Here is a 60,000-nt window from a genome sequence, read left to right on the forward strand (position 1 = left end):
GGCTGGTGTGGATTTATATTAAGGCCAGACAGATATTTTTGGATGGAAGCTGTCGATGGCTGATATTTTGTCCCAATATTCAATATTTTTCAATTTGACCATTCATGTCCAAAAATATTAATGTATTTTAATATTAATAAGTCATATTTTATGTTAATTAAAATAAAAAGTGTTTAGCGATTCCCCCGGAGGTTTCTTCTTGTCAGGGTGGAAAAGCCTCTGATTTCAAAATACTTCTGTTGGTTTATAAAGCACTGAATGGTTTAGGGCCAAAATACATTTCTGCTACATTATAAACCGTCCAGACCTCTCAGGTGGTCTGGGACCTCTCAGGTGGTCTGGGACCTCTCAGGTGGTCTGGGACAGGTCTGCTTTCTGTCCCCAGAGTCAAAACTAAACCTGGAGAAGCAGCGTTCAGTTTTTACGCTCCACATGTCTGGAACAAACTCCCAGAAAACTGCAGGTCTGCTGCAACTCTCAGTTCTTTTAAATCAAGGCTGAAGACTTTTCAGTTTGCCGCTGCCTTTTATTAAATCAAATAACTATTCATCTCTGCACTGTAACCTTTATTCTTTTAGTTTACACCTGTCTTATTCTATTTTAGTCTATTTTTTTGTTTTTATTCTCTTAGCTCTTTAATGAACTTCATTTTTCTTGGTCTTTTATATGAATTCTATCCTTTTCATTTTGTCTCGATGCTTTTAATGTTTTATGTAAAGCACTTTGAATTGCCTTGTTGCTGGAATGTGCGATATAAATAAACTTGCCTTGTCTAGCGTCACTAAAACTCTCCACTGAATCCCAGACTAATAAAACTGGTTCAAGTGAGTCAGCAGCTCTTCAAGGCAGGTGAGGCAGGTTTTACAGACTGAAGCTGTTGGAGAAAATCAGATCTTCACCTCCATCATATGGGCGGTGGACAATAATGAACCGATACCTGATTTTTACTAAAAGGCCAATATCACTACATCAGTATATCGGTCGAACCCTGCTTCTGAATTGGATTAGATGAAACTTTAATTATCCACACTGGGGAAACTGGGTCACTGCAGCAGCAGAGAGGAGAATGTAAATTAGAGCAGATCAAATAGAGTCACTGCAAACGAAGAACTGTTTGTTGTACAATTTTTCATGTGTGTGTGTGTGTGTGTGTGTGTGTGTGTGTGTGTTATCCCAGGCTATGGAGGGCTCCATGCTAACTCTGAGCCTGGCAAACTGGATGGAGCTTCCTGGACTCAAACTGAAGGACTGGATGAGAGAAAAACGCAGGTCAGTCCACAAAAAAAACAAAAAAAAAAAACATTTTCAGTTGGTCGCAGTAAGTTTGACCCACATGCCCACCCTTAGATTCATGCAAAACAGGGTTAATACAATATACAGCTGGACATCACGTCCCTGAACATTTCATTTCCCTCTGTCCTTTTTCTCATTCTGTCCGTTTACAGTTTCAGAACTTTCTAGCTGTGTTCAGTCAGAAAAAGAGGTCGGGGGTCGAGGCTTTGCAGTTGCATCACAAATCTCCTCCCTTATCTGTGTTTCCATCCAAATAAGCCAAGAGAGAGCGAGAGAGAGAGAGAGAGAGAGAGAGAGAGAGAGAGAGAGAGAGGGAGAGAGAGAGAGAGAGAGAGAGAGAGAGAGAGAGAGAGAGAGAGAGGCTCCGACTGTCAGACAGAGGGAGTTCAGTCCCATCAAAAGATACAAAAAGGTGCGTTAAAAAAATTATAAATAAATTAAAAAAACGTTACCTTGGTGACAGCGAGAAAAGCACGCAGCTGTCCGTCTGCACATACAGCACAGCAGTGAAATACTTGGAAAAAAAGAGAATATTGGTGGATCTTTGTGAGACATAATAACGTTTTCTTTTACAAAACAATCAACACTTATTAGAATTACAGTAGATCAGGACCACTGTTTTCAGTTTGCTTTCAAATCTGTCTCAGATCCCACCACCCGGAAGCTCTCTTATCGTCTGTTTTTGCTTTTTGTTTCTTTGTTTTGGTTGTTAAATTGCTCTTAAGCCTGAAAAAGTAAATTTCAATTTGGCTTCCTGAGACCTGCAGACGCCCTGACACTGTCCTGGGTGATGTCACTGTCACTTCAGAGCTGCAGAAAACATCAGGACTGGAAAACACTTCATCATCAAACACAGTGCAGATTCTGTCCAGTCACATAGAGCTGTAGATGATCAGATGATCAGATGTAGTAGAGAAGTGCTAGGTGATGAAACAAGAGCCAGATAATAATAATAATAATAGTAATAATAATAGACTTTATTTATATAGCACCTTTCAAAACAGAGTTACAAAGTGCTTCACAAATAATACAAAATAATCCCTCCCCCCTCCCCCATAACAGAGGAAACACAGACAACAAAAAAGATAAAAACAGTCAAATAACAAAAAAAAGTTAATGCAAAAAAGCAAACTTATTAAAATTAGTTTTTAATAGCAATTTAAAAGAAATCAGCGAGGTTGCAAGACGAATTTCAACAGGAAGACTGATCCAGAGTGCTGGGGCCCTGACAGCTAAAACACAGTCTCCTTTAGGTTTAAGTCTGAGAGAGAAAAGGTAGAAAAGGTGTGTGTGTGTGTGTGTGTGTGTGTGTGTGTGTGTGTGTGTGTGTGTGTGTGTGTGTGTGTGTGTTCCTCCCTCCTCAGTGTGTGGTTTTTAAACAACACCATGTAAGATGAGCTCAGTTCATTTGAGTAAAATGGAAATTTGTCACCAACCAATGGGACGGACTTATTTCCTTCCAGGATCCAGTGCTTCATGTTTCCTGGTTCCTCTCCATCTCTCTTTCACTCATCGTCTTATTGACAAGAATTCCACAAAAACCTTCTAATGAATCTTTTGAAAATTGCTGTATTACCACAAACCAACAGACAAATAACAGCCAACATCCTATTCTAAACATCTTGCTAAAATAGTGGATGTAGTTGGTGGAAATATAAAAAAAACATTATATATTGTCCTGCTTTGTATTTAAACATATCCCTGTATATCATTTATATTATGTTATTTATATTGTTATTATTCTGTTAATTTCTTCCAGAAACGTGCGTAACGACCGTGCCACGCCGGCGGAGATAGCCTCCTACTACCAGCACTACGTTTCCCAGATGTCCCTGGGGCAGAGCTTCGCATGCGGAACCACCGTCACCGCGGTAACCAGGCAGCCCGGCAACCAGGAGGGGTCGCCGCCCTGCTGGAGAGTGACGGGACTGCAGCGCAGAGAGGGGGAGGAGCTGGGAGGTACGGACGCAAAAACAGAGGAAACTGTGGAGACAAAGAACTCCTTAGTCCTCCGCTCCTTCTCTCCTTTCTTCTCTTCTCCTCCTCTCCTCCTCTCCTCATATCTCTCCTTTCTTTCCCACTTGTCTCCTCTTCACTCCTCTGCCTTCAAATCCTATCGTCTCCTTTCCCCTCCTTTCCTCTCTCCTCCACTCCTCTGTGCTCTCTCATTTTCTCTCCTTTCTTCTTTTCCCCTCTCCTCTTTTCTCTCCTCCTTTCATCTCCTGTTTTATTCCCTCTCCTCATCTTTTTTCCTCTCCTTTCCTCCTCTTTCCTCTCCTCTGCTTTCAACTCCTATCGTCTCCTTTGCTCTTTACTTTACTCTTTACTTTACTCTTCTTTTTCCCATTTTTTTCTTTCCTCTGTCTCTTTCCTCTCTTTCTCTCTCCTTCTGGTTTCCTCTCCTGCTTTTCCTATCACTCCTCTCCTCCTCTCCTCTTTTTTCTTGCCTTTCCTCTTCTTTCCTTTCTTCTCCTCTTTTCATCTCCTTTCCTTTTTCTTTTCCTTCTGTCCATAGCTTTCCTATTTCTTTTCTACTCCTGCTCTTTTTTCTCTTCTCTCCTTTTTGCTTTTCCTCTCCTCTCTTTTATTTTCCTCTCCTCTCTTTTCCTCTCCTCTCCTCCTCTCCTCTCCTCTCCTCTCCTCTCTTTTCCTCTCCTCTCCTCTCCTATCTTTTCCTCTCCTCTCCTCTCCTCTCCTCTCTTCTCTTTTCCTCTCCTCTCCTCCTCTCATCTCCTCTCCTCTTTTCTTTTCCTCTCCTCTCTTTTCCTCTCCTCTCCTCCTCTCCTCTCCTCTCCTCTCCTCTCTTTTCCTCTCCTCTCCTCTCCTATCTTTTCCTCTCCTCTCCTCTCCTCTCTTCTCTTTTCCTCTCCTCTCCTCCTCTCATCTCCTCTCCTCTCTTTTCCTCTCTTCTCCTCTCTTCTCCTTTCCTCCTCTCCTATCCTCTCCTCTCCTCTCTTTTCCTCTCTTCTCCTCTCCTCTCTTTTCCTTTCCCCTCCTCTCTTTTCCTCTCTTCTCCTCTCCTCTCCTCTCTTCTCCTCTCCTCTCCTCTCCTCTCCTCTCCTCTCTTTTCCTCTCTTTTCCTCTCTTCTCCTCTCCTCTCCTCTCCTCTCTTCTCCTCTCCTCTCTTTTCCTCTCCTCTCCTCTCCTCTCCTTTCATGCCATCAAAGTTAGTTTTGAAGCAGCTTATTGAAAATTGAACAAACTATCACCACATAATCACCCACTCCTTTCTTCTTCTCCTCCTCCCTCTCCCTCTCCCTCTCCCTCTCCCTCTCCCTCTCTCTCCTCCTCCTCCTCCTCCTCCTCCTCCTCCTCCTCCAGACGGCTCCTGTGTTTCGGAGGAGGTGCCTTTCTCCCTGCTGGCCCGCAGCGTCGTGCTGGCGACCGGGACGCACGACATCCCGGCCCGGCTGGGCGTGGAGGGCGAGTCGCTCCCCTTCGTCTGCCACTCCTTCTGGGAGCTGGAGGCCGCCATCTCCCGCGGCGAGCTCGACCAATCCTCGGACCCCGTGCTGGTGGTGGGGGCGGGGCTTACGGCGGCCGACGCGGTGCTGGCCGCCCACCACCTGAACACGCCCGTCTACCACGCCTTCCGACGCTCCGTCACCGACCCCGGCCTCATCTTCAACCAGCTGCCCAAACTGCTCTACCCAGAATACCACAAGGTGAGGAGCGGGCGCTCTGAAAGCTGCTCTGATGTTTGCCGAGTTCAGTATCTTTAACTCAAGTATTAATTAATATTAAGTATTTACTAAGTATTAAGTGTTTCCACCAAAATTTTACTGTTTAAAAAAAGCCTCTGAAACAGCAGTTAGACAGCATGGGACACTAAAACTCTCCACTGGTACTCATGGATTGCCCTCATCTGTAAGGAAGCACCTCTTCTCTAAGTTGTTTGAGCTCAAACTTTTTCTATGAAAATGAACTTAAAAACTTAAAAACAACATTTCTGCATTCATACTGTATGTTTTTACTTAAAATGTTGTGTTGTAGTTGTTGTTTTTATGTTAGATACACTGCATATGCTCTATCCCTATTCATATCCTATTGTTTCTAATAATAATAATAATAATAATGATACATTTGATACACCATTCATATATGCAACTTAAAGTGCAATAAATAAATACATGTTTCACATAAAACCATAAATAAAACAATAAATGGATTAAAAACAGTAAATTAATTAAAACCATTACATGACATTAAAATTTCAAAATCAAAAATAGTCCATCATAGGAACGACCCTCTATGCCGATGACAACAGCAATTTTAAAATGATCAGCTCTTAAAATCACAAGCAAACAATAAAACAGAAGAATAAAAAACACTGTGAAGGGTAAAAGGCAATGCTAATTAAAAGCTATGTTGAAAGTTATTACTATTTGCTGCATCAATCAATTTCTCCATGGCGACTGTTAAAGGGGCGTTAAGTAATCTATGAGCTCAATCGACTCTATCGGTGCCATCGTTGGTATTGATCAACAATCCTATCAACCCTGCAGATATATTATGGTCTGTTTGTCATCTTCCTTATTGCCCCGTTTCAGCTAATCTGAATAATCTCTCTGCCTGCAGGTCCACCAGATGATGACCCAGCAGCAGCACCGGCCGGCCCCTCCGGCCCAGAGCCAGGCCCAGAACCACCAGCACAACTCCCCCCTCTCCTCCCCCGCCTCCTCTCCTTCCCCTCCCTCCCCATCCTCCACCTCCTCCTCCTCCTCCTCCTACCCGGGTTACCTCAGCTTCCCTCGCCACCGGGTCGCGGCGTTCCGACCCGACCGGAAGTGCGTGCTGGAGTCGGACTCGGGCCAGCGGACGGTGGTCCAGGTCTCCATGGCGCTGGTTCTGATCGGCGCCCACCCCAACCTCTCCTTCCTGCCTGACAACGGCCGGCCGCTGGGCGCCAACCCCGACGAGCCGATCACGTGCCGCAGGAACCCGATGGAGGTGGACCCGTTCACGAACGAGGTGGTGTCGGCGGACGGGCCGGGCCTGTACGCCATGGGGCCGCTGGTCGGCGAGAACTTCGTCAGGTTCCTGAAGGGAGGAGCGCTGGCCATCGCGAGCGACCTGGCCAAGAGACAGAGGGAGGAGAGCGAGGGAGGAGGAAGAGGAGGAAGAGGAGGAGGGGATTTGACCACAGACAGGTTGACCACAGACAGATGGGTGGACAGACGGGCTACCAGACTGACAGAAACAGAAATCTGTGTTCTGGACTAGTCGCGGGTTTTCCTGGGACAGACAGGCGGAAAGGGTTAATGGACTCCTGCTGAGCTGAACCGAACCGATCCGCTCTGATCTGATCCAGGCTAAACGGATCGAGACCAAACAGGATCTGGGCTCGACCGAAACTGAACTGGTGGAAACTCCACCGTACCTGAAACAAGCGTGCGGTATGGTGACGCTTTTCCAGAAATCAAGCCAAGTCAGACAGGCCACCGAAGTGAATTCACGGCACAAAACAGGCAACAGCTGGTCTCTGCAACTGGACTGGTTTGGACTGGTTTGGGCTGGTATCTACTGGGCTGATCTGGTCCGGCGAAAAGCTTTGGTGCGATCTCAGTGTCTCCAGACCTGAAGGGTTATGGAGTATCAAAAAGCGGTCAGAGAAACAGCAACAGGCATGCTGGGAAGATCACACAGATAATAGAGGTCCTTCGAAGTGTCAGAGAGATGGAGAGAGACAGAGAAAGAGATGGAGAGAGAGACAGAGAAAGAGATGGACAGACAGAAAGAGATAGAGAGAGACAGATGGAAAGACGGACTTGAGGAGGGAGGGAGAGATGGAGATAGACTGAGAACGAGAGAGGAAACAACAGAAAGAAAGCAAGAACGGAGAAATATGGAGATGAGAGAGAGAGAGACAGAGACAGAGAGACAGAGAGAGACAGAGAGAGAGAGAGAGAGAGAGAGAGATCGGGGTTCAGCTGATGGCCTCATGCTTACAGCAGCAGGTCAGCTGCTCACACAGAAAGCCTTGACATGCATCAGTAGTTGCCTGGTTAAAGTTTAACATGTTAACAACACGCATGACGCCAGCCTTGCTTTTTTTAAACCAGGATTTAACACGGATTAACATGTTTCCGTAGTTAAAATTCCATTCAAATGTGAGCAGTCTTTTTTATTTTATTTTGCAACACTACCACTGTCACAAACGGTTGATTTTTCCAGCAACAAAGAATAGTGTGGAGTTTTTTCCTATCTTTCTTTTTTTTATATTATTTTCTAAGTGTAATGTCTTGTGTATATTTTGGGTTTGCTCTTGGTGAATTCCTGGTGCTGTACTCTGTATGTTGGTGTGATTTTTTATTTTTTTTTTCACATGGTGGGAAACTTGTACCTGCCTGAGATCTTTGTTAATCTCCGATCTTGTTTAAAAGATGTCCTGCTTAGAAAAAAAATTACATGAATGACTCGATTTCCGCGGTTGTTGGAACTTCAGCATTCGGCTGCACTGTGAAGAACGATGATATATTTCATGAGAGATGACATCATGTATATGATAATAACGCAAAAAGAAACTACATCAGCATTGTTTTAAAGCCCTATTCACATTGGACCAATATTACCTGTGGATGTCCAGTGATTTATAATAATTGCGGAGATTGCGATTTTAGCGAATCTGCTATATCTGTAATCTGTAAAGTAAAACTTCTAGCGCAAATTACCTTCCATACTTTGGTGAAGGTCTCTGTAATTTCATTTATTTTTGGCACGCAAAAAAAATTCTTCTAGTTGTGCAATTTCTCTCCTCCTGTCATGAAAAATGGAGGCAGGAGTGGAATCTGCAGAATTTTTTTTCTTATTTTCAGCACAAACTCGCTTCACTTAATCAGAAAGTGACAACTTGTAAAATCTTGAATTTACACCCTGGACACTGGGGATTTCAGCAAATTTCACATTATCCCATGTGAACAAGTTTCAGGAAACACAGAGGTCGGGGGGTAACTCATTAATCACTGAGCTCCCCACATAATACTGGTCCCATGCAAATAGGGCTTCAGGCTTTTTTGCTCTATTAGATCATATACATATGTATATTTGAACCTGTGTAATAGATGGTGTACAGTCTATGAATATTCAGTTTAATATCCTAAATTACACCAGAGTATATTAGAGGGCGTTGACATGAGGAAGGTTGTGAGTCGGACTCAAACCCACAACGTTGTGACTACATGGTACGGGCCTTAACCCTCTGAGCCAACAACACACTTATGTGTAGCAATACTAACCTCAACCTTTTTTTTTTTTTTTTTTTTTTTTTTAAATATTATGCATTTAAAAATATCTATTTTTTTAACACATTCTCAGTGCAGCTGTTCACCATGTCCAGGGGTAGAGGTTCAACTCCCACAGCGGCCTCATGAAAGTAACTGCTAACAATGTGGCTTTGGGTGAAAGCGTCTACCTAATGGCATGTGTCCTTTGCGGGCCGGGGAGAACAGTGACTGAAGAGGCCGTCCTGTAGGTGAAAGGTCAAAGGTTTGATCGCCGCAACAGCTGTGTGACTTGCTGAAGTGTCCCGGAGCAAAACACTGAACCTGCTCGCTCGTTGTAAGACTGTGTTCACGCCTCCAGCTGGTTTCCTTTGCTCCGAACCACAGTGGAGAAGTTGGCTTTGTCGCATTTTGGTATTTGCTTTGTTTAGGGTCAAACTGACCAATTACATGCCAACCAGGGCTTGTTAACAAAAGTCACCTGGACTCAGAAATAGAAATAGAAATAGAAAGGTTTTGGTCACCTGTCGTCCCATAGCAAACAAATAAAAATTCACCTCTACTGTGTCTTTAATTTCCTGTCAACATTTCGGTACAAAACCTTTATTAAGATGTTTCTCGTGGCATTTTCATGACACTGGTTCTCTGCAGCAGTAATGTCTTGATAAAGGGCTTTTGCCGAAATGTCGTTAAGGAAATAAAAGACACAGCAGAAGGTGAATGTTGTGTGTGGGAATCTCCAGTCTTGATTTGATCTGGATCGTTCCCAGCCCCACTGAAGGAAGTGCCTACAGTGTGCACGTTATAACATTTGTACTGGAATTCCCAACCAACCAGGTTAGACATTTTGGCGTCCTGGGGAGTGGTTGGTCAGATGTTTCAGGTATCTCGTCGTTATTTGTTGCCAACTAGAGCAGGGAAATGCAGCAGAGTTCAGATAAACCGATCAGAACATGCTGGGTGTTCAGGTTCAGGTTCCTTTAGGTTTAGGTTACTTTATTTGGCTTGCAGTAGAGAGTCATCCATCTTGACACACATTTTAGAAACAACACAGACAGTAGACAAACATGATAAAAGTACTCAAAGTTCCAATCATCACTAAACCACTGAAACTAAAAGATAAAATAAATAAATAAACATAGACAAACATAATAAAAGTACTCAAAGTTCCAATCATCACTAAACCACTGAAACTAAAAGATAAAATAAATAAATAAACGTTGCTTCTATATCATCTGTGCAATGTTGCTACGCCTTGTTCATCTGAGTGACGGCTGCTGGAACAAAGCTGTTTTTACACCGGTTTGTTCTGCACTTTGGGACTAAAAACCTTCATCCAGAAGGAAGAAGCTGAAATTCACTGTGCAAAGGGTGGCAGTCATTTAAAATGGAGCCAGTTATCCTCTGTAACTGTCTGGTGTGCTGCTGCTGGGTTAGGCTGTGACTCAGCCATCAGCCTACTAGACCATTTAACAATCTGATTCAGAGAGTTTCTATTCTTTAAAGATAGGTTTCCCAAACCATGACACCAAAGAAAAAGATAAAATCGATTCAATAAAAGCACGGTAGAATAAGGTCATCATGGTTTTATCGATGTGGAAATAGAACAGTTTCCTCAAACAAAACAAACGCTGGTGCCCCTTTTTGCACACGGCTTCACAATTTGCTTCAACTAAATGAAATAATGGTATCATCATACTGCAGTACTCCCTCTAGACAATTTATTTTATCACACACAGAGAGGTCAGAGGTCAGGGTCTGGAGCTGGTAGGGATTCTGGGTCTTGCTCATGGACACTTCAGCAGGTTGTCGGGTTTGAACTCCGGTCCGGTGGTTTACAGACGGTCTACCTGCTCACTGCTCCACCCTGCTGGCCAAATAAAATAAAACATTTTCACCAGTTGAATGTTGTTTTTGTTGCTGCCAGTGTGTCTGGCTGAAACCTTGTATGCCCAAAGAAATCAACTTTACAGAAACTGAAAGAAATTGGCTGATTTGTCTATTGGTTCTCATGTATTTTTGACTCTTTAAACTGCAGTTACGATAGTTTGGCTTTCGCCCAGGGACAGGAAACATTGGAAGAGGTTTTTGATTTCTTTTGTTTTTTCAAACCGAGACACAATTTAAATAAGTGACACCTACTCCGACAAAATGATTGCTGATATAAAGTCTAAAAAAAAAAAAAAATCAGCTCTTTGAACACATTTGCTTACAGCATACTAACATTTTTGAGAATCATATATTGTGTTTAACTGCTTAATAACTGAATTTTAAGTATGTTTTGTTTCTTACACTGGATATAAAGCATGTTGAATGGGCCCCTTGCTTTCCCCACTGGGGAGAAGATGTCAACTGTTGATTACAGTTTAAAAATTGCAAATAATTGGAGGGATAAGATAGCATCATATTTACAATATGCAGGGTGATTACAGGCAGGGGAGAGGTGATGTTGATCAGATTAAGAGTTCAGTTCCAAAATTAAATCTCCACTGTTTGAAAAAAGTGACACCTCCTCTTACAAAATGATTGATCACACAACACTAAACCAAATGATGGTGCTTCTTAAAGGACAGTAGGGAATTGAAGTCCTTGGTTGACTAAATTAGACACTTTTACTGATTGGATCCCCTAGATTTTAAAATTTTGTTATTTATTTAGTTATGTTTTTCCAAATTGGATATATAACATTTTGGATCAGAACTCTACAGTTGTACAATACTCAATACCAGTTAATGCCCAAAAATAACATCCTACACACTGTCTAGTCCATATGTGTTGATATTTACAGATTAATTTATTATTATTGTCCCATTTAAGGGTAAATACAAGGCCTCTGCTGGACGCCAATGTTATTTCTGTAACTTTTTCTTTACGTGTGAACAGATGGTGCCTTGTGGCCGATAGTGAACTCTGATGTGTGTTTCTGCTCCTGTAGGGATGGTATGGAGCCAGCAGTGCCTTAAGACACATTATTCACCGCAGTACATTATGTTTCGTGGCACTGAGGCGTAACCTATATTCTGCCCTACGAGGCCAAACAGTCATATAATTTAAAGTCACAATGAACTGAAAGATGAACCTTTTCACCTTGTTAGCTAATTCCCTATATCATAATATATGCATATTTAAGAGTAAATGCCACAAAAACATCCAAAACTTCTATTTTCTCATATTTTTTATATCAAAATCCCATTAATTTTGCTTCCTGAAAACAATTCCAACCAATAAAACTGTCACAGATTTTTGCGTCCTGGTGGTTAAATTTATTAATTTGGAAGAGGCCATAATTTGTGAAGCTCACTTTTGAACAGTCCCTCCTTGTTCTGTCAAAAAGCATTCATGGGTATAATTTTGTGCTGATATGAAATACAAACCCCAGGCATGACCTTTGACTTTTAAAATACACAAAAAGTAGTCACTGCTATTTATAGTTTGTAGGGCAGAATAATCACACGGCATCAACTGGAAACGTATTTCCACACATTCAGTTTACAGTCAATGCAGGGTCTGGAAAGTGTGGAAACGATTTTAGCAATTCTCAGAAATTAAAAGGTATAGAAAACCTTAAAAAAAATCAGATTCAAACTGGACATTGACCATACACTCGTTAGCCACTGGGGGCGCTGTCCTGCCTCAAGTGTAGCTGTCTTTCGTGGAGCAAAATGTCTAAAATAAACTGAATTATTATCACCAGAGGGTGTTACATGAAGTATGATTACTCCTTACTCTGATAAATTATTGTGAAATGACTTCAGTCAGTAAAAAAAAATATCATAATGAAGATTAAATCATTTATTGCAAAAATTGGTTTGATAGTTAATTTTGGCATTAAAGTCTAGTCTTCCTGGCCTTACAAAAATATCCTGTGTTTTTTCCATGTGAACTATGGTAAACTATGGTTTAACTGTGGTGATCTATGGTATCCTATGTAGTAATTAATACTAAATCCTGAATTATGGTTATTCATATGAACGTGTATGAATATGTCTATCTGAAAATCTGTTTCCTTATGAAGTAAAATCCAGACCAGTCTTTTCTATAGTTTGTTTCTATGGAAGATGCTGTGTTTTCACTTTGTGTTTGTATAAATGGGTTGATTTATATACAATTAGGTTTCCATCTGAATATGTATTTACAGTCAAATCTCTGTTCTCCATGTAAAAATCCATGCATTGGTATGTGGTTTGTTTCTATTAAAAAATAATTTTTTTCAGCAAATGTGTGGTTTTTAATGTTGTTATTTTCATTTGTTTATTTAAAGCCCAATGTCTGGATGGTCTTGTAGTGTGGGGGGATCACAGATTCAATCCAAGAGGCAGATAATGTTTTTCTGTTTGTATCCACTAGAGGGCGACACTAGAGGTGCATAAGCAGATTTTACATGAATTCTATTTGGTCCTAAACAGAGACTAGATGGTAGCAGAATACAGCTCCTTTCACACATGCAAGATAACCAATCAGAAACTACCACACGCCATCATATAGCCAGTACTTACCAGCTGAGAGCAAGGAGGTTTATAGTGCTGAGACCATGGCTGAGAGACTTGGGCTGTATTCGGATCCACGTTATGTTGTCCTCCCCTCAGTTTGCCCCCTAGGGACAAAATGTCTGACACATAACAAGTAAACCCTTCTGGTTCTCAGCAAAGGAAGGTGAGTCAGAACTGAACTCACTACTTTATACAGGAAGGAAGTGCAATACATTTTTACTCTCAGAAACAGAATAAAAAAGATTTCCCAGCCAGAAGTTTTACTCTCATGTTTTAAACCAAATAAAACTGCAGCTAAAATTATTTTGTCTCTGTGCATCAAATAAATAATTTCTGAGGATATTGGGTTTCCAAATCAGCTTACATTTATAGGATATGCACAATTTCCATCATCCATCGTTCTGTTACATTCAGCGTGGACTCAGCAACTGGAGCAGAGTGGTGCATTGTGGGATACACTTCATGCCGGAAGCATGCATTGTCAGCCATTTTTCAACCTGGCATTTTGGAGATTCCCCCTCAAACATCCAGAAGAAATCGTTTTACGTGGAACCGGACTAGCTCGTGCCTGTAGATCCCGATGCCTTTGAAGCTCCTTTTTGCTTGATATCTTCTCCTGGCCGTGGTCAAGTTTTTTTAGAGGACTACTCTGCATTACTAGTAGCTGTAACCATAACTCCCATTGTCTTAGCACACTTTCAAACAAAGAAGAAAACCTTTAACAAAACTTCTTCTACAGTCAGTGGCACCTTTAACAGCTGATCAGTGTAAACAAACGCTTGTACGTGTTTTGCGTTGATTAACAACAAAAGCAGTAGAGATTGTATAAATGCTGGCTCCACCGCAGACACCTGCGTCGTAGCTATGGCGACACTTCAACACCGAACTATAAATCAACCTTCAGTCAGCAGAACCTAGACATAAGACAACGCTACTGAAATGACAGTCAGTAGGTCTAAATCTCAACAAATTTCCCTCTTAACTTCATTCTTTATTGGTTTTAGAGGCAAAAGTATTTGAAAATAATCACAGTATAGGTTACAGATTACAATGCTAACATACATAATCATAAATTTACATTTTACATTTTAGGCATTTAGCTGATTTTCTTAAGCAGAGTAAAAATACAATGAGTGCAACTATAGAGAAAGCTTCAGTTCCTAAATCACCAACATTACACAAAGTCTGAATCCAAAATGAGATCTCCACCTTTTAAATAAAGTGACACCCACTCTGACAAAATGATTGATAGTGCAGATTTAAAATGATGTTCTCTTACATATGAAGAAAACATTTGATACGGTCTACCATAATGTCCTACTGTCTAAGTTATCAGCACATAACTTGGCAGAAAACAACATGGAATGGATGCCATCATATCTTCACAACTGAAAACACTGCACCAGGATAAATGGACGTCTTTCTGTATTTTCAGAGTCTTCCTTTGGGGTCCCGCAAGGCTCTATCTTAGGACCACTCTTATTTAGTATTTACATTAATGATCTTCCACTAGTTTGCCCAGAGATTAATATACAGAATATGTCATACTGTATTTATGTCATATATGTAAATGCAAAGTCAAAAGTATAAGTTGCAGATGAACATACAGCTGCAATGGATAGAATATCAGACTGGCTGACTCATTCTTGTTTGACACTGAATATATCCAAAACTGTGTGTATGTTCTTCTCAATTAGACAGAATGATTCTCCCTTAAGGGACAAAGGATTGAGATCATCATATATTTCAAATACCTAGGCATTAACATTGACGGTAACCTAAATCTTGAAAAAGCAAGTCAAAAAGTTATGTAGAAAAATAAAGCATAACCTGGTTCAATTTAGATTTATATTACATTAGATGAGCACAGATGCTGCAAAGATGGATATGCATGCAATGATATTTTCCCATGTTTCATATCTCAACTTGGTCTCAAGCAAATGACACTACATTAAAACAACTCAATCACAAGTTTTACAAACAAACACTTAAAGTATTTGATTAAAAAAACAAACCCTAACCCGTCATTGCAATATTATTAAAAAAGTATAATCTTCTGACCCAAGATACAGTAACTTCATCGTCATGATAAATGTTTATCTACTGTATAAGCTCAAGATTAAGATTGCACTTTATTGATCACCAAAGGGGAATTCAGGAAGATTACATTGTTGATGATTTAGCTCCACCACCTCTCAATTCATCAGGGTAAAAATACTATCAGATCCTCCACTAGAGGGAGCCATTTATAACAACAGAGTCTCCACTAGACAAAGCTATTGTGCAAAAATTTGGTCTACATAATTTGGCCAGTCAGCTTTTTGGGTCAGAACAGTAGGAACTACATTACCATCTTCCATAAGACTGTGTAGCACCTATAGATCCTTTAAAACCGGTTTAAAACACTGGCTGAAGGGAAACCAATCTAAAGGTGATGAAGCAACATGATGGTGTGACTTACAATTCTGATGTAATGATGGGAAATTTCAGAATGTGTGTAGTACTGAATGTTTGTATGCCAAGGTAGCTTTTATAAGATTATTATATGATATATTCTTCTTCTCGACACAGCACTTAAGGAATGTATACATGATCTAATATGAATCTGTAATTCTTTTTTTTGTATGTTATTATACTCAAACATCACTCAGTCACCACCATCATCATCTTCTTCTTCATCTCTAATTGTGTTTCACTGTTACAGAGACCTTCACTGGTAAAATCTTCAGTTTATTCGAAGTGTTAACGTATGGAAACAGCCTGTCAGTGAAAGTGTGTGTGAAGGTGTGTATGTGTGTGTTAGTATCAGGATCAGAGAATGACAGCTTTCCTCTGTTCCAGTCCAGATGCACTCTGATCCTCTGGAGCTTCTTCTTCACTGGGAGATCAATGTCTGGATTTGGTGAGGAGCGTACTGTGTATTTACGGTTACAGAACCCTATTCTCCATAATCCAGACCGTGTGTGTCCCTTCCTCTGGTCAGACTCTGCTAACACGCCCAGTCGATACACTGTACTGTCTCCAACCTCAACATCCCAGCTGTGACTTCCTGAGTTAAAGCCCTCAGAGCCCAGGACAGAGCGGTAGTAGTCAAACCTCTCTGGATTGTCAGGAAGCTGCTGTCTCTCTACACAACTCACACTGGTCAGATTTTCAGACAGGATGAGTTCTGGACTGGCAGTGTTGGGGTCCAGAATCACAGGAGTGTAGGAGACCATCTCCTTCATCTTGTCCCAGACTGTGAAGCTCAGGTTGCCCAGGTGTTTGGCCTCGTCTATCAGAGCTCCTGAGACCAGCTGTGGATCCTCCAGCAGGGGGCGCTGGACTCTTTCCACTGTAGCCTTGTAGTTCTGCAGGAACGAGGCGTCTTCAGCTCTCAGCTCCTTCTCTATGGCTCTGACTGTATCTGAAAGAGCTGCTATCTCTCTGCTCAGACCCTCAATCTTCTTCTTCATCATCTGACTCTTCTGCTGCTCTTCCTCCCTCAGTGCAGCGATCCTGGCCTCCTCTTCCTCTTGTAGAAACTGGTGAAGCTTCTTAAACTCCTCCTTAATCTGCCTCTCTGTGTGTCGGGCCTGGACCTTAATGTGTTCTGCTGTTTGATCACAGTTTCCTTTAACTTCATTAAAGATCTTCAGTTTCTCCTGTAAGGGCTTCAGTGATTTCTGGAGTTCCTCCTTGTGATGCCGTGTAGTTTCATCGATGGGTCTGAATCTGTGGTCGGTGTGTTTTTCTGAATCTCGACAGACAAGACACACTGGCTGCTGATGGTCCAGACAGAAGAGCTTGAGTTTCTCAGAGTGCAGACTGCAGAGAAGCTCAGACTCTACTGAAGCTCTCTGATCTCTCTCCAGTAAGAAAGCCTCACACAGGTTCTTTAAGGACAAGTTACAAGGTGGATCATTCTTTGAAGATCTTCTCTTACAAACTGGACACGCAAGTATTTGTTTCTTTGTCCACCAGCTCTGCAGACAGGCTTTACAGAAGCTGTGGCTGCATGACAGGATGACAGGATCTTTAAAAATGTCATGGCAGACAGGACAGGAGAGATCCTCCTCTGATCTGGAAGCCATTTTCTCTCTGAGTGAAGTTAAAAACACAACACAGTCAGTCGTGGTACCACTCCCTCCACAAGAATGTTTCTTAAAAGTTACTTTCACTTCAAGTCGTAGTTATTCAACTCACATTCAGTCTGAGGAGTCAGCAGCAGTTTGAAGTGGCAGTATTCCAGTATTCCAGTATTCCCAGTATTCCCAGTATTCCCTCCTGCAGCTGTCCTCCCTCAGTGGAAGTCGTGGGTTTGATCTGAAGGAGAATCTAGTTGTCTGTGCCTCGATATGTGTGACTCTTCTCAGTGAGGAGTGGAAGGATAACAACCTCTGCTTCCTGTTTTTTCTCAGTTGAGTCAGCTAAGGGGCGGAGCTTTGTCAGGCCAGGGGTGAGTTCCAAAGTCTCTCATTTCTACACACATAGGGCCTATGGCCGGATCTACTAAAGGTTTGCGCAGTGCAAATCGCAAATCGCATTGCGGGTGCTAAAACCTTTTTTCCTGCTCTACTAAGACGGCATTTGGGTTTATCTGTGTGCGCCGTTTTTTGCGGTTTGGTCTAATTGCAAGGCTGAGGCGCAAAATGAAGGGAGGGATTTATAGAAATTGGCAGTGGACGTGATTTATCAAGAGGCGGTGGCCGTCATCACCTGTCGATTACGCACGAAATTTAAAACCTAGGGCAAGCATGTCTTATCATTTTGCGCATAGGATAGCTCTGCTGAAACTGTCTCTGGCTCCAAGATCAAAGTGACACAATCATCTGCATAACACGCAGTCATTAGATCGCAGCGTTTAAACGAGTATGCTGACTTTAAAATGTACAATTTAAGCCTCATTGGCAGAGTTGCAGAATGCGTACTCAGTATTCAGACTATTACATAAATATACAAAAAAAGAAAAGTTGCACGCTCTTCTCTGGATTTGCTGACACGTATTATGAGCCTTGATGAAAACAATGCATCTAAAACATGTGTGCGTAATAACTGTCTACATGTAACCGTACCTTCACCAGGTCTCCATCCCTCCCACCGGCACCTGCGTCTCGGTCAGGCTCTCCTGCACTTGCTCCTCCAAGGGAATTAAGGCTCCTCTTTGGCTTTATTTGTGGTAAGCATTTTGGTATTTTATCCCCATTCTGTTTTCTATGTACATAAATTATCTTTCTCTGTCAGTCAAAGCCTTAGGTAAGGGTGTCTGTATAGATAATGAAAAAATCCTCTATTATACATATTGTCTTAATTTCTGAAACTGAAGAAGAATTGCAGGAGATGCTAGGCCTTGTCCATGGTGTCAGGATTGGAAACTGAACATAAATGTTGACAAATCAAAGGTGGCGCATTTTAGAAAGTTAGTTCCCTTAACTTTGTTCAGATTTTCATGTGACCCTTCACCACTGGAAGAGTTTAGAGTTTTTAAACTATGACAAAACTGTTAAGCATCTGGCAATGCATGCAAATAGAGCTCTGGGTGCTGTCAAAGCCAAATGTAAATCTTCCTTTTGCATGTTTTTACCAAACCGTTTGAATCCCTGTTTTAACCCATTCTGACATGTGCTGCTGCTGTCTGGGGTTAGAAAAGTTATTCTTGTGTCAATGCTGTCTTTAACCGAGTATGTAGATTTTATCTAGGAGTTGGTAAATACACCCCAACTGCTGCCATACAGGGTGATATGGGTTGGAAAACTCTATGGCAACGCCAGTGGTCATGTATTTTTAAGAATTGGCAGAGGCTTTGTAGCATGCCTGACAGTCGACTCTGTAAACGTGTGTTTCTGTGGGCTTTCCAGTTGACTAATGGAAAAAAATATATGTACATTGTGAGAACTTTAAAAAAAATATATATATTTATTTATTTTATTCAAAACATAAATGAGAGGACAATAATACAATAACCAAGACAATAAAGTAGGACATTAATAAACAAAACAAAGCAAAGCAAAATAAAACAAAGCTCAGCTCAGATTAATAAATGAGTAACCACGGTTATGTACAGTAAGGTAGCTCACGAAAAGAGTGATCAGAACAGAAATGGGTTTCAGTTAATAAATAAACCTGAGGGTAAGAGACTGTGCACCTATTGCCTATTTAAAGGTGCTTTTGAAACAGAGCCATACACACAAAGTATCTTCTCAAAGCAGCATAGAAGCACCTTTAGCTATAGAAACTGGCAGGTACACAAACACTCCAGCTGATAGACGGCTCTGTCCCCTATGTAATAATGGTTCTATTGAATCAGAAGCCCTTGTACTCCTACACTGTGAACTCTATACAGACATTCGTTCTGAATTATTTTTCCAACTTTCAAACCATGTTGCAAATTTTAATGAGTACGATGATTTAAATAAATTGTGTGTAATTTTAGCTGGTAAACATTGTATCAATGAATGTGGCAAAACCTGCCACCTCATCCTTAACAGAAGACGTTTATTCATGAGTGTCAAGATTTTATACTAATACTAAGATTGTTCTATAATATGACCTCTATTTTGTTAGTGTGTGTGTGTGTGTGTGTGTGTATATGTGTATCTATGTGTCTGTGTTAAAGTATGTACTTATGTCTGTGTATATTTGTGTCTATATATATATATATATACATATATAGTGACACATAAATTAAATTATATATATTTATCATACTAATAATAATAACAATAACAATAAATATAACCATTTTGTAGCCGTTTTTCAGATTGAAATGATTTGACAGTGAGAATATAAACGTAATTCATCATTATGGAAAAGTTCTACATTTCAACAACAGAAACAGAAACATAGGGTACTGTGCCATTGTTTAAACACATACACATGCACATACACAATTATGTGGAGATTAAAGCAAATTTGTAGAAGAAATAAAAAAATGGTGTAAAAACAACCATGGAGGAAATTAAATCCAGTACATGCATTTTATTGGACTTGAGCCAAGGAATATGAGGGAAAAAAATAGATTCTAGACCTTACAGTTCAGTAGTGGTTGGCCAAGATGTAAAGTTGTTTCTTACAGCTTCATCAACTGGCCAATCAGTGTAAATTTTGTTGCCTGAGTAGTGAAGAAGATTTGAAACCCATCCACCAAATTTGATTAATCTAAGACTTACAGTTTCCGAGGTACCGATTGTTTTATGGAAGAATTTCTACAATGACTTATTGCCATTTAGACTTAGAAGATTTCTGCCACCAAATTTTGCATGTTAACACAGATTCACTACCTGCATGTGTTCATGAGTTATTGCAGTTTTTGTAAACTAGGCCCTGCCCACATTTTTGTGAACTTTGGCAGGAAATTGTGGCCAAACGGTACAGAGTATCAAAAACCCATTGACAGTTTCATTCAGGGCAGTCCACACATGCTGTCAGACAAATTTGGTGATGATTGGATCAAATTTGTAGGAGGACTAGCAAAAAATTTGTTCTGGACAAAATGTAGAATAGCGGAAAATGGACAACAATGTGAGCAATGGACTCAATATGACCCAAGGAAATTTGGGAAAAAAGAACTGTGTTTGGTTCAGAAGTTATAAGCCAAAACATAAAGTTGGTTGTTGGAGTGCCACCATCTGGCTGATTAATTTCTGTGGCCTGAGAAGTGGGTGAGACTTTGAACCTATCTGCCAAGTTTGATTGCTGTAGCTCTTATGGTTTCTGAGATCAAGAAGAAGAAGAATAAGAAGAATCCTAACAAAAACTCTACCGTTTCATCTTGATTATTTACAGTCTGTGGCTTGAACTTGAACCCTTAAAATGAAAGTTGTCTAAAAACCTGTTGTTGTTGTTGTTCCTGATCTCTGCCACTAGATGTCAGCATCCTCCACCGCTCAGACAGCAGCAGGTCTTTATTTTCCAGTCAGCTGCTTTTAAACAGATGATATTTCACTGCTTATGTAAGTGTGTTAGGAGGAGATCTGCTGTGAAACCCTTCCCCTAAAATACCCTGACAGCAGACAGATTTACCCCACTGCCATGAGAGTTAGTGAAGGGTTGGGATGTAGCTGGGTGCTGCACTGCTGCCATGCTTTTCCTCCACATGTACACTATGATAATGTAGAGTAGTAACCTCTATTTCCACCTTAAATGTCACAGGCGAGCAGCCACATATATCCTATAATATTGCATTGGATTTATAAGGTTCAGGAGAGAATAAACAGTATAATAATGCATAGCAGTACCCTACATTTCCACCTTAAATATCCCAGAAAGCCATATGTGCATTACAACAGAAACTTTTATATATACAGTTCATTTTTGTATTTACACTATGATAATGTGCAGTAGTTATCTGTATTTCCACCTTAAATAACACAAAGAAGCCGTCTTTATCCTTTTATTATGCAAGTGGTAAATACAGTAAAGGCAGGAAAGCGAATACAGCTGATTATTAGTGGTAGCACAATTGTTCACTTTGTACAGTATGATAATGTACTGTATTTCCCTGTATTTCCACCTTAAATATCACAGATATTGTCTAATATTATATGTGTAGTTACCACAGGAAAAACAGTATTATTTACTCTAGTATTATATATGAAGTTTATGATTAGGATAGAGAATATAGCAGGGCTGTGTATCAGTTTTCACTATATACAGTATGATAATGTACAGCAGTTCCCTGTGTTTCCACCTTAAATATCATAGGTAAGCAGTCATACATTCAAATAAGTTTACTTATTATTATAGGTAGTTTATAAGGAGAAAGAATAAGAAGAATTAGAAAGCATTTTGCTATGTACAGTTTAATAATGCACAGTAGTACACTATATTTCCACTTTAAAAACCACTAGAAAGCAGCTGTATTTATATCTATATAGTGTAAAAAGTTAGGATACAGAATATAGCAGTAGAAGCATCATTTTCCACTATGTACAGTATGACAATGTATAGTAGTACCCTGTATTTCCACTTTAAATTTTCCAGGAAAGCAGTATTATTTATCCCAATATGATGTTTGTAGTTTAAAAGAGTCAGGAAAGAGAATGCAGTATAACAGCCGACGTCAGCCACAGTGCCATATTTATCCTGTAATGTGTTTAGGGAATGGATTAATGATGAATTAATGATTAATGATGAACTAATTCATATGATTAGTTCAGTCTTAACAACTTCTCTGAAATAGTCTATAGTTAAAAAGGTGAATACGTCTATGTTTCTTGCTTTGCTTACATTGCTATATACTTTTTAATGCTACTTTTATCTCTTGGTTTTATTTCCTTCTTTGTAAAGCCCCTTTTAGTGTGCTTTGAAAAATCTTGTCAAAATCAGACTATAAAGATTATATTACACATTTATGACTAACAAGAAGGAGGTTGAAGGGGGTAACTTGTTGTTTTGTCTCATATTTTCCACTCAAATCCTCTCATACATTACATATTCATAGCTAACAATGCGGTCTATCTCCCTTCATCCTCCTTAATTTAAATAACTGCTTGGCGAGTCAGAACAGAGCTGAGTAGCTGCAGGTCACATTCATGACCTCAACCTGGACTGGGACTGTAAACCAATACAACAGTCCATAGATTTACATAGATAGAACATATATTATTGTTATGTTTATTATTCTATTCTATTACTGCTATTATTTTACCCACCTAAATAATGCTGTAATCCATACTCCATACTTTTCTTTTATATATTCTACTTAACATGTTGTAATGTTCAAACAGTTGTTCAGTTGTGTATGTTCACAGAACCGCCATTTGCTATATTCTTCTTTATATTAAATGTTTCTGTTTATACTCTATTTTTCTTTGCTGTATCCTATTACTATTTGCTTTTTTGTTGCTGCTGCAACGACCTGATTTCACTGCAGGGATCAATAAAGTTTCACCTCATTTTATCTTAGAAGTTGTAGGAATATGTAGAAATTGGTAGAACATGAATCCTTAAATTGAGTCACATTCGCCTTTAAGAAATAGATGGCTTGTTGTGCACATTACCTAATCATAATAATTATAATTATAATCATCATCATCATCATCATCATCATCATCATCTTCTTCTTCTTCTTCTTCCTCTTCCTCCTCCTCCTCCTCTTCTTCTTCTTCTTCTTCTTCTTCTTCTTCTTCTTCTTCTTCTTCTTCTTCATCCCTTTGCTGTTCCACTGTTACAGAGACCTTCACTGGTAATATCTTCAGAGGGAGTGCTTTTCCAGTAAAAATGAATGGAAACAGCCTGTCAGTGAAAGTGTGTGTGAAGGTGTGTATGTGTGTGTTAGTATCAGGATCAGAGAATGACAGCTTTCCTCTGTCCCAGTCCAGATGCAGTCTGATCCTCTGGAGCTTCTTCTTCACTGGGAGAACAGTGGGTTGATCTGGTAGGGAACGTGCTGAGTATTGACCATGATAGAACCCTATTCTCCATAATCCAGAGTGTATGATTCCTTTCCTCTGGACAGACTCTGTTGCCACACCCAGTCTCCAGTACTTATTGTCTCCAACCTCAACATCCCAGCTGTGAATTCCTGAGTTAAAGCCCTCAGAGCCCAGAACAGAGCGGTAGTGGTCAAACCTCTCTGGGTTTCCAGGAAGCTTCTGTCTCTCTCCCCATCTCACACTGGTCAGATCTTCAGACAGGATGAGTTCTGGATTGGCAGTGTTTGGGTCCAGAATCACAGGAGTGTAGGAGACCATCTCCGTCATCTTGTCCCAGACTGTGAAGCTCAGGTTGCCCAGGTGTTTGGCCTCGTCTATCAGAGCTCCTGAGACCAGCTCTGGATCCTCCAGCAGGGGGCGCTGGACTCTTTCCACTGTAGCCTTGTAGTTCTGCAGGAACGAGACGTCTTCAGCTCTCAGCTCCTTCTCTATGGCTCTGACTGTGTCTGAAAGAGCTGCTATCTCTCTGCTCAGACCCTCAATCTTCTTCTTCATCATCTGACTCTTCTTCTTCTCTTCCTTCCTCAGTGCAGCGATCCTGTCCTCCTCTTCCTCTTGTAGAAACTGGTGAAGTTTCTTAAACTCCCTCCTAATCTGCCTCTCTGTGCGTCGGGCCCGGACCTTAATGTGTTCTGCTGTTTGATCACAGTTTCCTTTAACTTGATAAAACAGCTTTAGTTTCTCCTTTAAGGGCTTCAGTGATTCCTGGAGTTCCTCCTTGTGATCCTGTGCAGCTTCATCGATGGGTCTGATTCTGTGGTTGGTGTGTGTTTTTGAATGCAGACAGACAACACACACTGGCTGCTGATGGTCCAGACAGAAGAGCTTGAGTTTCTCAGAGTGCAGACTGCAGAGAAGCTCAGAACCTGCTGAAGCTCTCTGATCTCTCTCCAGTAAGAAAGCCTCACACAGGTTCTTTAGTGCCAAATTACGAGGTGGTTTACTCTTTGAAGATCTTCTCTTACAGACTGGACACTCGTGTATTTGTTTCTCTGTCCACCATTCCTGCAGACAGGCTTTACAGAAGCTGTGGCTACATGACAGGAGGACAGGATCCTTAAAGATGTCATGGCAGACAGGACAGGAGAGATCCTCCTCTGATCTGGAAGCCATTTTCTCTCTGTGTAAAGCTGAAAACACGCCGGGCAGACAGCTCAAACAGGAAATAAGTCAGTCAGTCGTGGTATCACTACCTCCTTTAGAAAAGTCTCTGAAAGTTAAACTTTCACTTTGAGTCGTGGTTCTTCTAAAACTCACATTCAGTGTGTGGAGTCAGCAGCAGGTTGAAGTGGCAGTATTCCAGTATTCACAGTATTCCAGTATTCCCTCCTGTAGCTGTCCTCCCTCAGTGGAAGTCGTGGGTTTGGTCTGAAGGTGAATCTTATCGTCTGTCTCTCGGCGTGTGTCTCTTCTCAGTGAGGAGAGGAAGAACGACGAACTCTGTTTCCTGGTTTGTCTTAGTTGAGTCAGCAAAGGGGCGGAGCTTTGTCAGGCCAGGGGTGACTGACAAAGTGTCTTAATTGATGAAAACATGATGAAACTAAATTTCTAAAGATAATGAATATACTAATTATAATAATAACAACAATAACAATAAATATAACCATTTTATAGCCATTTGTCAGCTCCATATGATTTGACAGTGAGAATATAAGCGTGATTCATTATTATGGAAAAGTTCTACATCTCAGAAACAGAAACATAGGCTACTGTGACATTGTTTAAATAGGATGCAGAGCAACTACACAGATGTGTAATGAAATGTGTAATGAAAACAGTATTAGTCAAGTAGCCCAGTGTTTTAAGTTAAAATGCAATCTAACATCTAAATATTATAACTCTTGCAAAGCATTTTAACAATTCAGTAGTGCTGTATGCACCTCAAATCTCAAATGTCATATTACAAACAGTCCAATAAATACACTTCTTCAAATGCATTTGCCATAATATATTTTCAAAAATACGACAGAATACATAAAGACATAAAAAAAAGTCATAGGAGAGAAAAAAAAAATATTCATCATAATCAAATGTGGTCCGACGCACTTTGAGACTCCTTGCAAACAACTGTAGTAACTGCACCACATCATCATTGTCATCCCACATCTGGAAAGGCCCTGTGCATTTTGTGTGAGCCTCTTCCCTGATAACAGATCAGTATGGTGGGAGAAGACCGTGAGATCGTGAAGAAAGGGCACCGACCTCAACGTAAATTACCTCATTTCCACCACTAAAAGCTGGTATCAAGGAACAGACCTGGTAAATAACCATACAACTCCAACACTCAGCCCTGTCTTTGTTAATCCTCAAAGAGACAGAGAGTCTGAGATGAGACACATTAGAATGTGTCCAAAATTCAGGAGAAATCTTTGATATAGACTCATGAAACCTTGGGTATCACATGTATCAGGATCAGAGAATGACAGCTTTCCTCTGTTCCTCTGTGTCTTGCATTGATTAACAACAAAAGCAGTAGAGATTGTATAAATGCTGGCTCCACCGCAGACACCTGCGTTGTAGCTATGGCGACACTTCAACACCGAACTATAAATCAACCTTCAGTCAGCAGAACCTAGACATGAAGACAACGCAACTGAAATGACAGTCAGTAGGTCTAAATCTCAACAAATTTCCCTCTTAACTTCATTCTTTATTAGTTTCACAGTAGGTTACAGATTACAATTCTAACATACATAATCATAAATTTACATTTTAGGCATTTAGCTGATTTTCAGAGCAGAGGAAAATACAAAGAATACAACAGTAGAAAAAAATTCCTCGATCACCAACATTACACTAAGTCTGAATCCAAAATGAGATCTCCACCTTTTAAATAAAGTGACACCCACTCTGACAAAATGATTGATAGTGCAGATTTAAAATAATGTTCTCTTACATATGAAGAAAACATTTGATACGATCTACCATAATGTCCTACTGTCTAAGTTATCAGCACATAACTTGGCAGAAAACAACACGGAATGGATGCCATCATATCATCACAACTGAAAACACTGCACCAGGATAAATGGACGTCTTTCTGTATTTTCAGAGTCTTCCTTTGGGGTCCCGCAAGGCTCTATCTTAGGACCACTCTTATTTAGTATTTACATGAATGATCTTCCACTAGTTTGCCCAGAGATTAATATACAGAATATGTCATACTGTATTTATGTCATATATGTAAATGCAAAGTCAAAAGTATAAGTATAAGTTGCAGATGAACATACAGCTGCAATGGATAGAATATCAGACTGGCTGACTCAATCTTGTTTGACACTGAATATATCCAAAACTGTGTGTATGTTCTTCTCAATTAGACAGAATGATTCTCCCTTAAGGGACAAAGGATTGAGATCGTCATATATTTCAAATACCTAGGCATTAACATTGACAGTAACCTAAATCTTAAAAAGCAAGTCAAAAAGTTATGTAGAAAAATAAAGCATAACCTGGTTCAATTTAGATTTATATTACATTAGATGAGCACAGATGCTGCAAAGATGGATATGCATGCAATAATATTTTCCCATGTTTCATATCTCAACTTGGTCTCAAGCAAATGACACTACATTAAAACAACTCAATCACAAGTTTTACAAACAAACACTTAAAAGTATTTGATTAAAAAAACAAACCCTAACCCGTCATTGCAATATTATTAAAAAGTATAATCTTCTGACCCAAGATACAGTAACTTCATCGTCATGATAAATGTTTATCTACTGTATAAGATTAAGATTAAGATTGCACTTTATTGATCACCAAAGGGGAATTCAGGAAGATTACATTGTTGATGATTTAGCTCCACCACCTCTCAATTCATCAGGGTAAAAATACTGTCAGATCCTCCACTAGAGGGAGCCATCTATAACAACAGAGTCTCCACTAGACAAAGCTATTATGAAAAAATTTGGTCTACATAATTTGGCCAGTCAGCTTTTTGGGTCAGAACGGTAGGAACTACATTACCATCTTCCATAAGACTGTGTAGCACCTATAGATCCTTTAAAACCAATTTCAAACACTGGCTGAAGGGAAACCAATCTAAAGGTGATGAAGCAACATGATGGTGTGACTTACAATTCTGATGTAATGATGGGAAATTTCAGAATGTGTGTAGTACTGAATGTTTGTATGCCAAGGTAGCTTTTATAAGATTATTATATGATATATTCTTCTTCTCGACACAGCACTTAAGGAATGTATACATGATCTAATATGAATCTGTAATTCTTTTTTTTTGTATGTTATTATACTCAAACATCACTCAGTCACCACCATCATCATCTTCTTCTTCATCTCTAATTGTGCTGTTTCACTGTTACAGAGACCTTCACTGGTAAAATCTTCAGTTTATTCGAAGTGTTAACGTATGGAAACAGCCTATCAGTGAAAGTGTGTGTGAAGGTGTGTATGTGTGTGTTAGTATCAGGATCAGAGAATGACAGCTTTCCTCTGTTCCAGTCCAGATGCACTCTGATCCTCTGGAGCTTCTTCTTCACTGGGAGATCAATGTCTGGATTTGGTGAGGAGCGTACTGTGTATTTACCGTTACAGAACCCTATTCTCCATAATCCAGACCGTGTGCGTCCCTTCCTCTGGTCAGACTCTGCTAACACGCCCAGTCGATACACTGTACTGTCTCCAACCTCAACATCCCAGCTGTGAGTTCCTGAGTTAAAGCCCTCAGAGCCCAGAACAGAGCGGTAGTAGTCAAACCTCTCTGGATTGTCAGGAAGCTGCTGTCTCTCTACACAACTCACACTGGTCAGATCTTCAGACAGGATGAGTTCTGGACTGGCAGTGTTGGGGTCCAGAATCACAGGAGTGTAGGAGACCATCTCCTTCATCTTGTCCCAGACTGTGAAGCTCAGGTTGCCCAGGTGTTTGGCCTCGTCTATCAGAGCTCCTGAGACCAGCTGTGGATCCTCCAGCAGGGGGCGCTGGACTCTTTTCACTGTAGCCTTGTAGTTCTGCAATGAGGCGTCTTCAGCTCTCAGCTCCTTCTCTATGGCTCTGACTGTATCTGAAAGAGGTGCTATCTCTCTGCTCAGACCCTCAATCTTCTTCTTCATCATCTGACTCTTCTGCTGCTCTTCCTCCCTCAGTGCAGCGATCCTGGCCTCCTCTTCCTCTTGTAGAAACTGGTGAAGCTTCTTAAACTCCTCCTTAATTTGCCTCTCTGTGTGTCGGGCCTGGACCTTAATGTGTTCTGCTGTTTGATCACAGTTTCCTTTAACTTCATTAAAGAGTTTCAGTTTCTCCTGTAAGGGCTTCAGTGATTTCTGGAGTTCCTCCTTGTGATGCCGTGCAGCTTCATCGATGGGTCTGAATCTGTGGTCGGTGTGTTTTTCTGAATCTCGACAGACAACACACACTGGCTGCTGATGGTCCAGACAGAAGAGCTTGAGTTTCTCAGAGTGCAGACTGCAGAGAGGCTCAGACTCTACTGAAGCTCTCTGATCTCTCTCCAGTAAGAAAGCCTCACACAGGTTCTTTAAGGACAAGTTACAAGGTGGATCATTCTTTGAAGATCTTCTCTTACAAACTGGACATGCAAGTATTTGTTTCTTTGTCCACCAGCTCTGCAGACAGGCTTTACAGAAGCTGTGGCTGCATGACAGGATGACAGGATCTTTAAAAATGTCATGGCAGACAGGACAGGAGAGATCTTCCTCTGATCTGGAAGCCATTTTCTCTCTGAGTGAAGCTAAAAACACAACACAGTCAGTCGTGGTACCACTCCCGCCACAAGAATGTTTCTTAAAAGTTACTTTCACTTCAAGTCGTAGTTATTCAACTCACATTCAGTCTGAGGAGTCAGCAGCAGTTTGAAGTGGCAGTATTCCAGTATTCCAGTATTCCCAGTATTCCCAGTATTCCCTCCTGCAGCTGTCCTCCCTCAGTGGAAGTCGTGGGTTTGATCTGAAGGAGAATCTAGTTGTCTGTGCCTCGATATGTGTGACTCTTCTCAGTGAGGAGTGGAAGGATAACAACCTCTGCTTCCTGTTTTTTCTCAGTTGAGTCAGCTAAGGGGCGGAGCTTTGTCAGGCCAGGGGTGAGTTCCAAAGTCTCTCATTTCTACACACATAGGGCCTATGGCCGGATCTACTAAAGGTTTGCGCAGTGCAAATCGCATTGCAGGTGCTTAAACCTTTTTTCCTGCTCTACTAAGACGGCATTTGGGTTTATCTGTGTGCGCTTTTTTTTTGCGGTTTGGTCTAATTGCAAGGCTGAGGCGCCAAATGAAGGGAGGGATTTATATAAATTGGCAGTGGACGTGATTTATCAAGAGGCGGTGGCCGTCATCACCTGTCGATTACGCACAAAATTTAAGACCTAGGAAAAGCACGTCTTATCATTTTGCGCATAGGATAGCTCTGCTGAAACTGTCTCTGGCTCCAAGATCAAAGTGACACAATCATCTGCATAACACGCAGTCATTAGATCGCAGCGTTTAAACGAGTATGCTGACTTTAAAATGTACAATTTAAGTCTCATTGGCAGAGTTGCAGAATGCGTACTCAGTATTCAGACTATTACATAAATATACAAAAAGGAAAAGTTGCACGCTCTTCTCTGGATTTGCTGACACGTATTATGAGCCTTGATGAAAACAATGCATCTAAAACATGTGTGCGTAATAACTGTCTACATGTAACCGTACCTTCACCAGGTCTCCATCCCTCCCACCGGCACCTGCGTCTCGGTCAGGCTCTCCTGCACTTGCTCCTCCAAGGGAATTAAGGCTCCTCTTTGGCTTTATTTGTGGTAAGCATTTTGGTATTTTATCCCCCATTCTGTTTTCTATGTACATAAATTATCTTTCTCTGTCAGTCAAAGCCTTAGGTAAGGGTGTCTGTATAGATAATGAAAAAATCCTCTATTATACATATTGTCTTAATTTCTGAAACTGAAGAAGAATTGCAGGAGATGCTAGGCCTTGTCCATGGTGTCAGGATTGGAAACTGAACATAAATGTTGACAAATCAAAGGTGGTGCATTTTAGAAAGTTAGTTCCCTTAACTTTGTTCAGATTTTCATGTGACCCTTCACCACTGGAAGAGTTTAGAGTTTTTAAACTATGACAAAACTGTTAAGCATCTGGCAATGCATGCAAATAGAGCTCTGGGTGCTGTCAAAGCCAAATGTAAATCTTCCTTTTGCATGTTTTTACCAAACTGTTTGAATCCCTGTTTTAACCCATTCTGACATGTGCTGCTGCTGTCTGGGGTTACAAAAGTTATTCTTGTGTCAATGCTGTCTTTAACCGAGTATGTAGATTTTATCTAGGAGTTGGTAAATACACCCCAACTGCTGCCATACAGGGTGATATGGGTTGGAAAACTCTATGGCAACGCCAGTGGTCATGTATTTTTAAGAATTGGCAGAGGCTTTGTAGCATGCCTGACAGTCGACTCTGTAAACGTGTGTTTCTGTGGGCTTCCCAGTTGACTAATGGAAAAAAATATATGTACATTGTGAGAACTTTAAAATATATATATATATTTATTTATTTTATTCAAAACATAAATGAGAGGACAATAATACAATAACCAAGACAATAAAGTAGGACATTAATAAACAAAACAAAGCAAAGCAAAATAAAACAAAGCTCAGCTCAGATTAATAAATGAGTAACCACGGTTATGTACAGTAAGGTAGCTCACGAAAAGAGTGATCAGAACAGAAATGGGTTTCAGTTAATAAATAAACCTGAGGGTAAGAGACTGTGCATCTATTGCCTATTTAAAGGGGCTTTTGAAACAGAGCCATACACACAAAGTATCTTCTCAAAGCAGCATAGAAGCACCTTTAGCTATAGAAACTGGCAGGTACACAAACACTCCAGCTGATAGACGGCTCTGTCCCCTATGTAATAATGGTTCTATTGAATCAGAAGCCCTTGTACTCCTACACTGTGGACTCTATACAGACATTCGTTCTGAATTATTTTTCCAACTTTCAAACCATGTTGCAAATTTTAATGAGTACGATGATTTAAATAAATTGTGTGTAATTTTAGCTGGTAAACATTGTATCAATGAATGTGCCAAAGCCTGCCACCTCATCCTTAACAGAAGACGTTTATTCATGAGTGGCAAGATTTTATACTAATACTAAGATTGTTCTATAATATGACCTCTATTTTGTTTGTGTGTGTGTGTGTGTATGTATATATGTGTATCTATGTGTCTGTATGAAAGTATGTACTTATATATATATATATATATATACTTACATATATAGTGACACATAAATTAAATTGTATCTATTTATCATACTAATTATAATAACAATAACAATAAATATAACCATTTTGTAGCCGTTTTTCAGATTGAAACGATTTGACAGTGAGAATATAAACGTAATTCATCATTATGGAAAAGTTCTACATTTCAACAACAGAAACAGAAACATAGGGTACTGTGCCATTGTTTAAACACATACACATGCACATACACAATTTTGTCAAATTTGTAGGAGAAATAAAAAAAAAATGGTGGAGGAAATTAAATCCAGTATGTGCATTTTATTGGACTTGAGCCAATAAAATGAGCCTGAACCTTACAGTTCAGTAGTGGTTGGCCAAGATGTAAAGTTGTTTCTTACAGCTTCCTCAACTGGCCGGTCAGTGTAAATTTTGTTGCCTGAGTAGTGAAGAAGATTTGAAACCCATCCACCAAATTTGATTAATCTAAGACTTACAGTTTCCGAGGTACCGATTGTTTTATGGAAGAATTTCTACAATGACTTATTGCCATTTAGACTTATAAGATTTCTATAACGCCACCTATTGATGAAATGCCACCAAATTTTGCATGTTAACACAGATTCACTACCTGCATGTGTTCATGAGTTATTGCAGTTTTTGTAAACTAGGCCCTGCCCACATTTTTGTGAACTTTGGCAGGAAATTGTGGCCAAACGGTACAGAGTATCAAAAACCCATTGACAGTTTTATTCAGGGCAGTCCAGACATGCTGTCAGACAAATTTGGTGATGATTGGATCAAATTTGTAGGAGGACTAGCAAAAAATTTGTTCTGGACAAAATTTAGAATAGTGGAAAATGGACAACAGTGTGAGCAATGGACTCAATATGACCCAAGGAAATTTGGGAAAAAAGAACTGTGTTTCTACACCTTTGGTTCAGAAGTTATAAGCCAAAACATAAAGTTGGTTGTTGGAGTGCCACCATCTGGCTGATTAATTTCTGTGGCCTGAGAAGTGGGTGAGACTTTGAACCTATCTGCCAAGTTTGATTGCTGTAGCTCTTATGGTTTCTGAGATCAAGAAGAAGAAGAATAAGAAGAATCCTAACAAAAACTCTACCGTTTCATCCCTACAGGCTTGATTATTTACAGTCTGTGGCTTGAACTTGAACCCTTAAAATGAAAGTTGTCTAAAACCTGTTGTTGTTGTTGTTGTTCCTGATCTCTGCCACTAGATGTCAGCATCCTCCACCGCTCAGACAGCAGCAGGTCTTTATTTTCCAGTCAGCTGCTTTTAACAGATAATATTTCACTGCTTATGTAAGTGGTTAGGAGGAGATCTGCTGTGAAACCCTTCCCCTAAAATACCCTGACAGCAGACAGATTTACCCCACTGCCATGAGAGTTAGTGAAGGGTTGGGATGTAGCTGGGTGCTGCACTGCTGCCATGCTTTTCCTCCACATGTACACTATGATAATGTAGAGTAGTAACCTCTATTTCCACCTTAAATGTCACAGGCAAGCAGCCACATATATCCTATAATATTGCATTGGATTTATAAGGTTCAGGAGAGAATAAACAGTATAATAATGCATAGCAGTACCCTACATTTCCACCTTAAATATCCCAGAAAGCCATATGTGCATTACAACAGAAACTTTTATATATACAGTTCATTTTTGTATTTACACTATGATAATGTGCAGTAGTTATCTGTATTTCCACCTTAAATAACACAAAGAAGCCGTCTTTATCCTTTTATTATGCAAGTGGTAAATACAGTAAAGGCAGGAAAGCGAATACAGCTGATTATTAGTGGTAGCATAATTGTTCACTTTGTACAGTATGATAATGTACTGTATTTCCCTGTATTTCCACCTTAAATATCACAGATATTGTCTAATATTATATGTGTAGTTACCACAGGAAAAACAGTATTATTTACTCTAGTATTATATATGAAGTTTATGATTAGGATAGAGAATATAGCAGGGCTGTGTATCAGTTTTCACTATATACAGTATGATAATGTACAGCAGTTCCCTGTGTTTCCACCTTAAATATCATAGGTAAGCAGTCATACATTCAAATAAGTTTACTTATTATTATATGTAGTTTATAAGGAGAAAGAATAAGAAGAATTAGAAAGCATTTTGCTATGTACAGTTTAATAATGCACAGTAGTACACTATATTTCCACTTTAAAAACCACTAGAAAGCAGCTGTATTTATATCTATATAGTGTAAAAAGTTAGGATACAGAATATAGCAGTAGAAGCATCATTTTCCACTATGTACAGTATGATAATGTATAGTAGTACCCTGTATTTCCACTTTAAATTTTCCAGGAAAGCAGTATTATTTATCCCAATATGATGTTTGTAGTTTAAAAGAGTCAGGAAAGAGAATGCAGCCGACGTCAGCCACAGTGCCGTATTTATCCTGTAATGTGTTTAGGGAATGGATTAATGATGAATTAATGATTAATGATGAACTAATTCATATGATTAGTTCAGTCTTAACAACTTCTCTGAAATAGTCTATAGTTAAAAAGGTGAATACGTCTATGTTTCTTGCTTTGCTTACATTGCTATATACTTTTTAATGCTACTTTTATCTCTTGGTTTTATTTCCTTCTTTGTAAAGCCCCTTTTAGTGTGCTTTGAAAAATCTTGTCAAAATCAGACTATAAAGATTATATTACACATTTATGACTAACAAGAAGGAGGTTGAAGGGGGTAACTTGTTGTTTTGTCTCATATTTTCCACTCAAATCCTCTCATACATTACATATTCATAGCTAACAATGCGGTCTATCTCCCTTCATCCTCCTTAATTTAAATAACTGCTTGGCGAGTCAGAACAGAGTTGAGTAGCTGCAGGTCACATTCATGACCTCAACCTGGACTGGGACTGTAAACCAATACAACGGCCCATAGATTTACATAGATAGAACATATATTATTGTTACGTTTATTATTCTATTCTATTACTGCTATTATTTTACCCACCTAAATAATGCTGTAATCCATACTCCATACTTTTCTTTTATATATTCTACTTAACATGTTGTAATGTTCAAACAGTTGTTCAGTTGTGTATGTTCACAGAACCGTCATTTGCTATATTCTTCTTTTATACTCTATTTTTCTTTGCTGTATCCTATTACTATTTGCTTTTTCGTTGCTGCTGCAACGACCTGATTTCACTGCAGGGATCAATAAAGTTTCACCTCATTTTATCTTACAAGTTGTAGGAATATGTAGAAATTGGTAGAACATGAATCCTTAAATTGAGTCACATTCCCCTTTAAGAAATAGATGGCTCGTTGTGCACATTACCTAATCATAATAATTATAATTATAATTATAATTATGAATATAATCATAATCATCATCATCATCACGTTCTTCTTCTCCTCCTCCTCCTCCTCTTTCCTCCTCCTTCTTCTTCTTCTTCTTCTTCTTCTTCTTCTTCTTCATCACTTTGCTGTTCCACTGTTACAGAGACCTTCACTGGTAATATCTTCAGAGGGAGTGCTTTTCCAGTAAAAATGAATGGAAACAGCCTGTCAGTGAAAGTGTGTGTGAAGGTGTGTATGTGTGTGTTAGTATCAGGATCAGAGAATGACAGCTTTCCTCTGTCCCAGTCCAGATGCACTCTGATCCTCTTGAACTTCTTCTTCACTGGGAGATCAGTGGGTTGATCTGGTAAGGAGTACACTCTGTATTTCCCATCATTGAACCCTATTCTCCATAATCCAGAGTGTATGATTCCCTTCCTCTGGACAGACTCTGCTGCCACACCCAATCTCCAGTCTGTATTGTCTCCAACCTCAACATCCCAGCTGTGAGTTCCTGAGTTGAAGCCCTCAGAGCCCAGAACAGAGCGGTAGCGGTCAAACCTCTCTGCATTGTCAGGAAGCTGTTGTCTCTTTCCACGTCCCACACTGGTCACATCTTCAGACAGGATGAGTTCCCGACTGGCAGTGTTGGGGTCCAGAATCACAGGAGTGTAGGAGACCATCTCCTTCATCTTGTCCCAGACTGTGAAGCTCAGGTTGCCCAGGTGTTTGGCCTCGTCTATCAGAGCTCCTGAGACCAGCTGTGGATCCTCCAGCAGGGGGCGCTGGACTCTTTCCACTGTAGCCTTGTAGTTCTGCAGGAACGAGACGTCTTCAGCTTCCAGCTCCTTCTCTATGGCTCTGACTGTGTCTGAAAGAGCTGCTATCTCTCTGCTCAGACCCTTAATCTTCTTCTTCATCATCTGACTCTTCTTCTTCTCTTCCTTCCTCAGTGCAGCAATCCTGGCCTCCTCTTCCTCTTGTAGAAACTGGTGAAGTTTTTTAAACTCCTCCTTAATCTGCCTCTCTGTGCGTTGGGCCTGGACCTTAATGTGTTCTGCTGTTTGATCACAGTTTCCTTTAACTTCAGTAAACAGCTTCAGTTTCTCCTGTAAGGGCTTCAGTGATTCCTGAAGTTCCTCCTTGTGATCCCGTACAGCTTCATCGATGGGTCTGAATCTGTGGTTGGTGTGTTTTTCTGAATCTCGACAGACAAGACACACTGGCTGCTGATGGTCCAGACAGAAGAGTTTGAGTTTCTCAGAGTGCAGACTGCAGAGAAGCTCAGACTCTGCTGAAGCTCTCTGATCTCTCTCCAGTAAGAAAGCCTCACACAGGTTCTTTAACGCTAAGTTACGAGGAGGTTCGTTCTTTGAAAATCTTCTGTTACAAATTGGACACTCAGTTATTTGTTTCTCTGTCCAGCATTCCTGCAGACAGGCTTTACAGAAGCTGTGGTTACATGACAGGAGGACAGGATCTTTAAAGATGTCACAGCAGACAGGACAGGAGAGATCGTCTTCTGATCGGGAAGCCATTTTCTCTCTTGAGTGAAATTAAAAACACATTGAGTGAAATTAAAAACACATTGGGTAGATTACTTAAACAGAAAGTCAGTCTGTCCCCTGAAGAAAATTCCCTGAAAGTTGCTTTTACATTGAGTTGTGGTTCTTCTAAAACTGATTCAGAGTCAGCAGCAGGTTGAAGTGGCAGTATTCCCAGTATTCCCTCCTGCAGCTGTCCTCCCTCAGTGGAAGTCGTGAGTTTGATCTGAAGGTGAATCTTGTCGTCTGTGCCTCGGTATGTGCCATTTTCTCTCTGAGTGAAGCTAAAAACACACTGTGTAGATTGCTTAAACAGGAAGTCAATCGTGGTACCACTCCCGAGTCATGGTTCTGCTAAAACTCACATTCAGTGTGCTGAGTCAGCAGTAGGTTGAAGTGGCAGTATCCCAGTATTCCCTCCTGTAGCTGTCCTCCCTCAGTGGAAGTCGTGGGTTTGGTCTGAGTCAGGTCTGTATGGTGAATCTTATCGTCTGTCTCTCCCGGTGTGTGTCTTCTCAGTGAGAAACGGAAGAATAACAACCCCTGTTTCCTGGTTTGTCTCAGCTGAGTCAGCTAGGGGGCGGAGCTTTGTCAGGCCAGGGATGAGTTCCAAAGTCTCTTGTTTATACGCACATATACACACACAGTCAGACAGATGCACATTTTTACACATACACACATACACCATTACATCCACACATGTCATTTATATAAATTACATGAAATGGATAAAAAAAAAACATTTGCAGTTCATTTCCCATCTATTTTTTTCCACAATTGTAAGTGTTGTAAGTTAAAACTATTGTGAAAATTTCTTTCACTGAAGGTAGCGAGTGCAATGAGACTCATAATTCAAAGTAAACAGTCATAACCGTGGACTTTACACTTACTTTGTTGATAAGATTGGAAAGGTATTTTTGGAGGAGAGTTTGGAATCTGGAAATATTGGAAATCTTTTGTTCATGTTGTCTTTGACACTTAGAATAAATAAAACACCAAATTGGAAAAAAAAATATTAAGGAAATTGGAGGAACATTATAAAACCACTCACTAAATAATGATAATGAACATACTACTGCTAATACTACTACTACTACTAACAATAATGATATGTATTATTAAATATAACCACAAGAAGACATTTTTTTGGTTCATCATTATGGAAAAGTTCTACATTTCAACAATAGAACATTTTGGTTAAAGTCCCACAACTGCAGGTGAAATGTTGCATCACATATTGCCATTGGGAAGATTACCAATTTGTCCTGATGGTGGTGCTATTCAGCATGATCCAAAGGAAAAGCCATAGACCTATCTCTTGCAAAAGAAACAAACAATTTATTGGACTAGACTACCAACATGTTTCAGCCTCTGCCTTCATCATGGTACAGGAAGCTACTGTGACATAGTTTAAATAGGTTCAGAGTAACTACACAGATGTGTAATGAAATGTGTAAACCAATGTGTAACTAGAAAGATGATCACTCAGTAGAGTGCATACCTCTGCCAATGCCAGTAATTGTCAAGATCTGCCATTTCCACGTCAGATAGTTGAAAAAAATCAAACTTTTGTTAGTTCTTTCTATACTGTGTATTCGGCAAAGAAAGTGCATTAAACTTCAGCTTTTAAATGTGCCACATTTTCAAAAGAGCAGCAGTTCTAGACTGGTAGTTTCAGATGGTGCATGCACAAGGATGTAAGCAGCAGTTCATGACCAACATTTCCACAAAGTTTCATGGTGTTGTGTGAATCCTTTCAGAAGTTAGATGTCTTTTTATGAGAAGACATGCCCACTGCCACACCCCCCTTTGGCCAATTGGTGTGAAAAGTTAACCAGTTCTTCTTTCGCCCCATGGCCAAACTTTCCACAACGTTTCATGCAAATCTGTTCATAACTTTTGGAGTTATCCTGCTAACTGACAAACAAACAGATGGAGTAGGGCGAAAACAAAACCTCTCAGTCCCAGTCCATTGGCGGTGGTAATGAAAGCAGTATTAGTCAAGCAGTCCAATGTTTTAAGTTAAAATGCAATATAACTGCCAAATATATTAACAATTTATTGTAACAACTAACTAATGTAATGCTCTATACACCTCAAATTTCATTTTCCAAACAGTTCAATAGTCCAATACATACACTTATTCAAATGCATTTGCCATAATATGTTTAAAAAAATACATCCACAGAATACATAAAGATATTAAAAAAAAGTCATAGGAGGGAAAAAAATATATTCATCACGACTAAATGTGGTCCGACGCACTTTGAGGCTCCTTGTAAACAGTTATGTGAAGTTTGGATCTAGCATTAAACATTTAGGAAATCTGTCTCCCTTGCTGTTTGTGTCTTAGCCGTCAATGTCTTTTGTGCGTCACGGCCAAACGGTTACCAAAATATAAAAATTCTGTGCCTCAAAAATGATGTAGAATGATGAGAAATTTGTAGGAGAAATAAAAAATAAAAAAAGTTGCTATTGCAAGGTTGGCCTGATGGAGGCGCTATGGAGAACAACCAAATGTGGCCTGACACACTTCTGGGTCCATCTCAAATCTCTGTCTGGAATTTTGTTGCTCTAGTATCAAGGGTTTAGGAATTCTGCCTCACTTCCTTTTTGCACGTCTTCACCATCAACTTGATGTGTGCACCACTGCCAAACAGTTTGGATTTTCAAAACTCTGGGTAATAGCCATAATCTAGGAAGCCCATATATGCTGTGTGCAAAATTTAATTGAGATTGGATAGGTTTTACATAGAATTCAAAATGGTGCAAAAACTACCATGGCGGAAATTAAAGCCATTATGTGCAATTTATTGGACTTGAGCCAAGGAACCTGAAGGGGAAAACTTTGATTCTAGACCTTATGGTTCAGGAGTTATAGAGTTGAAACGGAAGAGTTTTGGACCAGCCGCCAGACTCATTGGGATTTTTAACTTTAGTGATAGCTGTACACAACAGAGAACCCCTTCGGTCTCCAAGATCCGAAAACGATAGTAAAGGTTGCTGTAATGATCCTCAGTTATAAATGTTTCAACCTCCTGTCAAATCGTGTTTTTTCTGTCGCTTCCGTGTTTAAAACGGCATCAAACACTACAGTATCCATGATCCTTAGACAGAGTTACGATTTTATTTTGTATTTTTTGCGTGCATTTCCTGTCCTCACAGTGGAGCTGACTTGAGAGCGGAGCCTGCACCGGAAGCCACTCCACAGAGGAGCCCTGCAGGCAGACACTCTTGGAGTCTACTTGTAACAAACGCGTGAGTTCGCTTTTCAGCATCTTTCTGGGTCAGGAAGGGCAGCACCTTGGCAATATTTCTAAGATGAAAGAATGCTGTTCTGGTCACCTTGTTCATATGGGAATGAAAACTTAGATCAGAATCTAAGATAACACCCAGGCTTGTTACTTCTGATTTGATCCAGGGATTCAGGTTCCCAAGTCTGGAAAGTTCTTCTCTTTTGGGTTTGGGGCCGACCAAAAGTATTTCTGTCTTATCTTCATTCAGTTTTAAGAAATTTGTACTCATCCAATCATTGATAGCCAATAGACAAGTAGTGAGGGAGCTTGAGGCATCTGCATGATTTGGCTCTACAGCAATGTATAGTTGTGTATATTCAGCATAGCTATGGAAATTGACATTATGTTCTCTGATATCACTTAAGAGCACAATTTGAAACACTATTGAAAACCCTCTTTAAAAAAAATCTCTCTCTCTCTCCCTCCACACGTGGCAGACGTGACCGACAGAGGGAAACACTGCTGGATAGTGATGTGCAGGTCAATCCGAAACCCGCGGGTCCCAAAGGTTTATCCGCGGGTGGGGTGGGTTAGGGTCGAATAATGATGATATTGAGAACGGGTCGGGCAGGTGCGGGTCAAATGGGCTACACACACACACAATGTAATTCTAGACTAAATTTCAATGGGTTTTAAATTTAATTAACCGAGTAAACTTCTCCAAGCTCCAGCTGGTTTATTCTGCCATCCATACATTATATTCTGCGCACATTGCACAGTGCAGCACTAAGTAGTATTACCTTAGTGACACGAGTCTTTGGAAAATGACCTGGCTTCCTGAATCTTTTTTTTTTTTTTTTTTGGGTTGCGGATCGGGTTGTCGTTTTATGTGTATGAAAATGGGTCGGACAGGTTTGGATTTATTTATGTGTCGGGTCGGGCGGTCGCGGGTTGAAAAAACCCTGACCCGCGCATCACTACTGCTGGATCACCGAACCAGACATCAGGACACAACTGAACAATCCTTTTTGCCCTGGTAAACCAGAGTTTCAAGCTTTGAACTGTGCACACCGTGACAACACAATGGACTCCAAACGAGACTGTAACAACTGGGCATATAGCATAGCAACAACATTAGGAAAATAACATCTATGTTCAATGAAATGAATGTAAACTGTTTGCTAATGTTAAAGCTACATTAAGCAATTTTTTCTGACCACTAGAGGGTGACAGCAACCGCAACACATTTTGTAAACACACACTGCAAAGCTACTGGGCGACGGAAGCCCTTAAGGACAAACCGTGCATAAAGGCTAATGGCTAAAATAAACGGACCTACAGAGAAAGATCTCCGGTTACCAGTCTCGCTTTGCCAGAGTTTTCTCTCGCTGAAGGTTCCATGTCCCACAATGACAAGTGAAGAGGCAGGTAGCAAGTTTACTAGTTGAAAACGTTTACTCACTCGCTTCATCGATTCGCCATTACTCGGGCCGACTTTGACAACAAGCTTTAGGAAAGAGGTGAAAACAACAACACAGCTGCTGCTGTGTGGCTGTTTGTTTACATCATTAGGTCTCACAGGAATCTCCACATAGCACACGTTAGTTTCAGGATTAGTTACAGGGTCTGAAATCGCTTATTGCAGGTTGAAATTGTAGTGATGCATTGCATTTACAAACTGTTGATCTGTTAACACCAAAAAGCTATCTCAAATACATCTCTCATGTATTTATCCTATCTCTCAGATAGGTTTGCATGTATTTTACCTCCACTAATGTGATCTAACATCATGATCTCATAATATGAAAGAATATATCATTGTTCTCATATTCCATTGTTGGATAGGACCCCTAAAACTTTCATTCAACTAGGTCTAGGCCTATATCTTTCCCTCCATGTAGTCCTGTGGTTTATTACCTTTTGTTCCTCTCTTTCCAACACACACCTACCTATGTACCCAGTGCACTCACACACAGCCTGTAGGTAAAGACACATGCACACATACACATGTATGTGCACACACACACACACGCGCACATTCATCCATGTTCATATACACACACTTGTATGGTTTCATCTTCACTCATTTTGTCTTAGGAATCTGTATTTAGACATAGGAAGAAAATGAATACTTAAATCAAGTGGCATTCCCCTTTAAGAAATGGATGGCTAGTTGTGTATATTACCTAATCATCATCATCATCATCATCATCATCATCATCACTATCTCTAAGTGTGCTGTTTCACTGTTACAAAGACCTTTATGGGTAATATCTTGAGTATTTGCGGTGTATTTACAGTCAAAATATATGGAAACAGCCTGTCAGTGAAAGTGTGTGTGAAGGTGTGTATGTGTGTGTTAGTATCAGGATCAGAGAATGACAGCTTTCCTCTGTTCCAGTCCAGATGCACTCTGATCTTCTGGAGCTTCTTCTTCACTGGGAGATCAGTGTCTGGATCTGATGGGGAGCGTGCTGTGTATTTACCAATAAAATACATTATTCCCCATAATCCAGACCGTATGTCTCCCTTCCTCTTGACAGACTCTGCTGCCACACCCAGTCTCCAGTCTGCATTGTCTCCAACCTCAACATCCCAGCTGTGAGTTCCTGAGTTAAAGCCCTCAGAGCCCAGAACGGACCAGAAGCAGCCAAACCTCTCTGGGTTTTCAGGAAGCTGCTGTCTCTCTCCCCATCTCACACTGGTCAGATCTTCAGACAGGATGAGTTTTGGATCAGCAGTGTTTGGGTCCAGAATCACAGGAGTGTAGGAGACCATCTCCTTCATCTTGTCCCAGACTGTGAAGCTCAGGTTGCCCAGGTGTTTGGCCTCGTCTATCAGAGCTCCTGAGACCAGCTGTGGATCCTCCAGCAGCGGGCGCTGGACTCTTTCCACTGTAGCCTTGTAGTTCTGCAGGAACGAGACGTCTTCAGCTCTCAGCTCCTTCTCTATGGCTCTGACTGTGTCTGAAAGAGCTGCTATCTCTCTGCTCAGACCCTCAATCTTCTCCTTCATCATCTGACTCTTCTGCTCCTCTTCCTCCCTCAGTGCAGCGATCCTGGCCTCCTCTTCCTCTTGTAGAAACTGGTGAAGCTTCTTAAACTCCTCCTTAATCTTCCTCTCTGTGCGTCGGGCCTGGACCTTAATGTGTTCTGCTGTTTGAACAAAGGTTCCTTTAACTTCATTAAAGATCTTCAGTTTCTCCTGTAAGGGCTTCAATGATTCCTGATGTTTCTCCATGTGATCTTGTGCAGCTTCGGCAATGGGTCTGAATTTGTGGTCCGTGTGTGTTTTTGAATGCAGACAGATAACACACACCGGCTGTTGATGGTCCAGACAGAAGAGCTTGAGTTTCTCAGAGTGCAGACTGCAGAGAAGCTCAGACTCTACTGAAGCTCTCTGATCTCTCTCCAGTAAGAAAGCCTCACACAGGTTCTTTAAGGACAAGTTACAAGGTGGATCATTCTTTGAAGATCTTCTCTTACAAACTGGACACTCATGTAGTTGTTTCTCTGTCCACCAGCTCTGCAGACAGGCTTTACAGAAGCTGTGGCTACATGACAGGAGGACAGGATCTTTAAAGATGTCATGGCAGACAGGACAGGAGAGATCCTCCTCTGATCGGGAAGCCATTTTCTTTCAGAGTGAAGCTGAAAACACACCGGGTACACTGCTTAAAAAAGAAGTCAGTTGTGGTATAACTCCTACTACTTACATGCAATGCACCAATAATTCAATTCTAATACAATTAAGGCAGTAATGCCAGTAAAGCATATTTTATAGTAAAAGGTAACATAAACGTAATCTAAAGCATGTATGTAAAGAACGCGGTGGCGCTTACATTTAGAGTTCTGCACTGATGTGCGCATAGTATGTATTTGAAATCCTGTTCATGGGGTCGCAGTCTGCTGTTGACGCAACTGGACGACGACATGCTATGATCTCCCCTATGATCAACCAATTAGAGTGCAGAGTTCTGTGACTCGACATGAAGTTGAGATTTTTGGCCAGCTACGCAATACCTACGCTGACATGCTTTTGAATACATGCCAAATAATGTCAGTTTATGTGCAGAGACGCTATTTTAATGCACTTAAGGCAGAACCCATGTAAACACCATACTGTGATTATGTTAATGTGATTATGCTCATTGTTGGAGTAACCATAATCGCTGTAAGATATGTGTAGTACTGCAATTTTAATCACATTAAAAAGGCATGTATACACCTTAATTGCATGTCTTCCACTCTGACCACGTTGCACATGTACCAAAGAGGATGTCACACGTCACGATAACCGTTACATGTTGCTCTTTATCTGCATCCAGAGACGCCGCGTTGAACGAGGGGGCAAGGCAAGCAACCCAAGTTCCACAGGTAATGCCAGCGAGTCTCTGATCAGTTAGCCTGGTTCCAGACTCCTGAATCTCGTCCCTCCACTCTTTAGATTTTGTCGAGCGATTCAGAGAGCCTGGTGATGCTCTCTAGTCAACGGCTTGTTCTCGCTCGGAGAAACAATTGAGCCAATCAGCGCCTTTGCGGGCGGGACTAAAGTTTGAACCATTCGTGCAGCAGTTTTTCATTGCCGTTTCTGCAGAATATTATTTGTTGAAATCACCCCTCAATCAACATATTATGTTATATTTTTGTCAAAAATGACAGACAATCTTGGTGAAGTCAGTAAATACGCCCAGCATCAGTGTGACTGAAAATAACGTTAAGAGCGTCCGGATACATCAGTCACTAGAAACAAAACCCACAATTCTGCAAATAATCGAATGACCACAAGTAACATGTAAGCAGGATTTAAAGGAATTGCCGAGTTATGTAAACATTTTAATCAGAGTAATGCCTTACTCTGATTATTCATAATCGCATTATTAGTGTGCATGTAAACGTAGTCATTGTTCTTCAAAAACTCACATTCAGTGTGAGGAGTCAGCAGCAGGTTGAAGTGGCAGTATTCCAGTATTCCCAGTATTCCAGTATTCACAGTATTCCCAGTATTCCCTCCTGTTGTCCTCCCTCAGTGGAAGTCGTGGGTTTGGTCTGAAGGTGTGTGTGTCACTTCTCAGTGAGGAGAGGAAGAATGATTATCTCTATTTCCTGGTTTGTCTCAGGTGAGTCAGGTAAGAGGTGGTGCTTGGTCAGGCCAGGGGTGAGTTCCAAAGTCTCTTATTTGTACACACATATACACACACACTATCACACACACAGTCACACAGATGCACACTATTGCACACACACACACACACACACACACACACACACACACACACACCATTACGTCCACACATGTCATTGATATACATTACATGGGATGGTTCAAAAACATTTTTATTTTCAGTCCTTTTCCCAGCTAATTTTTTTTCCCACAATTGTACACGTTTAATTCAGCAATATGAAACTGAAAACTGTCATAACATTTTCTTCCGCTGATGGTAGTGAGTGCAGTGAGACTTGTCATTCTCAGTAAACAGTCATATCTCTGGACTTTACACTGCCTTTGTTGATAAGATTGGAAAGGGCCCATCAACACACCCAGGCCTCATAGTGTTCCTTTATATTAACTAGAAGGATCATGCCAAACATCAGTAATTAGTTGTTATTTCTGGAAGATAGTTTGGAACGTGGAAGCAAGCTGGAACGAGTTCGAACCTGGAGCCATTATGTGCAATCTATTGGACTTGAGCCAAGGAATCTGAGGGGGAAAAAATTTGATTCTAGACCTTATAGTTCAGGAGCTGTTGGCTCCTGAACTTATAGCGACATCATCTGGCCAGTCAGTGTAAATCTTGTTTCCCGAGTGGGGAAGATTTGAAACACATCCACCAAATTTGGTTGATCTAGGACATATGGTCTCTGAGGTAAAGATTGTTTTAGGTAAAAAAAAAAAAAAAAAAGCAAAAAGCAGCAGATGGGGTCCACAGTTATTGCCATTTAGAGTTATAAGATTTCTATAGCACCACTTATTGACAAATTGCCACCAAATTTGGCATATTACCTCACATTTGCTACCTGCACATGTGTTCATGAGTTAGTGCAGTTTTTGTAAAAAAAGATCCTGCCCACAACATCTTTGTGAACTATGGAAGGAAATTTTGGCCAAATGGTACAGAGTATCAAAAATCCATTGACAAAAATTGTCAATGGATTTTTTTTGTCAAATTTGTAGGAGGACGAAAAATGTTGGATAAAATTCAAAATAGCAGAAAATGGACAACAATGTGAACAACTGACTCAACATGACCCAAGGAAAATACTTTGGATCTCAGAGAAAAAGACCTGTGTTTCTACCCTTTATGGTTCAGAAGTTATAAGCCAAAACATAAAGTTGATTGTTGTAGCGCCACCATCTGGCTGATTGGTATCATTTTTGTTGCCTGAGTAATGGGTGAGACTTTGAACTTATCTGCCAAGTTTTATTGCTGTAGCTCTTATGGTTTCTGAGACCAAGGTACTGTTAGGACAGAAGAAGAAGAAGAAGACGATGTTGAAGAAGAAAGAAGAAGAATTCTAACAAAAACACAACAGTTTCATCCCTACAGGCTTGATTATTTACAGTCTGTGGCTTGAACTTGAACCCTTAAAAAAAGAGTTTGTAAAAACCTGTTGTTGTTGTTGTTCCTGATCTCTGCCACTAGATGTCAGCATCCTCCACCGCTCAGACAGCAGCAGTTCTTTATTTTCCAGTCTGCTGCTTTTAAACAGATAATATTTCACTGCTTATGTAAGTGTGTTAGGAGGAGATCTGCTGTGAAACCCTTCCCCTAAAATACCCTGACAGCAGACAGATTTACCCCACTGCCATGAGAGTTAGTGAAGGGTTGGGATGTAGCTGGGTGCTGCACTGCTGCCATGCTTTTCCTCCACATGTACACTATGATAATGTAGAGTAGTAACCTCTATTTCCACCTTAAATGTCACAGGCAAGCAGCCACATATATTCTATACCATTGCATTTAATTTATAAGGTTCAGGAGAGAGAATAAGGTAATACAGTTTTAGTCTACTTTTTTGCTATTATACTGTATAAAGCAAAAAAGTAGACTAAAACTGTATTACCTTATTCTCTCTCCTGAACCTTATAAATCAAATGCAATGTGTAATATACAGTATATTAATGTGTAGTAGTACCCTATTTCCATTTCCACCTTAAAGTCACAGTTACAGTCACATATATCCTGGTATTATGCGTGTGGTTTATAGGCATTAGAACAGACTTTTAGACTTGTATTTGTTTGTTTGTTTTTTTTGTGTTTTTTTTGCTATTTACAGTATGATAATTTACAGTAGTTCCCTGTATTTCCACCTTAAATACCAGAGAGAAGCAGTCTTTATCCTTGCATTGTGTAAGTGGTAACTACAGTAAATGTTGGAAAGGCAATACAGCTGAGTTTCACAGTAGTAGCATCATTTTTCACTTTGTACAGTATGAGAATGTACAGTATTTCCCTGTATTTTCACCTTAAATATCACAGACAGGCAGCCATATATTTATCCTAATATTATCAGTTAATTCCAAATTTGTTATAATTAATTCCTTCATAGTTCCAGTTCATAATTCCATCCTCAATAATGTTGGCATTTGGTTGGAAAACGTTGTAAAATAGTTGCTAACTTCAGTGGTTTTCCAACATGAATTTTACTGTCATGTCAGTCATGTTGTTAGGGTTTGTGTCACTATCTTGGAAAGAAACGATTTATTCTTTCAACTTCAGAGCAAAGCTCATTAAATCATATTCACACTCTGGACCAAATAATAAGCTAAGCAACCTGTAGCTTCCAGTCTTTGACCATCATAAGGAAAACGATCACAGTCTGAACTGAGCATTTGGATCTCGACCCACACTGTAAACCCCTCTGACCTGATGTGACACAACTCCAGAGGCAGAATACCTCTCTGAACAGACAGCTCAGTGTTTCATGTCTCTGAGATACAAAGTAGAAACTGAAAGGAGACGTTTCTGTGGCCGGGTCAGATGATTTTCCTCACTGAGGCGCTCATTAAGACCAGAAGACAGCAGGGAGACGAGTCCGCATCAGCATCAGCGGTTCTTCAGCAAAGACGTCCATCACCAAGATTTAAAACACAATAAATTTGTATCGTAGAAATATATTTTTTCAGGTTCCATAAGTCAACCTGGGTTTTTGAAGGCCGATACCAATACCTCCAATACCAATATTTTTAGATGAAAGACGACGATGTCATTTTGTGCCGATATTCAAAAACTTTTCATTTGACCATTTTCATGCCCAAAAATAAATAAATAGGTGAATCTGAAATCTTTCTAAAATTCAGTGATTCCCCCAAAATGTTATTCCAGAAAAGCCTCTGAAACAACATCGGGACACTAAAACTCTCCATTGACACCAAATAATAATAATAATAATAATCATAGCACTCGTAATAGTATTAGTAATGTTTTTTATCAGTATTATTAGTAGTAGTATTAGTAATGGTATTAGTAGTATTGTTGTCTTCTCATAGACAACCAGTGTAGTATTGATCAATTCTTCAATAAATATATAATCAATCCATCATATCAGAGGTGACTGGACCAGATCCCATTTTTAATAAAGGCTCTATACAAAATAATTATTTAGATTATAATGTAATAATTGGTCCTATATATATCAGTCTAACCCTAGTGGAGAACCTCTGGTACAGTCTGCTGTCTATATGTAGATTGATGCATTGGTTTCCATGGCAATAAGACCGGTAGGTGGACCTGTGACTCAACAAAACACACACACATACACAAACACACACACACACACACACACACACACACACACACACCGAGGCAGGTTGGTCGCCATGGTAATCAGACTGGTCGGTAGGTGGATGCCGGTCCGGTGATTCAGCTTGTTGCTGGGTGAATCAGCAAAACACTCCGAGTCTCAGGAAAACACACACACACACACACACACACACACACACACATACACACACACGCACACACACACACACACACACACACACATACACACACATACACACACACACACACACACACACATATACACACACTGAGAGGCATGAGGTGGGAGTCTCTCTTATTCTTTCTCAACTATTCTGCTCTCTCTCTCTCTGAATCTCTCTCTCTCACACACACACACACACACACACACATGCACACACACAGACATGCACACACACACACACACACACACACACATACACACACAAGCTGGGAGTCTCATCCTTTCTCAACTATCCTGTTCTCTCTCTCTCTCTCTCTCTCTCTCTCTCTCTCTCACACACACACACAATCTGAACTCTGTTTTTCTGCCGCTGGTTGCTGCTGTTCAATATATTATATATTAATATATAATATTAATATATATTAATTTAGTAGACGGCTGAATATTTGATAAGGTGTGAAACAGTTATAACAGTAACAGTATCATGAGGTTACGTAGGTTACAGTAGCTCCCTGTAGCTCCGCCTGGCTCCCATGGGTGCTGCTTACCGGAGACAGAGGGATAAAAAAGAACCAGGCATGCTGTTACTCCTGTCAGTGAATCGTTTGCACATTCATATTGAGACATCAGTATAAAGACTGTAAACAAACCAGGTCAGCCTCTACCAGCCTCTACTCTGCATCCTCCATTGTTTCTCCTCCACCTGGTGGATCTGGAGGGAAATCTGCTGGATCGCTTTACGGCACAAAAGCTGAAAGAGTTTCTGGCAGCAGATGGTGGAAGGAGGGAAAGGAAGATGGAGGAATCACTTCCAACATGTTGATCCTCTTCAGGGAGGGGGAGGGAGGGGGGGCAGGAGGCAACGGGGGTGATGGGAAATGTAGTCTTAATGTGGAGAAACACTAGAACTAACAGGACTACTGGTGTGAGATCAGTCGTCTCCAAGATGGACTCATTGGTTTCCAGTCATTAGACCAAGAGAGTAATATTAATTTGTCAATATTTATTATATTCAATATTAATATATATTGATGTTTAAAATAATATACAGAGCAGCTAGATTTACTGTTTACTATAATCTGAACACCTCAACTGTTTTGTACCTCACTTAGCTCTCTTTTCAATGTTCTTCCATAGCATTATTCTATTCTATTCTATTCTATTCTATTCTATTCTATTCTATTCTAGTAGTCAAGCAATCTGCACACCTTCAAAAGACAGTACTAAATAGAACAGAAAAATGCAATACACAACGCTTTATTGCTGAGCTTTCGGCCTTAAGCCATCAGCAGAGCAAAGTGAGAATTTTTCTGTTCTATTCTATTCTATTCTAAAAGTTTCTTTCTCTGGTGGAAGCAAGAGGTGTGATCAAGTCAACTTCACTCGAGTCCCAAGTCAGTCTCAAGTCTTGAGGCACAAGTCCAAGTCAAGTCCATATCATTAATGTCAAGTCTCAAGTCTAAATGTAGAACACCAAGTCAAGTCAGAACAAATCAAGAGTCCAGTATCAATTTAATATCTTAAAGAAAACTAAATATCTAGGACTTTTCAATGCAATATGGTTTTAATAGGATAAAAACTTGGTAAGAGCATCATGAGTTTGATTTCTATAATCAGTTTCAACTTCAATAAATTCAATCATTCCATACAAATTCAGAAAACAGAATTTAAATTCAGTCGTCTGCTGGAACAAATCTCATCACTTTCAATCTGAGTCATTTACACAAACACAAGATCTCAAGTCAAGACTTTAGAAACCTTTTCAAGTCATCAGAGTACAAGTCAGAGTCAAGTCCCAAGTCACCAGAACCCAAGTCAAGTCCAGACTCAAGTCTTCTCTTGATGCTTTTTTACTGTTACTTATGTAGGTTTTTACTGCAGAATTGTCACTTGTACAGCAGTAAAGTTTCAGTAAAGTAACAGAACTGCAGGATATTTTCGTCTCTTTCCACCCTCATCATTTTCATTCACTGCTCTCTGTCATTAAATGGCCCTGTAGCTCCGCCCCGGCGGGCCGCCGCGGGTTCGCCACATAGCAAACCTCCACATACACGGACAACCAGCTGCGTCAAGTTAGCGAGAGGTAGCACCAACCGGAAGTCTTTTTTCAAACTTCAAAATAAAAACCTTAAATTTGTCACTGGAAAAGGAAAAAAAAAAGGCCATGCATACAAATGAGCTGCGCACTTCTTTCAAATGCTTTCTTAAAACACAGCCAGAAAAATAATTTTATCTAAGACAAAGTAAGATTTGTTAAAATTGTACACAACTGTAATCTACATAAAGGAAAACTTTAATTTTTTTTTCATTCCTATCCAAATACACCAGACTGCAAAGTTTATCTGCAATAAATGTGGAAAACCTGAAAACCCCATTTTGACGCTAAACTGGAAACTATATGATGCATACAATAATAATAATGATAATCATAATAATCATAATCATAATCATAATCATGATAGTAATAAATGAAATAAAATAAATCCCTCTATCTCTGCCTCTATCCGACCCTTGACCTCTTCATTATTTGTTGCTTGTAGTGTTAGCGATATAGGAATTGAAGCTCATTTTACTGTTAAATGTAAAGTTGCAGTAAAGTGTTCGGAAGTGTTTACATGGAGCTGACTGTAACATCTACACACACACACACACACACACACACACACACAACACACACACACACACACACACACACACACAACACAACACGACAAAACAAAATCACAACCCAAACATCAGATTGATTTGGTTTTTATACTTCTGTTATCACTACACATCCTTGAACATGAATATAATTAATTAACTAACATTTAAACACTTATGTTTCAGTTATTTTATTATTTTTCTGTTGCCATGACATCGCAACAATTCTAGGTCTTTACTCAGTGGAATCACATTAAATATGTAGTGAAACCGCAGAATAAATAGTATAAAAAATCATTGGATTGCAGTTTGGTGCGTGGGATTCAGAGTTCCCACAGGCCTTGAAAATGCAAGTATTTCAGAATAACAAAGCCTTGAAAGTTCTTGACTTTTTTCTTCACTGAAATACACTCAAATGCTCTGAGATCTGCAGGATTTCTGACTCTGATCAGGTCTGAACACCCAACAAAAAAGACCTTAAAAGTCATTGAGGTGCTTGAAGTTGATGTCCAGGTGAGTGTGGGTATTTCCTGCCTTTACTACAGATTCTTCCTTAAATATTCTCTCGTTTCCACCCAGGAGTGTCTTGGTTTATCATGGCAGGCCTCTGTATGAGATCTTTCATCTGTAGACTGTAAAAACACACTGAAGATCCCATTCTGTAGCCTTTAGGAATGAACCTGACACTGAACTGGGTTACAAACACTTTCACAAGACAGTAGACAGACCAGGCTTTCTGCTGCAGGTTTGGTGTTTGAGTTAGTTGGACATTTTTTAGGTGGATCTGTTGTGAAAAGAACATTTTGCAAAAAAACAACAACAAAAAAACCCATTGTATTTTCATTTACTGCAGATTCCTCCTTAAATGCATTCTACATTTTCACTTGTGTACTCCATAGTTTTTTGTTTTTTTTTAATATATTATTTTACTTTTTCAAAATGAACTGAACAAAGCTGACAAGGGACAAGATGCGATAACAAGAATATACAAGCATCAGAGACTTGAGGGGAAATTTAAAATCGGGGGATAACAACAACAACAACAACAACAATAACATTGTAAAATATGATGAGAAAAATATCTGATCACATACATTTCAACAGAAGTAAAATAAATGATGATACAGCAGAGTGGGAAGGTTCTTTTCAAGGTGATACAACCATTTATTTCCAGTTGGCATCGGGGCATCTGGATTTCATTTCAATACAATACTTTTTTTTTTTTTTTAAATGTATTACAAAAGCCATTAATGTTTCAGTGATATGGATTTACTGAAGGCAGACATCCGTCCACATCAGTCTCACATGTGTTTCTTCCATCTGGAGTTTGTTGTTAAGGTGAACATAAGGTAATACACAGATCCATATATGATCTGCATCTTTAAAGTGGATATATCTGATGAAATTTGTATTACTGCACATATTTCTCATTCATTTTCTGTTTATATTTTCATTTCTATTTAACATGATCTAGCACTGAAAATGTTGGCTGTGTACCCCCTATTCGCGCTATTCTTATTTGTATTCTATTTTTATTTCACTGAATCCTATTACAGTTTGCTGCTGTAACAATCCAATTTCCCCGCAGGGATCAATACAGTTTAATCTAATCTTATCAATCATTGAAACGCGTTTGTCAATAACGCCTTTATTTTGAAATTTGTGACCGGAAGTGGTTTTTCGTTATTTTGGCCGCCTTGATATCGATCGGACTCACTCACTGGACTCCCATTGAAGAAACTGGGGGAAAACGGCTGGGTATCTCGTTAAAACTCGCTAAAAACAACGTGAAATCACTCGGATACACGTCGGAAAAGACCGACCCGAAGATTTAAATCCCAACTGGACACTGAATAGAAGCGATACTGTTTTATTTTGGTGAATTAATTGATCAAGGACTGTGTGTTTTCGGCTGGGAAGGCAGACAGTCACAGGTTGCTAGCGGAGTTAGCTAGCCAAGTTAGCTAGCTGCCGTTAGCGGTGTTTTCCTTTCGCCATAAAGCAGCCGGGACTAAACCAAAAACCCTGTCAGACATTTTCCAGACGGTCCGCTGTATGATTCAGCCATGATGTGCCGTTTTTTCGGACGACTATCAAGTTGGCCGGCTGGTAGCATCGGCTGACTAAGCTTAACGTTAGTTGGAGCCAGCAAAGGGGTTTTACTCGGGTTTGGGTGAGAGACTACTGCTGCGTATTGAGTTTCTCTCTCTCTCTCTCCGACCTGGATTTTACTTGTGTGTGTGTGTGTGTTTTTTTTTTTAACTCAGTTTTTTCCCTTTTCCACTGGCTGTTTTGGGCTGTGTTTTGGAGGGTGGACTTTGCCCTCGGGGTGTTGTAACTCGGTTTCCCCTCTTAAAAAAAGCCTCTATTGATTCTCTTGTTGTATTTCATCAGTCGGTTGGAAGACTTTTTAAAAAGTTGGTGTGTTGGGAAGTAAGGTTTTTTTTTTTCCGAGCCTGTGGAAAATGGATGCGGGTATAGAGAAGGAATGCAGCGCCTTGGGAGGGCTCTTCCAGCTCATCATGAACGACATGAAGGTAATTAACAAAAACCCCCAATTAAATCAGGTTTTATTCCTAATTTACCTCACATTTATCCAATCTATTTCGTTCTATTATTTATACATTTTTATTATTTTTTTTCTCAATTTATTCTAAAACGTTCCTCCCTATTTGTATTCATTACTTTATTATTTTTGTTATTATTTTTAAAATGTGTTTTTGTATTTCACTATTTTTTGGGGCACACGGCTCCCATTCATTTCTCTCAAGAAGACTTATGTCTCCTTAAGTTTTCACAGTCCACATAATGTTAATATTTTTTTTCATGTGATAAAACTATATTTTACTATGAGAGTAGGTCAACATCTAAAAGCAGAATTTAAAGAAGAAAAGAAGGTTGAATAGAAGAAATTTGCACTAGTAAACTACAGTTGTGTCCCATTCATTTCTAATTATGATGATTCACGTTTTCTTTCTTGGGTTTTCCACGTAATATATATATATATATTTTCTCCTCCTGTTTTCCTCACAATCTTACATTTCAAAGACTGGATGTGAGGAGGACAAACACCGTAACACGGAAAATAATGTTGACAAGGAGGTGAAATGCAATAAATTTGTCCTGGAAAAGAGCGTGAAGAGAGAGTCTGAAATATTGATTATCAACGACAGTGACTGTTATAATTGGTTATTCGAGCTAATGTGTTGATTGGGTAATGAATGAGTGAATGAGTGGAGTGTAAAAAGAGAAGTGGGACATTGGAGAGAGGGGGTGGGGGGGTTGGGGGGGGGTCACCAGTTGTGTCCTCTTTGATGTTTGTTAAGCACGTTGCCCTTTGCTGTCTGTCTGTCTCACCTCTGTCAGATGTTCACCATTAATAAAAATAATAATAGTATTTATTTATAAAGCACTTTTTAAAACAATTGTTACATAGTGCTTTCCAAAACAGTTAAGAAAATAGTGAATACATAGATCAGAAATCAAGAGTAGGTTAAAAATGAAGCCAGACATGAGGATAAAGATAAAATAAAATATAAGGAAACAGACAGGATTATGAACAGGGATGAAAAAAAAGGGACATAAAAGAACATTATAAGAACGCTTTCTTGTACAAGTCTGTCTTGAGAAGTGATTTAAAAGATGCTGCTGATCTGGTGAGACATGGCCTGGAACCAGAGGTGGGACCCGAGTCACATGACTTGGACTCGAGTCACATGACTTGGACTCGAGTCACATTTTTAATAGCTTGAGACTTGACTTGATGCATGAAGAGAAGACTTGAGGCTTGACTTGACTTGACTTGGGTTCTGGTGACTTGGGACTTGACTCTGACTTGTACTCTGATGACTTGAAAAGGTTTCTAAAGTCTTGACTTGAGATCTTGTGTTTGTGTAAATGACTTAGATTGAAAGTGATGAGATTTGTTCCAGCAGACGACTGAATTTAAATTCTGTTTTCTGAATTTGTATGGAATGATTGAATTTATTGAAGTTGAAACTGATTATAGAAATCAAACTCATGATGCTCTTACCAAGTTTTTATCCTATTAAAACCATATTGCATTGAAAAGTCCTAGATATTTACTTTTCTTTAAGATTTTAAATTGATACTGGACTCTTGATTTGTTCTGACCTGACTTTGACTTGACTAGACTTGAGACTTGACATTAATGACTTGGACTTGACTTGCTGTTCTACATTTAGACTTGGGACTTGACTTGGGACTCGAGTAAAGTTGACTTGGTCACATATCTGCCTGGAACTAGTCGGTCTGTCCAAACCCGGAGACGCCCAGGGTGCTGCAGCGTCACCCGAGGGACACCAGGAAACTCCAGACTCGTCTGATTCCAGTTTCAGTTTTTGACACAGGAAGAGGACGAGTCTGGTTATCTGCTTCTTTTGTGCCATTATTCCCCCAAACATATCAAAGACTGACATGTACTGTAATCACTCTACAGTATGAGTCACCAGTTTCTATTTTATTGAAATATAATTCTTTCTTGGAGTTTTTAGTGTTTCAGTGTCGGGTGCTGCAGCCGTCAGATACACATGAAGAGAATAAAACTGCAGCAAAAACACTACATCCTCATCAAATAGTTATATACACAAACATGATAAATCATTTTAAAATGATTAATATTTTTAGATTTTCAGTAGTGGTAAATACAGTGAAAGTATATTAAAGTGTTTATACAGCTGCACCAATTAAATTCAGAATTATCTTTATTGGCATGAAACACCGGAGTAGAGCTGCAACGATTAATCGATTAATCAATTAGTTGTCAACTATTACAGTAATCGCCAACTATTTTGATAACCGATTCATCGGTTTGAGTAATTTTTTAAGAAAAATAAGTCAAAACTCTCTGATTCCAGCTTCTTAAATGTGAATATTTTCTGGTTTCTTTCCTCCTCTATGACAGTAAACTGAATATCTTTGGGTTGTGGACAAAACAAGACATTTGAGGACGTCATCTTGGGCTTTGGGAAACACTGATCCACATTTTTCACCATTTTCTGACATTTTATAGACCAAACAACTAATCAATTAATCGAGAAAATAATCTACCGATTCATCGACAATGAAAATAATCGTTAGTTGCAGCCCTACACCGGAGTACATGTTGCCAAAGCAAATGTAAACAATGCAGAAAAAAAAAAAGAATGATAAAAGGCTGCTTGCACCACCTGACACTTTCTTGATGAGGTGATCTTGTTAGTTATTGATCTTATTAATTCCATCTTAAAAGCCATACAACAATATGTAGCCTATACACAGAATACATTCTTGTAAACTTCAAATTCACATCCATTTTGGTCAGAATTTCTTCCCCTTCTTTTAAAATTCCTTTCTTGTCATGGATCCATTTAGGAAAGTTTTCACTACCAGAAAGTCATCAGCCAACTTTTCAAACCGCGGCTGATTCAGAAGAAATATTGTGCAATAAACGATCGCGAGATGACTCAGAGCTTTAATAATAACCCTGTCATGTGCTTTGCTTTCATGCGAGGAATCATTTTGTAAGAGTAGGTGGCATTTTTTTTTTTTTTTTTTTTAAAAACCCATCATGTTTTCATAGAGTTTTATCCCTGTCGGCTATAGTTCCCGAAAACGTTGCTGTAACCCTCGATCAGATGATAAGAGAGACGTGCCTAGAAGAGAAATAAGAAAAATATCAAACATTCACATCTGACAGTGCATGTGAAAAACAGCTCAAAGTGAAGCTGAATAGAGTAGAGTAGAATAGAAACTAATGGGTCTTCACTACATACAGGGGGCAGAGAGGAAGTGTGTGTGTGTGTGTGTGTGTGTGTGTGTGTGTGTGTGAAAGCTGCAGTATATTTAAACGAATTAAACTGAATTGCGACTGAGTTATTTGATTAGTCTGCACTCCGCCGCATTGCTCCATGGGATATGTAGTTTTCTGGCTGGTGACCCAAATTGGTTCACACTCTTGTACCCTTCGTTTTCTTTGGAGAACATGGCAGTTTTTTTTAATTTTTACTTCATATGTTTACACCCCAGTGGAGAAACCAGAAACAGTCAGCACCGATACACTGAACTAAACCAGAGCAGCTGTGAGCCGTGTGAATGTTAATGAGGAGATTTCCTTGGGAAAGGGGCATGGAAATGCTTTCCCACAATGCAACACCAACCAGTCATGTGATATTTTAGGCCAATGGCAGAGCATCACACAGTGGAGGCTGGTCTGAAGTGATCTAACCTGACTGAGATGGTCATCTGAGGTGGTCTAACCTCGTCTGAGGTGGTCTAACCTCATCTGAGATGGTCTAACCTCGTCTGAAGTTATCTGAGGGGGTCTGAAGTCATCTAAACAAACTGATCTGAAGTGATCTCAGGTGGTCTGAAGTGGTCTTAGCTGACTGAGATGGTCACCTGAGGTGGTCTAACCTGGTCTGAGGTGGTTTAACCTCGTCTATAGTTTTCTAACCTGGTCTGAAGTTATCTGAGGTGGTCTGAAGTCATCTAACATGATCTAAAGTGATCTGAGGTGGTCTGAAGTGGTCTTGGCTGATCTGAAGTTATCTGAGATGGTCTGGGGTGGTCTAACCAGGTCTGAGGTGGTCTAACCAGGTCTGAGGTGGTCTAAGCTCGTCTTAAGTGGTCTAACCTCGTCTGAAGTTATCTCAGGTGGTCTGAAGTGGTCTTACCTGATCTGAAGTGATCTGAGGTGGTCTGAAGTGATCTTAGCTGATCTGAAGTGATCTGAGGTGGTCTGAAGTGATCTTAGCTGATCTGAAGTGATCTGAGGTGGTCTGAAGTGGTCTAACCTGGTCTGAAGCGGTCTACCTGAGGCTCAGATCAGCCTGGTTTACAGTGAGACGAACTGAGCTGGAATCACAGCAGAACAAACAGATAGAAAGAAGACTGGAGCAGATGGAGACTGGAGGAAGTGACTGCTGCTAACAAGCTAACAGGCTAACCAGTCAGTCAGTGTTAAAGTGCTGTGTGTGTGTGTGTGTGTGTGTGTGTGTGTGTGTCAGCTGTTCTCTGTAGGTCAGACAGGACACACACACACCCTCCCCCCCTCCACCCCTCTCTACCTCCTCCATCCCTCAATCTATTTTCATCTTTCCTCTCTCTCTCTCTCTCCTTCTCTCATCCATCCCTCGCTTTCTACCTCCTTTGCCTCCGTTCCCTTTTTTCTTCTCTCTTTCTCTGTCATTCTCTCTGTCACACATTTATGAATAACACCCATCTCCCTCTCCAGCCCTCGGTCTCTCCTCCACATGCATGGATGGATAGATAAATCAATAGAAGGATAGATGGATGATAGATGACTGACGGATGGACGAATAGATAAATGCGTAGATGTTTTGAATAAATGACAGATGGATTAAAGGCTTCAAGGGCTGAAGTGTCCTTGAGCAAGACACTGAACTGCCACCTACTCAGTCATTATCGAGGCGCTCTGGATTAGATGGGATTACTAGGATGTAAAATGCAGAAATCTTCTCAAAAATGTAAATTTAGAGCAACATTTTGGTGCGTGTTTGGTCTGGAGAAAGTCTTCAAATGTCTTAAATCATATTATCTCAATTTAAGGCCTCAAAAAGTCTTCAGTACAGTCAAAGAAAACATTTAAAATCGTAGTTTCAGTTTTCAGAGGTCTTAAAAATTTTGTGCTTTCTTGGTCAGGAAGTAAACGTAATGGGATTTTGATTTAAAAATACAAGAGAACACACATTTATTGTTTAAAAAAATGGATTTTATAACATGGAAAATTAGGTAACCAGGTGCAAAAGTCAGTTTTCATTTCATTGTGACTTTAAAACACCTTAAATGGAACTTGATGGAACTTGCAGACCGCTGTGGTTAGAACTGTGTAATGGTGTAGGGATAGTTTTACTGGTGTGTGTGTGTGTGTGTGTGTGTGTGTGTGGGATGCAGAGCTTGTGGCATCATATCCTGGTATATTACCAACGTGGCAGAGAACCAACAGGGGCACTCCCGCCATCTGCCCCACACACACACACACACACACACACACACACACACACACACACACACACACACACACACACACACACACACACACACGCACAAGTCATGTTTAATTAAGTAGAGAGTTGCTGTTCAGATAAATTTCACCCCAGGGCACCATAACACGCCTACGAAGAGTACATACACACACACACACACACACACACACACACACACACACAATCTCTTTGGTTCAGTAGGTAGCTGGGCATATAGAGGCTTGTTGTAGATTTTAGGTCATCATATTGTGAATTGCCCAAGCTTTGGTTTAAATTAGCGCTGAACAAATTGACATTTTTTTATTCTGATGAATATTGCATGTAAACTAATGGTTTTTTTCAAATTACAGTATTTTGACACAGATAAGGAAGGTCAGGGAGGTCTCGTTATAGGGGAAACCCCCGCCAGGCCAAAAAGTTTTTTTTAATGCCAAAAATAACGCCAAATATCCATTCATTCGGAAATCAATAATCATTTGCGTTTGGGAGCCTCTGTGTGGCGCTGTTCTGAAACGTGAGTCAGCCTCTGTGTCGTTGCCTGGGAAACGCTTGACGTGATGCGAGTGCCACTGCTGTCACACCGTGTCCTAACTGACTGTGACGCGAGCGAGCTGTGGCCATCTGCAATTTCAATAAAAACTTTTATTTTGGTTTTGGAGCACCC

General features: G+C 40.0%; 6 protein-coding genes across 9 annotated transcripts in view; 1 reads left to right on the forward strand and 5 right to left on the reverse strand.

The window, feature by feature from the left end:
- osgn1 (oxidative stress induced growth inhibitor 1) overlaps nucleotides 1-7,140 on the forward strand; it is a gene marked incomplete at its 5' end in the record, with an annotated part of 10,748 nt that extends 3,608 nt beyond the window's left edge. Inside the window, 4 exons of the mRNA XM_071512769.1 lie at nucleotides 1,178-1,269; nucleotides 3,053-3,252; nucleotides 4,615-4,958; nucleotides 5,872-7,140. Of these exons, the coding sequence (XP_071368870.1) occupies nucleotides 1,178-1,269; nucleotides 3,053-3,252; nucleotides 4,615-4,958; nucleotides 5,872-6,516 (1,281 nt within the window). The remainder of the gene's footprint in view (nucleotides 1-1,177; nucleotides 1,270-3,052; nucleotides 3,253-4,614; nucleotides 4,959-5,871) is intronic.
- A 6,903-nt stretch (nucleotides 7,141-14,043) lies between these two features.
- On the reverse strand, nucleotides 14,044-18,713 carry LOC139638695 (E3 ubiquitin-protein ligase TRIM39-like). Of its 2 annotated transcripts, none has more exons than XM_071512768.1 (2): nucleotides 18,697-18,713; nucleotides 14,044-17,065 (listed from the first exon to the last, which is right to left on the reverse strand). In XM_071512768.1, exons 1-2 carry the CDS (start codon nucleotides 18,711-18,713, stop codon nucleotides 15,685-15,687), a joined length of 1,398 nt encoding a protein of 465 aa, XP_071368869.1. In that variant the 3' UTR covers nucleotides 14,044-15,684. The 2 variants fall into 2 exon arrangements, with proteins under 2 accessions (XP_071368869.1, XP_071368868.1); XM_071512767.1 differs by lacking the exon at nucleotides 18,697-18,713 and adding an exon at nucleotides 17,189-17,351 and having other exon boundaries at nucleotides 14,044-17,083.
- Nucleotides 18,714-22,983: 4,270 nt separating this feature from the next.
- LOC139638700 (E3 ubiquitin-protein ligase TRIM39-like) lies at nucleotides 22,984-24,826 on the reverse strand. The gene is made up of 2 exons (XM_071512774.1): nucleotides 23,385-24,826; nucleotides 22,984-23,336 (listed from the first exon to the last, which is right to left on the reverse strand). Exons 1-2 carry the CDS (start codon nucleotides 24,529-24,531, stop codon nucleotides 22,984-22,986), a joined length of 1,500 nt encoding a protein of 499 aa, XP_071368875.1. The 5' UTR covers nucleotides 24,532-24,826.
- A 2,863-nt stretch (nucleotides 24,827-27,689) lies between these two features.
- Nucleotides 27,690-30,745, reverse strand: LOC139638694 (E3 ubiquitin-protein ligase TRIM39-like). Of its 2 annotated transcripts, none has more exons than XM_071512766.1 (2): nucleotides 30,729-30,745; nucleotides 27,690-29,103 (listed from the first exon to the last, which is right to left on the reverse strand). In XM_071512766.1, exons 1-2 carry the CDS (start codon nucleotides 30,743-30,745, stop codon nucleotides 27,723-27,725), a joined length of 1,398 nt encoding a protein of 465 aa, XP_071368867.1. In that variant the 3' UTR covers nucleotides 27,690-27,722. The 2 variants fall into 2 exon arrangements, with proteins under 2 accessions (XP_071368867.1, XP_071368866.1); XM_071512765.1 differs by lacking the exon at nucleotides 30,729-30,745 and adding an exon at nucleotides 29,227-29,388 and having other exon boundaries at nucleotides 27,690-29,131.
- A 2,636-nt stretch (nucleotides 30,746-33,381) lies between these two features.
- Nucleotides 33,382-36,693, reverse strand: LOC139638698 (E3 ubiquitin-protein ligase TRIM39-like). Of its 2 annotated transcripts, XM_071512771.1 has the most exons (2): nucleotides 36,328-36,693; nucleotides 33,382-36,282 (listed from the first exon to the last, which is right to left on the reverse strand). In XM_071512771.1, exons 1-2 carry the CDS (start codon nucleotides 36,516-36,518, stop codon nucleotides 35,040-35,042), a joined length of 1,434 nt encoding a protein of 477 aa, XP_071368872.1. In that variant the 5' UTR covers nucleotides 36,519-36,693; the 3' UTR covers nucleotides 33,382-35,039. The 2 variants fall into 2 exon arrangements, with proteins under 2 accessions (XP_071368872.1, XP_071368871.1); XM_071512770.1 differs by having other exon boundaries at nucleotides 33,382-36,693.
- Nucleotides 36,694-41,989: 5,296 nt separating this feature from the next.
- LOC139638699 (E3 ubiquitin-protein ligase TRIM35-like) lies at nucleotides 41,990-43,393 on the reverse strand. The gene has a single exon (XM_071512772.1). It carries the CDS (start codon nucleotides 43,391-43,393, stop codon nucleotides 41,990-41,992), a length of 1,404 nt encoding a protein of 467 aa, XP_071368873.1.
- Nucleotides 43,394-60,000: the final 16,607 nt, after the last annotated feature.

Source organism: Centroberyx affinis, unplaced genomic scaffold (assembly GCF_046629955.1).
Source record: "Centroberyx affinis isolate AG114_WGS23_722 - 3 ecotype Tasmania unplaced genomic scaffold, CSIRO-AGI_Caff_v1 ptg006509l_1, whole genome shotgun sequence".
Classification (NCBI taxonomy): domain Eukaryota; kingdom Metazoa; phylum Chordata; class Actinopteri; order Beryciformes; family Berycidae; genus Centroberyx; species Centroberyx affinis.

Excerpts from the sequence above, each read along its gene's own strand:
- LOC139638700 (XM_071512774.1), bottom strand. The coding sequence starts at position 24,531 with ATGGCTTCCAGATCAGAGGAGGATCTCTCCTGTCCTGTCTGCCATGAC. Across the intron at positions 23,337-23,384 it reads GAGAATAGGGTTCTATCATG|TGAAGAAGAAGCTCCAGAGG; the intron begins GTCAATACTCAG and ends CTGTTCTCCCAG.
- LOC139638698 (XM_071512770.1), bottom strand. The coding sequence starts at position 36,518 with ATGGCTTCCCGATCAGAAGACGATCTCTCCTGTCCTGTCTGCTGTGAC.
- LOC139638699 (XM_071512772.1), bottom strand. The coding sequence starts at position 43,393 with ATGGCTTCCCGATCAGAGGAGGATCTCTCCTGTCCTGTCTGCCATGAC.